Source organism: Corythoichthys intestinalis, chromosome 11 (assembly GCF_030265065.1).
Source record: "Corythoichthys intestinalis isolate RoL2023-P3 chromosome 11, ASM3026506v1, whole genome shotgun sequence".
In the NCBI taxonomy this organism is placed as follows: Eukaryota; Metazoa; Chordata; class Actinopteri; order Syngnathiformes; family Syngnathidae; genus Corythoichthys; species Corythoichthys intestinalis.
Window position 1 is genome coordinate 43663002 of NC_080405.1, and position 72089 is coordinate 43735090.

At 39.3% G+C, this 72089-nt stretch overlaps 1 protein-coding gene across 6 annotated transcripts; it reads right to left on the reverse strand.

The window, feature by feature from the left end:
• Window positions 1-2234: 2234 nt before the first annotated feature.
• On the reverse strand, window positions 2235-19333 carry LOC130923629 (seipin-like). Of its 6 annotated transcripts, none has more exons than XM_057849428.1 (10): window positions 19227-19333; window positions 15081-15172; window positions 14138-14387; window positions 13977-14055; window positions 11997-12140; window positions 11848-11883; window positions 7953-8087; window positions 7743-7840; window positions 3348-3486; window positions 2235-3279 (listed from the first exon to the last, which is right to left on the reverse strand). In XM_057849428.1, the coding sequence occupies exons 3-10, from the start codon at window positions 14380-14382 to the stop codon at window positions 3220-3222; spliced, it is 936 nt and encodes a 311-aa protein (XP_057705411.1). In that variant the 5' UTR covers window positions 14383-14387; window positions 15081-15172; window positions 19227-19333; the 3' UTR covers window positions 2235-3219. The 6 variants fall into 6 exon arrangements, with proteins under 6 accessions (XP_057705411.1, XP_057705414.1, XP_057705413.1 ...); XM_057849431.1 differs by lacking the exon at window positions 19227-19333 and adding an exon at window positions 17346-18178 and having other exon boundaries at window positions 14138-14291; XM_057849430.1 differs by lacking the exon at window positions 19227-19333 and adding an exon at window positions 17346-18178 and having other exon boundaries at window positions 3366-3486.
• Between the last annotated feature and the right edge of the window lie 52756 nt (window positions 19334-72089).

Here is a 72089-nt window from a genome sequence, read left to right on the forward strand (position 1 = left end):
TCCCCAAAGTATAATTAAAAATATTAGGGCTGTCAAACGATTAAAATTTTTAATCGAGTTAATCACAGCTTAAAAATTAATTAATCGTAATTAATCGCAATTCAAACCATCTATAAAATATGCCATATTTTTCTGTAACTTATTGGTGGAATGGAAAGATAAGACACAAGACGGATATATACATTCAACATACTGTACATAAGTACTGTATTTGTTTATTATAACAATAAATCAACAAGATGGCATTAACATTATTAACATTCTGTTAAAACGATCCATGGATAGAAAGACTTGTAGTTCTTAAAAGATGAATGTTAGTACAAGTTATAGAAATTTTATATTAAAACCCCTCTTAATGTTTTCGTTTTAATAAAATTTGTAAAATTTTCAAACAAAAAATAAACTAGTAGCTCGCCATTGTTGATGTCAATAATTACACAATGCTCATGGATGGTGCTGAAACCCATAAAATCAGTCGCACCCAAGCGCCAGCAGAGGGCGACAAAACACAAAAAAACACAAGTAACAAATGGACATGACACTGTCATTTTAATCTGTTTGAGCGGGGCATGTGCGTTAATTGTGTCAAATATTTTAACGTGATTAATTTAAAAAAATAATTACCTCCAGTTAACGCGATAATTTTGACAGCCCTAAAAAATATATCTATGGCGGAAAACACTCAGGTGACTTGAAGTTCCGCTCTGAGACCGCCAATTTGGCCAAATTTCAAAATTGTCCGATATGCATGTATGATACATCATTGGAAAGCTTAAAATCTCAATTTTCTGGGCGAAGAACATTTTTGAACAGGAAGGCATTAAAAAAAAAAAAAAAATGTTACACAGCAAAACCCTATCTGGAGGTGAGAGCACGCGAGAGCAGAATTACAGATGCCATGACTTTAACGAATTATTATCGCGTCCTTACCTTGTTTTGATCCAAAAACTCCATGTAGCATGTATCACTGAGTGTCAAGACACAGCTGTGAAGGGCCACCGCTGGATTTTTGGGGGGGAATTTTATGGGCGAAACATGGTAATACGACTAGGGTCGCGATGCAGAAATCGCAGACATCAAGGAGTGGTCGAGATGTTCTTTTTCATACATTTACCCTTTTAAACTTTTTTTTTTTTTTTTTTTTCTTTGTTTGGATCAGTTATTTATCATCTAACATATCGGGGAATATTCGAAAGTAAAAAAAAAAATACAAATAAGTGATAGTTATGAGGCAGATATCCGTGACTTTTTTACAGACACCAATTTTTTCATTCTGATGTAATTTGTTTAAAAGTTTAAAATATGCGAGTAAATAATTTTTTAAGGTTTTTTTTTTTTAACGAAATATTGGACATCGGATAATGATTGAAAGCTAAAAATGACAGACGTTTTGAGTAATAAATATAATTACTTACCTTCTTTTTATGGCTGGGTTGAAACAAAAGCGGTTGCGCAAAGTCTGTAAACGGGGGTATCCAGGGTAAAAGGAACAAATTAAGAATAGTTCGGGGGCTTAATGGGCCATGAATCTGCAATGGCAGCATATAGACATATTGTTCTATCAAACACAACAGTTCCTTTGGCTTAAAATACAGCAGTTTATTATATAGAGGGTTGCAAGAGCAGAAACTGCTTTTTCAGTCTTGTCTGTGTTTTCCGCCATTTATATATGTACAGTATTTATGTATTGTCTGTTTCGAGTGTTTGTAATTGTAAAAAAAAAAAAAAAAAAAAAAAAAAAAAAAAAACTAAACCTAAAGCGCCGTCACCCAGTTGTAATTTTGGAAGACAACAGGACAAGCTGGCAGATTGTAAGTCCATCTAACTAATTAACGACATGTTTTATTGAAGTTGCTAAGCCTGTCGCGATATGCAATGAGTCAATTTATCGTACGGTAAATAAAAATGAGGGCCGTAATTTTCCCTTTACATTTCAAAATAAAAGCATGTCATGTTCAGATTTCTGAAGGCAATCGCATATACTTCAGATTCTAAAGTAAGAATGAATTTTTAAAATGACAACCACTATGAAAAATCTGATCGGCAATGATCATATGATGTAATAAATGATAATTTGGCTTTAAATTTGTGGCATGCACACTTTGCAGGACAAGATGACACTCATTTTGGATCAAATTAACAGTTTTAATGGGCTCAAATTGGCAGACAACAAAAATGACATTGTATTTTTCACCTATTTCATATTCTGCACTTAACTAGCTTTAAATGACTCATTATGCATTGTGTTTTCTTTAATATTTAATAATTTTTTAATATATTTTGTGTTTTATTTAAGAATAATTTATTGCATTTGAGTAGGTGATTTATTTGGATGTATTGTCACTATTCGTGGTTAAATAGTAGCCTGAAAAAAAAAACAGGCAATAATATCGCATATTGGCAATAATTTTGAGACATATATCGCCTTATAAAATTTGTGTGACAGGCCTAACGGTCTCACAGTATCCCACCAAACAAAATTTCTACTTTTCCACAAAATATGAGCAATTTAACTACATTCCTCTACTGTAATGTAAAATATTTGTGAGAAGTCTATCTATAGCAAATTTTTCATATTCTTGTCATAATTTTAAGCTTTGAGAGATTAAGTATAGAGTATTAATGCAACATATCTTGTGTACTAAGAAGCAGAGCTTTATTAGTTTGGAATACATCCTCCGGGCCAGGCCTAGGTAAAGAACGCGTACTGTAACCATGGACATGTTTGCTTGACCAACCTGGCTTGTTCTGACCTACTAACCCAGGAGACCAAATACGAATGGATTCGACTGGAAGTCACTATCTTGCACAAATTCTGAATGGCAAATGCAGATTACATTTTCATGGAAATGCGTGCAATCTTGAATCGTATTTGAAATGACACAGAAAATAACAGAAGCAGACAAAAAAAAAACTATGAGATAATATGAAAATAATATTAGAATCTAGGTTACATATGGACTAATAGTTCTGATAGTTAGCAACAGAGATGGTCCGCCTTCATTTACGGAAGATCTCTGTTCAACAAAACCCTTCATACAAATCAAACAGACGTGTTGAGAGGACACTTTTAAATTAAATACACTTTTAAATTTTCACAAAGCGGAAATGTCCATAGAACTTAATGGGAAGATAACAGATGAAAACATGGCTACTTTTAATTTATGCATACTAAATTATCTTTTCATGCTGAGGAGAGGTGGTCTGGTCACGCAGATCTCAAGTTGCTGTATTGCGGTTGTCGCCGTTTCCCAATATGCCCCCTCCGTTTACTTGGACCTGCTAACAGCAAAATATATGAATCAACCATTTAATCGACTATGAATGAATGTGTTCAGTGTGCACACATTAGGATTGTTGCTCACTTGAACTGGCCTCCCAAACAGTAGCCTCATATAGCTGAAGACCAAGAGGATGCTGAGGAAGATAAAGTTGCTGGACATGCCCACAACAGCTGACAGGACTGGGAAGTTGTACAGTAAGTACCTGAAGAAAAACAGCTTCTATTATGCAACTCATGGACTGCCATCTGGATGTTGATAATTGCCAACTGCAACAGTTATGTGCCATTGGAGTATATTGTTAAGTCTTTTTCAGCAGGTATGCATCGACTAACATCACTATCTCTGTCTGGATTGCATAATGTGGGTTAAAAAGGAGAGATAGTTTAGGCACCTCACACTTGCACAGTTTATGCAGAGGTGGGTTTAGGCACCTCACACTTGCACAGTTTATGCAGAGGTGGGTAGAGTACCCAAAAAAATTACTCAACTAAGAATAGCGTTACTTCAAAATAATATTGCTAAAGTTAAAGTATAAAGTAGTCATCCAAAATATTGTACTCAAGTACAAGTAAAAAAGTATTTGGTGAAAGGAATACTTCCTTAAAGTCATGAGTAACATTGTGAGTAACTGCTTACATTTTGTTTTTTTTTTTTGTTTTTTTTTAACTAATGGTGTTTTTTTCCTAGCATAAACTTACAGTGCCCTCCATAATTATTGGCACCCCTGAAAAAGATGTGCTTTTTAGCTTCTAATATTTTTTTTTAATTCAAATATTATGGGATCTTAATGGAAAAAAAGAGAAAAATCCAACTTTCAATACAAATGCATTCATTCAATGGGGAAAAAAACCCCACATAAAGAAAAAATTATTTGACATCAAATAATGTGCGTCACAAATATTAGCACCCCTGGTGTTAATACTTTGTACAACCCACTTTTGCCAAGAAAACAAGGTCTGGGGACTGAGATGGCCATGGGAGGAGCTTGATTTTGTATCTGGTGAACCATTTCTGTGTAGATTGGCCATATGTTTAGGGTCATTGTCTTGCCGAAAGACCCACTTAGAGTGTTTGTTGCCAAAAAGCTCAATCTTGGTCTCACACAAAAATACACACGGTCCCAGGCTTCAACTAGGACCGTGTGCTTTGGTCAGATGAGACCAAGATTGAGCTTTTTGGCAACAAACACTAAGTGGGTCTAGCGTGCCATGAAAGATGCGCATGCTGAAAAGCACCTCATACCCACTGTGAAGTATGGGGGTGGGTCAGTGATGCTGTCGGGCTGTTTCGCTTCCAAAGGCCCTGGGAACCTTGTTAGGGTGCATGGCATCATGAATGCTTTGAAATACCAGGACATTTTAAATCAAAATCTGTTGCCCTCTGCCCGAAAGCTGAAGATGGGTCGTCACTGGGTCTTTCAGCAAGACAATGACCCTAAACATATGGCCAAATCTACACAGAAATGGTTAACCAGACACAAAATCAAGCTCCTCCCATGGCCATCTCAGTCCCCAGACCTTGTTTTGTTGGCAAAAGGGGGTTGTACAAAGATTAACACCAGGGGTGCTAATAATTGTGACACACATTATTTGATGTCAAATAATTTTTTCTTTCTGTGGGATTTTTTCCCCACTGAATGAATCCACTTGTATTGAAGGTTGGATGTTTCTCTTTTTTTCCATTAAGGTCCCATATTATTTGAATTAAAAAAAATAATATTAGAAGCTAAAAAACATCTTTTTCAGGGGCGCCAATAATTATGGAGGGCACTGTATCTATATGAACTGTTGTTATAATGATACTCTGCAAGAATCCATTATAAGAAAAAAAAAAAAAAAAAAAAAAAAAACATTGAATTATGGCGAGAGGGGAAAAAAAATAACAGAAAATAAAGCATTATTCGTCCAAAGAGCATGAGTGCCCGCTTGTAGAAATAATAGTTCCTAGCTTGAATATCAAATACCGTAGTTCCTTCATAGTTACTATCATCAGATTAAGAGGATGATATCGCTGGTTTTCCGTGGTCAATCAGTGACAAATAAAAACTGGAAGAGAGGTTTAAATCCTTTAAACATGTGATTGAACAGGCTGGCGTGATCATAGAATGGCAAGCTTGCGTCTGATTACTGTAATGGCGTCATGTGATTATTGTTGTGACATCTCATTGGTGAGATTGGTAGAGATACTTTTGGCATAATTGGCAAAAATAAATAAATAAATAAATAATAAGTAGAATGAAGAGGAAATATGTAATGATGTACCTCTTTTGTAGCCCAAAGTAGCAGAGTATGAGGTTTTTTTTCTACACAAATTTACTCATGTAATAAGTATGGCTTTGTAAAACTACTCTTATAAGTACATTTTTCTGAAAAAGTTACTCAAGTAAATGTAAATGAGTATATGTTACGTGTTACTACCCACCTCTGAGTTTACATATATTAATGTAACTAGATCGTGTGTCTTGGTAGGTAGTAGAAAATGTGTTGTGACTATCAGAAATTATGACGCCTTTTACAAACACGGTGGGAAAAAAGCTCTTGACATTGAATTTAAACCAAGTGGTTGCATCTGTAACGTTCTCGACAATGTTCACATGGATCTATATATTATATATGTACATCTATATTTATGTATATGGCGGAAAACGCTCAGGTGACTTGAAGTTCCACTCTGAGACCCCCAATTTGGTATCTTACATCTTACATCTTTGGAAAGCTTCAAATCTCAATTTTCTGGGGAAAGAACAATTTTGAACAGGAGGGCATTTAAAAAAAAAAAAAAAAGTTTTTTAAACAGCAAAACCCTATCTGGAGGTGAGAGCACGCAAGAGCAGAATTACAGACGCCATGACTTTAACGAGATATTATTGCGTACTTACCTGGTTTTGATCCAAAAACTCCATATACCATGTATCTCTGAGTATCAAGACAATGGCTACAACTGGATTTTCTGGGGATTTTATGGGTGAAACATGGTAATATAACAAGGGTCGCGATGCAGAAATCGCAGACATCAAGGAGTGGTGGAGATTTTTATTTTCACATATTTAGCCTTTTAAACGTTATTTTTTAAATTTTCTTAGTTTGGCTCGATTATTTATCATCTAACATATCGTAGAAAATGCGACAGTAACAAAAAAAATACAATTAAGCGATATTTATGAGGTAGATATCCATGACTTTTATACAGACGCCATTTTTTTCATTGTGACATAATTTGTTTAAAAGTTTTTGTTTTTTGTTTTATTAAATAAAATATGAGACATCAGTTAATGATTCTAAGCTAGAAACGAGAGATATTTTGAATAATAAATATAATTAATTACCTTCATTTTATGGCTGGGTTGAAACAAAAGCAGTTGCGCGACGTCTGTAAACGTTTTTTTTTAGGATAAAACGGACAAATTAAAAATAGTTTCGGGCAGCATATCGCACGCAGCATATTGTTCTATCAAACACAACAGCTGTTTTGGCTTACAATCCAGCAGTTTATTTTAAAGAAGGGTGCAAGAGCAGGAACTGCTTTTTCAGTCTTGTCTGTTCAAGGCTCATTTTTATATATATAGTGCAAGAGCAGAAATTGCTTTTCAGCCTTGTCTGTGTTTTCGGCCATATCTATCTATATGGCCAAAAACACAGACAAGACTGAAAAAGCAGTTTCTGCTCTTGCACCCCTCTTTAAATTAAGCTGCTGTATTTTAAGCCAAAAGAACTGTTGTGTTTGATAGAACAATATGTCTATATGCTGCCATAGCAGGTTCATGACACATTAAGCCCCCGAACTATTTTTAATTTGTCCGTTTTACCCTGGAAACCCCCATTTACAGACTTCGTGCAACCGCTTTTGTCTCAGCCCAGCCATAAAAAGGTCAGTAATTATATTTATTATTCAAAATGTCAGTCAGTTTAGCTTAGAATGATTAATTGATGTCTAATATTTCGTTTGAAAAGAAAAAAAAAAAACTTAAAAAAATTATTCACTCGCATACTTTAAGCTTTTAAACAAATTACGTCACAATGAAAAAAATGGTGTCTGTAAATAAGTCACTGAAATTTACCTCATAACTATCGCTGAATTGTATTTTTTTGTCACTGTCGAATTTCCGCTGATATGTTACATGATAAATAATGGATCCAAACACAGAAAAATTGAAAAAAAAAAAGTTTAAAAGGGTAAATATATGAAGAAGAACATCTCGACCACTCCTTAATGTCTGCGATTTTTTGCATGGCGACCCTTGTTATATTACCATGTTTCACCCATAAAATCCACCAAAAATCCGGCTGTGGCCATTCACATCTGTGTCTTGATACCCAGTGAGACATGCTACATGGAATTTTTGGATCGAAACAAGGTAAATACGCGAGAACTCCAAGTCACCAGTCTTTTCCGCTATATGTACTGTATATAAAAATGAGACTATTTCATTTTTTTCCATTACAAATTGTGCCCTCTCACCTTACACCCGTGAAATGAGCATGGATGTAGAGCTGGGACGAGTAGATCTGCACCTTGCTGGATAATATCTCAATGACGGCCGTGGCCGAGGGGAAGTACTATTCATGAGGAAGACAAACATTGGCTTTTTAACATTGTGCAAACCAATGTAAAAGTGTAATCATGGATGAATAAGGAATCTGGATGACTGTGTAATTCAGATACACTTACTGGGTCATCTTTGTATTCTGAGAAGAGTTCCACACCCAACACTTGTTTCTGCTCAGCAACTCCACTCAGGAGCATTGGGAAGGACAGCAGGGTTGTCATTGTCCTCAGAAGGTTGGACTGGTACCGCAGCATACTCTGATATAGGAGAGTTAAATGTAGTAATTGGTGTGAATACAGTGCCTTGCAAAAGTATTCGGCCCCCTTGAATCTTGCAACCTTTCGCCACATTTCAGGCTTCAAACATAAAGATATGAAATTTAATTTTTTTGTCAAGAATCAACAACAAGTGGGACACAATCGTGAAGTGGAACAACATTTATTGGATAATTTAAACTTTTTTAACAAATAAAAAACTGAAAAGTAGGGCGTGCAATATTATTCGGCCCCTTTACTTTCAGTGCAGCAAACTCACTCCAGAAGTTCAGTGAGGATCTCTGAATGATCCAATGTTGTCCTAAATGACCGATGATGATAAATAGAATCCACCTGTGTGTAATCAAGTCTCCGTATAAATGCACCTGCTCTGTGATAGTCTCAGGGTTCTGTTTAAAGTGCAGAGAGCATTATGAAAACCAAGGGACACACCAGGCAGGTCCGAGATACTGTTGTGGAGAAGTTTAAAGCCGGATTTGGATACAAAAAGATTTCCCAAGCTTTAAACATCTCAAGGAGCACTGTGCAAGCCATCATATTGAAATGGAAGGAGCATCAGACCACTGCAAATCTACCAAGACCCGGCCGTCCTTCCAAACTTTCTTCTCAAACAAGGAGAAAACTGATCAGAGATGCAGCCAAGAGGCCCATGATCACTCTGGATGAACTGCAGAGATCTACAGCTGAGGTGGGAGAGTCTGTCCATAGGACAACAATCAGTCGTACACTGCAGAAATCTGGCCTTTATGGAAGAGTGGCAAGAAGAAAGCCATTTCTCAAAGATATCCATAAAAAGTCTCGTTTAAAGTTTCCCACAAGCCACCTGGGAGACACACCAAACATGTGGAAGAAGGTGCTCTGGTCAGATGAAACCAAAATTGAACTTTTTGGCCACAATACAAAACGATATGTTTGGCGTAAAAGCAACACAGCTCATCACCCTGAACACACCATCCCCACTGTCAAACATGGTGGTGGCAGCATCATGGTTTGGGCCTGCTTTTCTTCAGCAGGTACAGGGAAGATGGTTAAAATTGACGGCAAGATGGATGCAGCCAAATACAGGAACATTCTGGAAGAAAACCTGTTGGTATCTGCACAAGACCTGAGACTGGGACGGAGATTTATCTTCCAACAGGACAATGATCCAAAACATAAAGCCAAATCTACAATGGAATGGTTAAAAAATAAGAATGGCCAAGTCAAAGTCCAGACCTGAATCCAATGGAGAATCTGTGGAAAGAGCTGAAGACTGCTGTTCACAAACACTCTCCATCCAACCTCACTGAGCTCGAGCTGTTTTGCAAGGAAGAATGGGCAGGAATGTCAGCCTCTCTATGTGCAAAACTGATAGAAACATACCCCAAGCGACTTGCAGCTGTAATTGGAGCAAAAGGTGGCTCTACAAAGTATTAACGCAAGGGGGCCGAATAATATTGCACGCCCCACTTTTCAGTTTTTTATTTGTTAAAAAAGTTTAAATTATCCAATAAATTTTGTTCCACTTCACGATTGTGTCCCACTTGTTGTTGATTCTTGACAAAAAATTAAAATTTTATATCTTTATGTTTGAAGCCTGAAATGTGGAGAAAGGTTGCAAGGTTCAAGGGGGCCGAATATTTTTGCAAGGCACTGTATATAGTATAACCTGAACTTAATGGACCTGGAAATATTATATTGTTGATTTATTGGACAACATCCAAAGTAGTGTCTGTCTGGAACAACAATGGCAATGACGGACAACATCTTGCTCCAGTGTTTGTTAAATGGACATCCAAGTTTTGTTTGTACCAGTGGTGCTGACGGCTGATTGCAGCTGAAGTTTTTAACTAATTTGCTCCCAAAAACGTATAGATACATTCTACTTTTGTTTCAGTGTCCCAAAGACGCATTTACACGTCTTATACGTTTTTTTTCACAAGAGACATCTCTAGGTTCTGATTAAACCTCACTCCAATGCACAATGCTGAAAATCCATTTTAAAGCAATAAAACTGGCCACTAGAGGGCAGTAGCGCATTTGTTAAGACCCCCAACCCGACTCAACGGAATGAACGGCCGGCGCTGACGGAAGACGACCGAATGGACGTCCAGGATGTCAGGCGCTGGACGACCGAGCAGAACGACCGGGACCACCAGTGCAGCGGACGATACCGTTGAGTCCGTACTGCTTGGCCGCTCGTGTCCCCCGCACCTCCCAGTGTCCCGCGACTAAGCCGTAAAGGCGCATGGCCAAACCAGTTCCCCCCCAGGGACACAAGTTCCCCAGGCAAACTCCGCCACGAGGCAGTGGTCACCACAAAAGAAAGACTAAAAAAAATCCATCTTTATGAGACAGGCGGCGATGCGGGAAAAGTTTACCCCAGCTGTCGCGGCCACAACAGCCTCATCTCTCAGTTAGTTGTGTGTAAATAAATTGTTACTTTGCTATCAAAAGCGCTATTTGTCTTGTTGTTTATGTTATTTTGTAAAAGGAAAACATTATTCAGATGTTTGGGATCAGGGCCGGCCCAGGCCATTTAGGGGCCCTAAGCAAAATAATGCAAAGGGGCCCATATTTTTGGCCCACCATTTCGTCACAGTGTACTGTGAAACCCATACATGCAATTCAACCCATACGTCCATATTTTGTATATTAATCAGATTTTGTTGCACTGCATACTTCAAACTTCTCACCCCAAATGATTGTCAGTACTTACAGTAGATAGCGCCAAACCTTTTTCTAAAAGAGGAAAGAAAGACGTTAAGGAAGAACCTTTATTTTTTTCAGCTTGTAATCAAGTATCAAAACTCACAAAAGTCAAATAGAGCAAACTGTAGTAAACAAAATAGAATATAAATTAAATAATTGCCAGATTGGGGGCCCTCTAGTGGTCAGGGGCCCTAAGCAGCTGCATAGTCTGCGTATAGGCTGGGCCGGCCCTGTTTGGGATGTAACTAAAGCAAAAAATAGCTGCGTTAAAGTCAAAGTTATGTTTGAAATGTATGTGTTTTCAAAATGCTCAATTTCTGTTTTTTTTTTTTCATCAGAAATTGGAAAGTTGCTCAAACTAAGCTGTTTTCTAATGCTGATTTGTAAAGAATGGAAAAATATATGAACTAACTTTTTTTTTCCTGCTGAAAGACAAGAGTGTAATCTTTCTTTTGATTATTTTGAGTTTATTTCTTTCTCAACCAATTGCTTATACACCCTCTCTCAAAGACTTTCTCATGAATTTGACAGGTGAAAAGTCTCACCATTTATGACTGCGGATGTACGAAATAGAAACTTTCTTGTGGCAATGGCGACGCCTTGTGGTGAACATAATTGTGTGCGAATATACCATATTTGTAGCAACTGTGAGGGAATTTCTCGATCAATCGCTTAAAAAACTACAAAATTTTTCATCCTTTGCCCCATAATCTTCCAACAAGTTGGACAAACTTGTGATTCGTAGTCTCCAAATAAAGCCTGACGGACGGAAAGACAGATTCCTGTGAATTATGGCATGATATTGCTCTAGCGCCACTCTGTGGCATGTTGGTGTCATGGAACAACATTGAAGTTCGTTGAAGGCCTGCCCAACTTGTACCATCTTGCATTCACCATTCATTGTATTCATATTCTTCCTTTTTTATGTGTATGCAGATATTCCATATCCCCACAGACTAATGGAAAAATGCAACAACGCAATCAGCAGAAGACAAACACGAACGATTAGGCTGTAATACTTCCAGAGCAGGCTTGTTTTTGCTTTACTCACAAAGCGAGAACTTGAAGCAGAGAGCAACTGCCTTGCCTGAAAAACACAAAGCAAGGCAGCAGTAAATCAGTGCAGCCACCACAAATATGGTTAATTTAACCGGACACTGTTTGGTGGCAGCTTAGTGGAGAACTCGGCGGGTCACTCACGGAGCGAGCGGACGTCGCCACTTGACCGCCTGCACGAGAGAAGCAAGTTGTTCTGATCATGAACATGCCGAGCTCCCGGTTGGTTTCCGAATCAGGCATGTCCAGCTCGAGTGTTATTTGATAGGCCTGGCCGAATGTCAAGACCTAAACAAAATACAATGTATCTTTAAAATTCTTGATAAAAATAGGCGTTTCATTGAGTAGAAATGCAGTCAGGCGAAGTCTGCCAGTCTAAACATGTGAAAACAAGATTTGGTCATTTTATTTAGCAAATTTTTCGGCCCTGAGTAACTAAGTGCCCTAGGTGAACGTGTAGCAAGGAGCCCCCCACCCCCCATAATAACAATATATAGTTTTTTTTGGTTTTCTTTTGTTTTTTTAAACCTGTCCTGTTCAGCTGTTCGACACGGAGAATAGAAGTCTAAGTGCCCGGTTGGTCTGAACAGTTTTAATGTTTCACATTGAGAGTATGACATACTCCCATTGTGGTCATTCAACATACCTCGTTTATTATGATAAAGCAGCAAACAGGAAAGGGTTATTGGGGAACAGAAGAAAAGGAACACAAGATAAGAAAGAAAATAAACACAAACAACAACAAGAAATACATTGAACATCTACACTAACTACTAATATGTTGGTGCTATCGTCAGCTAAATATATTTCCGGTTGACACCATGTGGGGGGCCTGTTGACTAGGGAAAGAGGGGGACGGGGGAGTCGATAAGCTAAGTGATTGAAAGGGGTATAGTGTACACAAATCAGCTCTGTGATTTAGAACCCAGTAATCGTGGGAATTCCTTGTGAGTGTAAGCCCGTTGGCGACCGACCCTACACTGCCCCATCGCCAATCCCTGCACCGGGACCCTCTACCAGAGTGTGCCCTATCACATCCAGTAGCACGCGAGTTCCACCAAGCGTGCGACAGCCACGCAGACGAGCGGAGACTTCACGCCGGCGCCAATCCAGGGCCACGGCCCCCACGCAGCTAGCCTGGGAAGAACGGGCGGGCGGGGGGGTGGTGGCGGATGGGTAATATATAGTTTTTCAAATATTTTACATGTTGTAGAAGCTATTGTTTCTAAATATAAATGAATAGCAAATAATCCTTATTGCACTTGGTTTGTACAGTAACACCTGCACATTTATGTCATTTTCTAAAACAAATAGCCATAGATTTCTCAACACTGTTTGCCTCTTGGGCTTCATGACCACTTGATAGTGCCATAGAGCAAATGAACCACCATGGAGTTTTGAATAATTAGCTGCAACGTTTCATTGCTCCAAGACACTTCATTTGGCCATCACTGCTCAATGTAATCTCTCACTTCCCTTGGGAGAGACAGACACCCTCTGATGCTACCTGCTGCCAACACTCTTGTCCCACAACATGCCTCTTGCCTCCCAGCATGCATTGCAGCACTACAGATTTAAATAACATTTAAATTTCATGTTCTGTGCTAATTATTTGTTTAGTTAGTGTTCCAGTAGTTTTATATGTTGCTAGTTATGCTATTTAGTTTGTTGATATGTGATAATTTTAGTTCGGTTTTGAAACCATGAGATTCAATGAGCTATGGTTTAATCACCATATGTCCTTTTATGTGAAGTGGATATGCTGACATACTGTGAGCGTAGACTGTGCCAACCTAATATGTGCCACAAATTAGTAGGTGGTTAATACAATCCAGGTTGGAAATGTCATTTTTCATACTTAGCCTATTTAAATGTATTTGATATGTTAGAAAATGTTCTGGAAGCATATCATGAGACTTTTTGTACCCAGGCTATTTATTTTTCCCAAAAGCAATTTGGCGCCCCTGCCACTAGATGGCGTTCTAGGCAACGGCCTAGCTCGCCTATGCCCAAAGCTGGCCCTGATGGCAGTGTATTCATTCAATTCGAGAGTGTAGTCCTTAAATAAAAAGTATGACAGAATATATGCAATACATTTGCTTATGTGCTAATAACAGTACATACAGATTTGCCGTTTCTCATCAGAGAAATGTTGGCCACAGGATAGGAGCACATGTAAGAGTATGGGGAATCACAGTCTGTCCTACAAATGCAGAAAAAGGAATTAATAGAAAATGAATAGATAAGATTTGTGATGGGAAGACAACGGGCCTTCACCTCCTCACCTGTAGTGATAGTATACCGGTGTGGAATAAGCAGCCATGGGCATGTAGGAATAGTAGAAACTACCGTATAGAAAGGCGGAGATCCAGAGAAGCAGCCCCAACACGGATAGCACGACAGCGCCCTGCAAGGCTTTCTGACGGGCACGGAACATCCCTGCGACGACGCCATTGTTTAATCTCGTCAGTATACCACTAAGAAGGCCGAACGGGTCACTTCCAAACTGCAGGAAGCTTGCTCGATCCATTATACCTACAAAATAAGTCAGTTCAATCGCAATTTGGATGAAAACATTTGCCCTGCTCGGATAAAGATGTAAAAAACATCTGAGGCCCAAACAAACTCATGCATTCATTGGACTGAAGTGTGAAATCAGCGAGTCTAATTTCAGGTCACAAGCAGAAGACATGAGTTCAAATATTGCACAAATTGCACTTTTTCATTTGAAAGCAAAAGTCCGCCGGTGAACTTTCTCTTCGTTTTGTAATATATTTTACTTCTTTCCTTTAAAATTGCCCTCATAGCAGATTTTACATCTCCATTGCTCAAAGGGGGGGGGGGGGGGGGGCAGTACAGATGGGATTTATGGCTCTATAAATTATTTCATTATGCATACCTTTTTTAATTCAACTAATTTAAAACATTATCCACCTCTCTTTAAATTGACTAAAATTTAAGGTTTCCCCACTTAAGTATTTTGCTTCATTCTACGTCACACATAAAATCAAAATGTGTTGTTACCTGTCCGCAGCATCCCCCTCAGGCCTAGAATTTACAATGGAAATGTGCCGACTCGCTGTAAATCCTTAATCCACCCCATGTACTTGACATGCCCCAACCTTTTATAAATTTGATGAACATTAGTCACTTCAAAAGTAAATGTATTATACAAGCAAGTTGGCCTAAACATGCTCCAGCTGCCTAACCTCTGTTTTGACAACTCACTTGGATTAGCGCTGCTCAGTCGACATGCTGTTGTGCTACTTGAGATTCCTCTTGGAGCAGTCCAGTAGGTGTTGAGTGCACAGGTTCTCACACTATAGGATCATGGAAAAGTGGAATAACACTTAGACAGAAAAGACGGGCCATGAGGAGGTTTTTCCGAGGGCAAAGGGATGAAGACTATAGTCAGATCCAGTATCTAACAGCCAAGTGCACGCGTTTGGCTCGAGACAAAGGTAAGCCTTAAATGTTGATTTTGTCATTTCGATGGCCATCATTTAAGTGTAAATAGCAAAACATGTTTCACTTTGTGAAATGCATCAAGAGTCTAGCTGTTAAAGTGGAGGTGTTGCTAAGTATGACTATGTGTGGTTGCAGCTGTCTCTGACAGGGAGTTCCTATTATCCAGGGAAAGGGAGAAGAAGCTGCAAAATGACCTCCAAGCCATGGCTACTCAACTCTTCCACCTGGAAAAGAGTAACGTGGAGCTCATGAATACACGGGACCACCTTATCGGCACAATCCATCAGCAGCAGGTTTTTGTGAAATTACCTAGTCAAATTTATCGTAAATCGGGGTTCGTGTTATCTTGATGATTAATGTTTCTTTGTTCAACTGAGAAATATATATGATATGAAATCTTTCTTTGCTTTTTCACCCCATATTATTTGTTTATGAATCCTGCCAACGATATTAAGAATGTTAGAAGATGATATACAGGCTTTGAACAGTGGCTGAGTCAAAGACAATTTCAGAGAAACATTTAAACTAGATGGGATAGCCTATAGGCCAGAGCTTCGAGGTAATCCATGAATATGTGTATAGTTTAGTCACGTGCCGGTATGATATTCTGACGGTATGATAACCTTAAGCCAAAATATCACAGTTTCATGGTATCACGGTACAGCTCTAAAATGTGTTACTTTGAGTTATCTGGGTTTAAAAACAAAAAACAAGACCCCCCCCCTTTATAACAGGATTTTCATTTTTCAAAACATATTAGCAAACTGGAGCATAAGTATATTGTTGAGTTGAAATGAATTACAAAAAAAAAAAAAAAAAAAAAAAAAAAAAAAGAAATATTCTAAATAAAATTAAAATAGTGGTATGAAAAAGTATCTAAACCTTTTGGAATTTCTCACATTTCTGCATGAAATCACCATCAAATGTGATCTGATCTTTGTCAAAATCACACAGAAGAAAAAACGGCATCTGCTTTAACTAAAAACATCCAAACATTTATAGGTTTTCATATTTTAATGAGGATAGCATGCAAAAAAATGACAGAATGGGAAAAATAAGGAAGACAAAGGAGACTTAAGGAGCAATTGAAACTAATTTTTACCAAACAATTTAAGTCAGGTGTGTGCCTATCACTGATGAGTGGTTTAAAGCGGCCCTGCCCACTGTAAAACACACACCTGGAAAGAATTGTTTTGATGAGAAACATTGTCTGATGTGCGTCATGGCTCGGTCAAAAGAGCTGTCTGAAGACCTGTGATCAAGGATTGTTGATTGTATAAAGATTGGAAAGGATACAAAACCATCTCTAAAAGTCTGGATGTTCATCAATCAACAGTCAGAGAAGTTGTCTACAAATAGAGAGAGTTTGGCACTGTTGCGTCTCTCCCAAGCAGTGGCCATCCACCAAAGATGACGCCAAGAGTTCAGCGCAGACCACCCACAGAGGTAAAAAAGGACCCTAAAGTGTCTGCTAAAGACTTACAGAAATCACTGGCACAGTCCAATATTTCTATGCACACATGAACTACATGTAAAACTACAGTATGGCCAAGAACGGTGTTCATGGGAGGACTACACGGAGGAAGCCACCGCTGTCTAAAAAAAACATTTTTGGTTTTTTAATGTTTGCAAAAAGGCACTTGGACACTCCTCTTTTTTTCATCTGTATGATTTTGACAAAGAACAGATCACATTTGATAGTGATTTTATGCAGGGATTTTAGAAATTCCAAAAGGTTCAGATACTTTTTCATACCACTATAAATGCAGTCTTTTGGGTGAGCCTAAGCCTACAGCCATAGCTCAACATTATTACCATCAGAACAAAAATATTTCAGTTATTTTCAATAAACAGCATGTGTGTATGACTCATATGATGTTTATATTATACACACACTCTCTTTCTCAACACAGACAGTTGCCACAGAGGAAAAAAACACAATGTTTTACCACCACTAGACACACTAAACACGCTGGAGTTAACTCTCGTAGCTGGTGGGAAACGTTCATGACAGTGTTTACTAACCTTTAATTTTGTAAAAATGCGAAATCATATTGGAGGTATTGCCTCCTCGGCAGCCATCTCCGCAAACATGTTTTACATGTCGGTTGGCCCTCCTTCTCTACGCCGCGGCCGTCTCTTTATATTCCCATACCAGCAATTTAGTTTTCTTCGGGAAAAAGTTCAGGGGTTTCACCTCCTCCAGCCATCGTGTAGCACAGCTGACTCACTGACACTGAGGAACTGAGCAAGCGACTGATTTCTCCATGTACTTTGGGACATAAAAAAAAGCTAATACCCATAGGCGAATCTACTATTCAGGCGAAATAGGCAATTGCCTTAGGCCCCCAACTCGTAGGGGGCCCCAAACCAACTGCCCTTGCCCCAACGAGCAAGAGCTTGGGCCACCGGAGCCAGCAGCACCCCCAACTATTCGTCATGTATAATTATGTCAGCATACCAAACAAACAAATAACAAAACAAAAAAAGAAAGCCATTTGAATGCTGCATTTATATTATGTCTCCCTTCCACACACGCACTACAATGGACTGTTCCACGACGACAGACTGAGTATCAGTCGCTTAGCTTCATTTAGCACCGTTTAGCTTCGCTTAGTTCAGTTTAGCATCGCTTAGCTCCGCTTAGTTCAGTTTAGCATCGCTTAGCTGTGCGTTAGCTTCACTTAGCTCTCCCGCGTTTTTCACGCCATTAAACTAGCTATTTTTACAGCTCACTTGCTACTTTGCACGTCGGCTATCGTTTACTTCGAACACATGAGCGAACGTGCTCTCTATGAGAGCCAAAGTCCAGTGAGGGAAAAGTTGAGAACAGGCCGCTAATGCCTCCTTTAACTTTCTTCTTCTTCTTCTTCACCCCGAACATAAAATACACGACAGCACACCCTGTGGCGAAACAATGCAGTACAGTTCCAATCAGTCATACAATATCACTCAACAGCTGGTTAACAGCATTTGCTAATGAAAAAAAAAAAAAAAAATCTATTTGTGACACCACAAACAATGACGAAGAATGTTTTTTTAAGGACTGTAAAGCTTTCGGTTAGCGGTTTAGTGAACGTACCTCCGGTGAACATTTTAAAATAAAAGCATGTCATGTTCGTCATATAAATAACGATTTATGGAGTTAATCCCTCATACTTCAGAATTAATATTATAATATGTTGAGTAAATACTACAGAATACAGATTCTACACTGAGAATAGCTTTCAAATTACTCTTTATGACAAATATGATTGGTAATGAATAATTATTATTATTATACTACTATTATATATAGTAGTTTACTATAATAATCATGCTTTTTTTTTTTTTTTTTTTAAGAATTGTTTTGAAAAATGTTGGAAAGGCAAAGTCAGTGGTCTGAATCTGTTCAATTTCCATTCTTTTGCACTAGGAAATGCTATCAGCATTTAACCTCATTGTTTATTTGTAATTGATTATTTTTTGAGAATTTTTGGTGAATTAATAGGCGTCAACAAAAATGTCATTGCTAAATTATAAAACAAAAAGAAAATTATTAGATTAGCTGACTAATGGTAAAACTAGTCGGCTGACTAATCAGGAGAAAGCCCTAGTGTACCGGAACATATTTCCTCCACAACCTTCTCACCTTTTTAACCCCTGACCCATGAATAAGGCCCCTGGATATGTTCACCTTAGGTCCCAAAATTGCCAAGTCCGCCACTGCTAATACCTTAGGGACGGTACGACGGAAAATTTAGCGGTTTTGAAACCGTAACGTTTTCATACCACGGCATACCTGGAAACCGGTAATCGGCACATGTCTAGTACAGTTGTTGCCAGTGTCGTTCATAACGGCGTTAGAATATAACGGCGTTACAAACGGCGTTATTTTTTTCAGTAATGAGTAATCTAATAAATTACTTTTCTCATCTTGGCAACGCCGTTACCGTTACTGAGGCGGGAAAGGCGTGCGTTACTAAGTTGGTTGAATAATAAAAGTCTGAGAGAAACGGACTCAGGGAGACGAGAGAGCAGAGCAGGAGTGGGGAAGACGCCGTTGCAACCGTGATGCTAGGTGGCTCCAATAATACCTGACAGTAGCCATAGCCGACAAACTACGCCCACATGACACGGTAGATATCATATTATAGAACTAGATGCAATTGACAGACACAGCTGCATTGGCAACATGTTTTAAGAACTACATGCGTTAGTAAACAGCCGCCATCTTAAAGCAGTAGACCTCTCAGGAAGGCCCTGATGTAGAGATCCTTCCTAGCGAACCTAAGTAACTTTTTTTTTTTTTTTTAATCTAAAATGCTCCTAAATCGGCAAAATCTTAACTTAAATCTATCTTTAAATGATGAAACAGTTTTAAAACTTACACATGTTTAAAGTAGACAGAAGGGAACTAATGCAATAACGGGAGCAATTTTAACAACTTTAACGGTTGATTCACAACTTTAAATGACTTCCACACATAGCAAAGGTTACTATCTAGTTATCGCAATACCCTTGTGTCTAGTTAAGTGGAGGGTAAAGAACTGGGCTAGGGCCAATTGTCCCCTAAACCCTTTAAACTTCACACTGTGTGACCTGTTTTTTTTTTTTTTTTTTTTTGAGAAAAAAAAAGATAATTATCACTAGTTACTTTGCCAAGTAACTAATTACTCTTACATTCAGGCAACTGAGTTACTAACGCAATTACTTTTTGGGAGAAGTAATTTGTAACTGTAATTAATTACTTTTTTAAAGTAAAATTAACAACACTGGTTGTTGCTGCCACATACACGAAAGAACGGGTCACGATACTACTAGAACACATGAAATACACATCATAGATACAAAATGTTTTACAGTGAAAATATAAAATCTGGAGAGACCTAAGGAAGAACCTTGAAGTACTCCGCCCAAAATCTGCTGAAGGGGATCTTGGAGACAGCCTTGGGACGGGGAAGTGTTTGGTTGCATATTATTGTCATCTCCAAGTGAATATAAATATAAATGAATAATTCATTTGATTTTAATTAGTTCATTATGCATTTAGGCCATTTTAGGTCTTTTTGAATTGGAAATGAGCCATTTTATGAAAACCCATTTCCAATTCACGCATGTCTACCCCATTTCAAATTTGACAGGAATTTGGGTGGTACGGGTGACTCACTTGCATGGCAGGCTTTGGCTTGTTTTTTTTTTTTAACTTGTTGACCTCAAAGCATGTTTCTAATTAAATCATTTTTGGAGGGTTGCATTAGCTACAGTATGGAACTGATTGCTCTTGTGTCTGTGTATTCCTTACTGCATCTAGCAATCCACCTATCAAAAGCCTTTTATGTATTTATAATTTAATATGGAATTTCCAATCCAATTGCCACCACGGGTAGCAAATAAGTGTAAATAGGTCAAGAATGGCTATTAAACCCTTTCATGCACATATGATGTTTTATTTTATTTAGATATTTTGTTAACCCTAACAGGGCACGTATTTAACCCATCGGCTGCTATTTACGGCACTAGACGTCCAGTCAATTTTTACTGGGAGGGGGCGAATGAACAAGCTTTTATTCACTGGTCCAAGTCAAGATAGATTGAACATGCAACACCGTCAAACACTGATACATGAGCATTTACAGCCAGTCTTCCCAGTTTAAATTATTTGGAAGTCTATCACCAAAAAAAAAAAAAAAAAAAAAAAGAAAAAAAAGAAAATCAACTTTTGAGTGTTACTTGGAGCCATAACGAGTGTTTATTTCTGTTTGTATTGATTTCATTATTATCTTTTAGTATTTAGCAATAATTTACCGTATTGGCCCGAATATAAGACGGTGTTTTTTGCATTGAAATAAGACTGAAAAAGAGGGGATCGTCTTATATTCGCAGTCTAGACATTATACCCATTCACGACGCTAGATGGTGCCAGATATCATTGAAGCTATGTTCTGTATGACAGATCTCAGCTACTCTCCACCATTCACGACACTAGATAGCGCCAGATATCATTGAAGTGATGTTCTGTCATGACAGCTACTCTCAAGTTTAACCAGTTTGCATTATTTTATTGCAATGTTTTTCCTTATTCAGATTTGTTTCAAGACAACAGTTACAGCTAGACTTCAATTTGATGGTTAATGCAGTTATTGGAATTTTGTTGTTTTATCACAATAGATTGGTTTATTTACATTTCAAAAACCAGAAGCCATTCATTTACGAATGTGATGAGTTTGAATGTGTGGTAAAATCCCCAAGTAGAAGTGGGTGTATCATTAATCCTGGCATTTAAACCACTCTAGTTTGCTATTATCTAATGTCATATATGGTAATCATTTTAGGACTTAGTGGAGTGGCTCCAGCAGCGTATGGTTTTGCTTGCGGGGGAAAGCGAGCGTGATGCTGAGCTGCTGCGTCAGGTGAGCTCGGAGGTGCTGTGCCTCCAGAGCACCGAGGCGCAGCTGCAGGGCTTGGTGGCGGAGCTGCACCTCGAGGCCCAGATACAACAGCGTAGAGCGAAGGACCTCAGGAAGGAGCTGCACACCGAGGCCCACAGCAGCGATGCACCGACTGAGGGCCTCTGCGTGGAGCAGCAAATGTAAAATTTTGATGTAGTTTCTGTTTCTAATATTTTATATCGCTCATGTGGTAACGATAATATTAGGAACAGCTCTCAAATAAAATATGAAGAATATTTACTGATATGTTCCTCATGTCTTGTTGCCAATAGTAAGACAGCTGAGTTGGAACAGCTTCGCTACGCCAATAAGATGCTGGAAAAGGAGCTGGAGGATTTGCGTTTGTCACAAGAGGAACAAGTAAGCTTTGAGAAGTAATACTACAGTCATGTGAAAAAATTAGGCCACCTTATGGAAGCCTGTGTGTTTTTTAACATATTTGTTCATATGGATATTTAATATCAATTTTGACAATCTTAAGAGATTCAAGTAATAGAACCAAACAGATTTTTTTCTTTAAATAACTTTCTGAAAATGTACGGTAATTCTAATTAATGCAATTTCTGTCGAGGAATAAATTAGGACACCCCCACATTCAATCCCACTTAAAATGGCTAAAATTACCCAGAAGGGTATCACATTAGGTGCACATGATTAGAACATCATTACCCAGTGTTTTGAAGGAGGCTGGCCTTATTTAAAGCTAAAATTTAGCTTGGTGAGTTCCTGACAGTTGAAGTGAGAGAAAACACCATGGTGTGATCAAAGGAGGTGTCTGAGGCCTTCAGAAAGAAGATTGTAGATGCTTTTGAGTCTGGTAATGGATTTCAAAAGACCTCAAAAGAATATAAAATCAGCCACTCCACTGTCTGTAAAATAGTCGACAAGTGGAGGACATTCAAAACAACTGCCAACTTGCCCAGGTCTGACCGTCCAAGCAAGTTCACCCCGAGAGAAGACCGCAAGATGCTAAAAGAATTCCCCAAAAACCCTGAAATGTCATCACAGGACCTACAGCAGGCTCTTGCTACTGTTGATGTGAAAGTGCATGCCTCTAAAATCAGAAAGAGATTTCACAAGTTTAAATTTCATGGGAGGTGTGCAAGGAGAACACCTTCGCTCTCCAAGAAGAACATGAAGGCTAGACTGAAGTTTGTCGGAGTGAATGTAGGCAGAGACCAGGGCTTCTGTAATAATGTTATTTGAAGAGATGCATCTAAAATTGAATTGTTTGGACACCAGAGAAGATGACATGTTTGGCGTATACCCAATACAGCATTCCAGGAAAAGAACCTCATACCAACTGTGAAGCATGGAGGTGGAAGTGTCATGGTTAGGGGATGCTTTGCTGCAGCAGGACCTGGTCAGCTCACCATCATAGAATCCACTATGAATTCTATCGTGTATCAGAGGGTGCTTGAGGAACATGTGAGATCATCTGTGAAAAAATTAAAGCTGAAGCGAAACTAAACTCTGCAACATGACAATGACCAAGAGATGCTGTGGGGTGACTTGAAACGGGCTATACATGCAAGAAACCCCTCAAACATCTCACAGCTGAAAGTATTCTCTGTTGACAAGTGGGGCAAACTTTCTTTAGACTGATGTCAAAGACTGGTAGATGGCTACAAAAAGCGTCTCACTGAAGTTTTTTCAGCCGAAGGGGGTAACACTAGTTATTAGGAGGTGGGGTGTCCTAACTTTTTCCTCAGAATATCCATTTTTGTTGATATATTTGGTTTAATGAGTAAAACAATGTTCATTTTGTTGTTTACCTGCAATTAAATCACTTTCTTTCCCAGAGATAAAGAAGATCGGACATTGATATGTGAACATTTTTTAAATAAAGAACTGAATATTTAATGGGGTTTCCTAATTTTTTCACATGACTGTACATAATCGCTCTTTGAAATCAGCACATTGCTGTATTTCTGATTTCTAATAAATGTTACTTAGAAGCAAGGGCGCAGGTTTGGTCTTAATATTGGTAGGGACATATAACAAGCATAACCTGCAAGTCCACCTTTTGCTGGGGACGGGACATTAATTAGACCAACATATTTGGTGAATGGGGGTCAGGGCTACATTTCTCGCCAATATGAACCTAGTTAATTGATAGGCTAAATGCAAAATAAATCTGTATCGTCCTATATGAACTTTCACACCGCAAATTTATAACGTCTTAATCTGATCATTTTGTTAAATCTAATCAAATGATTTTTTTCATCTTTTCTTTTTTGAGTGTTAAAGGCTAGTTAACAGATGAATGTGTCAGATTCTTTCACTTACTTTAAGTAAATATTACTATTTGTTCGTATTGAGCCCATACATCTAAAAGTTGGCAATTTTTCACCTAAATCAAGACCTTTTTTTTCTTTCAAATAATGTTTTGAACAAGATTCTTGAATTAAGTACATTTCTGACGAACAACTTTTTCTTTGAAGATTAAATATACAAAGTTAGTGCTTAAAATGAGTCTGTTAAGCTTATTTTCAGCTAGCTCTTATTTCAAGAAATCTAAGTGAGTAAAATTGACTTGAAGCACTGTAGCAGTAGCAAAATTAGTAGTGTGTTCCCCACCTCCACAACATTGACGTCTTTTTACATTACTTACAGTGGCTGCTGCTGGTGGAAAAAAACTTCTAATATCCCTTGTCTTCTAAGGGAGCGGGGGAGGCGGCATGTTGTATTTCTGTCTGGCTGTGAATGCGTGTGTGTGTTGGGGGGTGGGGTGGGGGGGTGGGGTTCAAGTCATTCAGCCAATCAAACGTGCGTTTGAGTGAAAAAAATGGACCGGCATATTCAGCGAGTGAAAAGTCGTCAGTTTAAGTCAGAACCTAATGAAAGTACTGTAATTCACCTAATAATGGTAGGATCAATTCTATCCTTACAACATACAGGAAGACAATCTAAATGACCTACAGTACCTTGCAAAAGTATTCGGCCCCCTTGAACCTTGCAACCTTTCGCCACATTTCAGGCTTCAAACATAAAGATATAAAATTTTAATTTTTTGTCAAGAATCAACAACAAGTGGGACACAATCGTGAAGTGGAACAAAATCTATTGGATAATTTCAACTTTTTTAACAAATAAAAAACTAAAAAGTGGGGCGTGCAATATTATTCGGCCCCCTTGCGTTAATACTTTGTAGCGCCACCTTTTGCTCCAATTACAGCTGCAAGTCGCTTGGGGTATGTTTCTATCAGTTTTGCACATCGAGAGACTGACATTCTTGCGCATTCTTCCTTGCAAAACAGCTCGAGCTCAGTGAGGTTGGATGGAGAGTGTTTGTGAACAGCAGTCTTCAGCTCTTTCCACAGATTCTCGATTGGATTCAGGTCTGGACTTTGACTTGGCCATTCTAACACCTGGATACGTTTATTTTTGAACCATTCCATTGTAGATTTGGCTTTATGTTTTGGATCATTGTCCTGTTGGAAGATAAATCTCCGTCCCAGTCTCAGGTCTTGTGCAGATACCAACAGGTTTTCTTCCAGAATGTTCCTGTATTTGGCTGCATCCATCTTCCCGTCAATTTCAACCATCTTCCCTGTCCCTGCTGAAGAAAAGCAGGCCCAAACCATGACGCTGCCACCACCATGTTTGACAGTGGGGATGGTGTGTTCAGGGTGATGAGCTGTGTTGCTTTTACGCCAAACATATCGTTTTGCATTGTGGCCCAAAAGTTCAATTTTTGTTTCATCTGACCAGAGCACCTTCTTCCACATGTTTGGTGTGTCTCCCAGGTGGCTTGTGGCAAACTTTAAACGAGACTTTTTATGGATATCTTTGAGAAATGGCTTTCTTCTTGCCTCTCTTCCATAAAGGCCAGATTTGTGCAGTGTACGACTGATTGTTGTCCTATGGACAGACTCTCCCACCTCAGCTGTAGATCTCTGCAGTTCATCCAGAGTGATCATGGGCCTCTTGGCTGCATCTCTGATCAGTTTTCTCCTTGTTTGAGAAGAAAGTTTGGAAGGACGGCCGGGTCTTGGTAGATTTGCAGTGGTCTGATGCTCCTTCCATTTCAATATGATGGCTTGCACAGTGCTCCTTGAGATGTTTAAAGCTTGGGAAATCTTTTTGTATCCAAATCCGGCTTTAAACTTCCCCACAACAGTATCTCGGACCTGGCTGGTGTGTTCCTTGGTTTTCATAATGCTCTCTGCACTTTAAACAGAACCCTGAGAATATCACAGAGCAAGTGCATTTATACGGAGACTTGATTACACACAGATGGATTCTATTTATCATCTTCGGTCATTTAGGACAACATTGGATCATTCAGAGATCCTCACTGAACTTCTGGAGTGAGTTTGCTGCACTGAAAGTAAAGGGGCCGAATAATATTGCACGCCCCACTTTTCAGTTTTTTATTTGTTAAAAAAAGTTTAAATCATCCAATAAATGTTGTTCCACTTCACGATTGTGTCCCACTTGTTGTTGATTCTTGACAAAAAAAAAATTATTTCATATCTTTATGTTTGAAGCCTGAAATGTGGCGAAAGGTTGCAAGATTCAAGGGGGCCGAATACTTTTGCAAGGCACTGTATATAACTGAAGTCATTATATAATGCAAATAAGGTTGCTTAAAAGTTTGTGGGGATAATTTGAGTATCCTGAAAAGTTGGTAGTGTTATGTCACTACCGTCCATATGCAAACCTACGCCCTTGCTTAGAAGCACTAGTAAGTCAGAAATATACATGATTTTCTTTTTCGGGATTACTGTGCAGGTACTGAAATACAAATTAAACTAGGCAAACTATACATTTTGTCATGCACTTAAAAAGCACATTGATTTATCAACAGGATGAGGGACATATTTTTGAATTAAAGACGTTCTGCCATCATTCAGAGGTGAGTCAATACTCGTTTTCGTCCAGCAGGTGTCAGGTTTGGGCAAGTCTAATGTCCTTTTCTTCAGAAGCAGACTGTAATGGAGGTTTAAAGTGCAAGTGGGGTTATTTGTCTTTGTCAAACATGAAGCCAAGTTTCTACAGGAATGATGAAACGCTCCATTAGCAATCGGGGAAATCATGAAACATTCCTATGTGTCAAGATTTTCTTCTTCTTCTTTTTGAATTTACACCAGCCTTGGAATACTCCAAACCAGTCATTCTCACTGTAACTCATCCAAAATCTACAATTACCTTTCATTGCATGTGCACAAGCCAAACTGATTGTGTGAAAAAGGAAAGCACTAAAATGTGATAAAGAGCAGCTTTCTTTGTCGCTGAGGACTTCCTAATTACCACTGATATCTAAAATAATGGTGTTGTTTTTAAGGTGAGAACTCTGCGATGGGAGAATGACAGCTGTGTGAGGAAGCTCCAGGATATGCTGGAGCAGTTTGAGTGGCTGTGTCAGCAGCAGCGCTACTGGATGGTTTGCGTCAAGAGGTGGGACACAACTTAACACACCGAGGTCAAATGTTCACAGTTAAACGTGTTTCCATGTGGAAAGCATCATTTTCCACCATTAATTTACAATCTTGTTCACGTGTCACTTTGGATTTGATCGAACTGTGAGATTAAGACACTAGCTGTGTTAACAACCGGTTGCACATTCACAAGGTTTAATTTATCCGCTGCCACTGACTGCAACAGAAGTCCAATCTATTTGAAATGGGAGGGATGGCAGTGATCGTTCATATCCAAGTGGATTGCATCTCAGTGGCAGGGTATGAGTGAATTATGGTAATCAGTTTGTCCTAAACATATCTTCAACACTTCAGGTGTATCACTAATACATGAAAATAACAGATCATGGGAGCTAAATTTACAATAGTTGCACGTGCAAAATTTTAATCTGACGACGCCAATAAGTGACAAAGTCGTCAAAATAACTACCGTGTGCTGATACAGTGCAGCATATCCATGCAAATCTTTTGATACATGAATACAAAGATCATAGTGATTATGAGAACAGGCAGCGACACTTGAATGTTCTGATTGGACACAGTAGATTTTGCATATTTCGGCAGAGGTGGGTAGAGTAGCCAAGGATTTTACTCAAGTACGTTGAGCAGCGTTACTTCAAAATAATGTTACTCAAGTAAAAGTAAAAGTAGTCGTCAAAAAAGTGTACTCAAGTACAAGTAAAAAAGTATCCGGTGAAAACAATATTCAAGTAATGAGTAACATTGTGAGTAACTGCTTGTTTGTTTATTTATTTATTTTTTTAAACAATGGCATTTCTTTCAGCACAAACGTATCTACAGTGGGGCAAATAAGTATTTCATCAACCACCAACTGTGCAAGTTCTCCTACTTGAAATGATTAGAGAGGCCTGTAATTGTCAACATGGGTAAACCTCAACCATGAGAGACAGAATGTAGAAAAAAAAAAAACAGAAAATAACATTGTTTGATTTTTAAAGAATTTATTTCCAAATTAGAGTGGAAAATAAGTATTTGGTCACCTAAAAACAAGCAAGATTTCTGGCTGTCAAAGAGGTCTAACTTCTAACGAAGTCTAACGAGGTCTAACGAGGCTCCGCTCGTTACCTGTATTAATGGTACCTGTTTTAATTCATTATCGGTATAAAAGACACCTGTCCACAATCTCAGTCAGTCACACTCCAAACTCCACTATGGCCAAGACCAAAGAGCTGTCGAAGGACACCAGAGACAAAATTGTAGACCTGCACCAGGCTGGGAAGACTGAATCTGCAATAGGTAAAACGCTTGGTGTAAAGAAATCAACTGTGGGAGCAATTAGAAAATGGAAGACATACAAGACCACTGATAATCTCCCTCGATCTGGGGCTCCATGCAAGATCCCACCCCGTGGCGTCAAAATGATAACAAGAACGGGGAGCAAAAATCCCAGAACCACACAAGGGGACCTAGTGAATGACCTACAGAGAGCTGGGACCAGAGTAACAAAGGCTACTATCAGTAACACAATGCGTCGCCAGGGACTCAAATCCTGCACTGCCAGACGTGTCCCCTACTGAAGCCAGTACACGTCAAGGCCCATCTGCGGTTCGCTAAAGAGCATTTGGATGATCCAGAAGAAGACTGGGAGAATGTGTTATTGTCAGATGAAACCAAAATAGAACTTTTTGGTAGAAACACAGGTTCTCGTGTTTGGAGGAGAAAGAATACTGAATTGCATCCGAAGAACACCATACCCACTGTGAAGCATGGGGGTGGAAACATCATGCTTTGGGGCTGTTTTTCTGCAAAGGGACCAGGACGACTGATCTGTGTAAAGAATGAATGGGGCCATGTATCGAGAGATTTTGAGTGAAAATCTCCTTCCATCAGCAAGGGCATTGAAGATGAGACGTGGCTGGGTCTTTCAGCATGACAATGATCCCAAACACACAGCCAGGGCAACAAAGGAGTGGCTTCGTAAGAAGCATTTCAAGGTCCTGGAGTGGCCTAGCCAGTCTCCAGATCTCAACCTCATAGAAAATCTGTGGAGGGAGTTGAAAGTCCGTGTTGTCCAACGACAGCCCCAAAACATCACTGCTCTAGAGGAGATCTGCATGGAAGAATGGGCCAAAATACCAGCAACAGTGTGTGAAAAGCTTGTGAAGAGTTACAGAAAACGTTTGGCCTCCGTTATTGCCAACAAAGGGGACATAACAAAGTATTGAGATGAACTTTTGGTATTGACCAAATACTTATTTTCCACCATGATTTGCAAATAAATTCTTATAAAAATCAAACAATGTGATTTTCTTTTTTTTCTCCCCACATTCTGTCTCTCATGGTTGACGTTTACCCATGTTGACAATTACAGGCCTCTCTAATATTTCCAAATGGGAGAACTTGCACAATTAGTGGTTGACTAAATACTTATTTGCCCCACTGTATATGAACTGTTGTTATAATGATACTGTACAATATCCCATTACAGAAATACAAATATAAATAAAAAAAATCATTGAATTCCAGCGAGAGAAAAAAAGACAGTAATGAAGCATTATTCATCCAAAGAGCATGAGTGCCCTCTAGTGGAGAAAATAGTTCCTAGTTTGAATAGTGAATAGTTCCTTCATAGTTACTATTATGAAATGATTTTCAGTGGTCAATCGGTGCCAAATAAAAACTGGGAGAGAGGTTTATATCCGTGCTCTTGAGTCATGTTGAGGGCAGCGCTCTATGTTAATTCATTCCAAGACCTTGTTTGTAAGTCAAAATGGTCGTATGTCGAGCAGGATATATAAGAGGATAGATAAGAATACAATATAATTCCATTAATTCGTTCCACAGCCCAAAAACCTACACTAAATCTGTTAAAAATGCCAGGTTGTTGTCGTAGTGTACCTGAACGCACCGCGGGGCTGACAGCAGAGTGAGAGAGTGCAGTTGACTTTCTCTTTTCACATCCTGTTTTTACTATCAGTTGGCGACGCGTGTTTTGTTGCACAAGTTCTAAATTAAATGATTAAAAACAAACCTGACGAAGCTGGTGATCACTTTGGCGATGGTACCAGAATAATAATTGTCACCTTAATGTATAAAGACTGGCAAACAGAGGTCGGAGGAGTATTGTCAGGCAGTTCATGGACGTGCACCCCACGCTCATATTTGTCCATCATTGTATTGTAAGCCTCACCTTTTTGTCTTTTTTCATCACCTGCTTTAACATTCTTGGAACCCATGTTGATTTCTCTCACAAGAAAATCCACTGTGCGTCAGTCTTGCGGGAAAACAATGAAATTGCGACGCTGTCATGAACCGTCGTATTTCGAGCATTTCGTCGGATGTAGAAATAAATGGCGTGTGAAATTTTACGTCGGATGTCGAAAAGATTGTGTGTCGAAGCGATCGTATGTCGAGGTCCCACTGTACTTCATTCTTTACGATGCTTTAAAGATGTCACGTGATTGAACAGGCTGGTGTGATCATAGAATGGCAAGCTTGCGTCAGATTGGTGTAATGAAGTAATGTGATTATTGTTGCGACGTCTCATTGGTGAAATTGGTAGAGCTTGTCTTGGCATTGCTGGCAAAAAATAAATATAATACATAGAATAAAATGGAAGAATGTAACGACTCTTGCGTAGCTCAAAGTAGCGGAGTAAGAGTAGCGTTTTTTTCTTCACAAATCTACTCGAGTAAAAAGTATGGCTTAGTAAAACTACACTTAGAAGTACAATTTTCTCAAAACGTTGCTCAAGTAAATGAAACGGAGTACATATAACGTGGTACTATCCACCTCTGTATTTCAGCAATGCTTGAACATAATTGCTGTTTCTGCAGAAGTTCTCCAATATCCCAGGACCTAAAATATTAACTACATTAATGACAGAATGACAAAAACTATAATAATAAAACTATGCAGAAACTTTCCACTCATTCACTGCCATCGTCAAGTTTATATGCGATATAGTCATACTAATTGAAAAAGCTGGCAGTAATTGCGTTTAATGTTAGTTTGAATACACGACTAAACCTTTTTTGGGTAGTTTTAAGGACTGCTTCATGGAGGAAAGAGAAAATCTACTTGAGCAAGTCCACATGCTGGAAAGAAAGGCAAAACAATGGAAGAAGTTAAGCTGTCAAAGGGGTCAACGGACCCTTCACTGCTCCCTGCAGGACAATGACTACTCTAACAGGTGTGTACTTTTGACTCTCCTTTGCAGTGCTCTAATCATTCAGGCACAATGGCATACAGCAGTGGGACAATCATGTTGAGTTATTGACGTGGAAGAAACATCATCCCTAAAATTAATTTGTTTCCTAATTGACTCCTCAGAAGTAATCCATCCTCATGGGAAACCGATGAAGAAACGAAGATTACATATAGGGAGGACCATAAGCAGGTATCTGAGGCTTTTTTGACGACCACTCATTGTGCGCAAAAATAGAGCAGATGAATGTTAACCTTTTCTCAAGGTGCTATAGCTCCTTTTCACAATCTAAACGTGCATGTTAGGTTCATTGGAGACTAAAATGTCTGTGACTCATGTCATACAGTTGTTCTAGTCATCTCATACTTGTAAGACAGGAAAGTTGAGTGTCAGCAAATTAATGAATTGATTTTACATTACCCGTATTGGCCCGAATATAAGACGGTGTTTTTTGCATTGAAATAAGACTGAAAAAGTGAGGGTCGTCTTATATTCGCGGTCTAGACATTATACCCATTCACGACGCTAGATGGCGCAGATATCATTGAAGCGAATGTTGAACTTGAGGAGTAATATTCTGTATGACAGATCTCAGCTACTCTGAAGTTTAACCAGTTTGCATTATTTTATTGCAATGTTTTTCCTTATTCATATTTGTTTCAAGACTACAGTTACAGTTAGACCTCACTTTGATGGTTAATGCAGTTATAGCAGTTTTGTTGTTTTATCACAATAGATTGGTTTATTTACATTTCAAAAATCAGAAGCCATTCATTTACAAATGTGATTGCACTTTGGTTTACATATTAAATGTACAAATTAAATGTTCAGATATTAAGATTTAAATGAGGCAAAATAAAATGCTTTTTCTCTCAAATGTATTGTTATAATCATTTGTTTCACATGTACTGTAATTATTTTCTGTATAAAAATGAATTTGGTGTTCAAAAAGTCTTTTTTCAAACTTGAGTCTTGAAAAAGAGGGGGTTGTCTTATAATCAGGGCCGTCTTATATTCGGGCCAATACGGTATTTACTGTGGGGAAATTTGAACATAAAGTCATCCAATGTTAGATAATAGATATTATGTTATAAACTCAGTTCAAATTGTTCTGGAAGAATTTTTTTCTTGACAGTCATGAAAGTTTTCTTGACAATCATGAAAGGACTCTGATGCCTAAGTTATGCTTCTGCGTTGCGGTGACGAAGTAGCGATGGAGTAGACCAGGGGTCCCCAAACTCAGTTTGTAACAGAAAAGGTGTGACGATTGCAGGAGTGCCTAAATGTAAAAATGTATTGTTTTTCAGAAAGCCACAATCAATAACCCTTTCTGGATTCTTCACGGAACAGAAGTAAATAAAATAATAATAATAATATAATAATAATATAATATAATAATAACACTATTAATTAAATAGATAATAACCCTCTCTGGGTTCTTCACAGAAAAAAAGCCAGGAAATAAATAGCAATATTGGGAAGAAGAAGAAAAAAAAAATTGTTCAGGGGGCCGGATAAAATGTGGAGGTGGGCACCTTCCTACTTGAGTTTCGGAAATTCACACAGATTAATGTTAGGCGAACTCTGATGCCAGATGGACTTTGAGTAGCAAAATTAGTGGTGTGTTGCCCACCTCCACAACAATGACTTCTTTTTACAATACTTACAGTGGCCGCTTCTAATATTCCACGTCTTCGAAGGGGGCGGAGGATGCGGCATGTTGAATTTATGTCGGGCTGTGATTGCGTGTGTGTGTGTGTGGGGCGGGGGTCAAGTCATCAGCCAATCAAACATGTGTTTGAGGAGAAAACCATGGACTGGCACATTCAGCAAGTGAAAGGATCATTGTAAGTCTGAACTAAATGGAATGTAATTAACTTATTAATTAAAGCTGTCCCGATCGATCGGGTCCGATCACGTCATTTTCAAAGTATCGGAATCGGCAAAAAAATATTGGACATGCCTTGTTTAAATATATATAATATATTTTATATAAATCGTTTTCTAATTGTATTTAACGTTACAGACAAAATGTCTTACACTCATCAAGAGAAGTTCTGGCTTAAAGTAGGGCTATCAAATTTATTGCGTTAACGGTGGTAATTAATTTTTTAAAATTAATCACGTTAAATAATTAACGCATGCGCTGCGCGACCCACTCACTTATTGTCGAATTCAATCTATAAAGACGCCGTTCTACCAATATTTAGAGCTAAAAGACAGCGTATAATGAGTGGAGAGAATTTTGACAGCCTTTGGAGCCTTTTATTATTTGGCTAAAGCCTTACAATCACTCTCTCAGCGATTAAAAATATTGTGGAAGGCAATGTGGGGAAGAGAGGTAGTAGTTGATCATTTTCTTAACACCCTATGTTCTTTCCCAACGCAGAGAAGATACATCAATTGGTGCCCCTACGCACAGTCATGGTTGCACTTCCCATCATGCATTTGGGCAGAACAGTTAAATGGCTGCAGTATCATTTACTGAAAGCTCAACAAATACACTAGATGGCAATATTTAGTCACAATATACAAAGTCACATTTATCCTTTAAGAATTTCAAGTCTTTCTATCCGTGGATCCCTCTCACAGAAAGAATGTTAATAATGTAAATGCCATCTTGAGGATTTATTGTCATAATAAACAAATACAGTACTTATGTACTGTATGTTGAATGTATATATTCGTCCGAGTTTTATTCATTTTTTTCTTAATGCATTGCCAAAATGTATATGATCGGGAAAAATGATCGGGAATGATTGGAATTGAATCGGGAGCAAAAAAAAAAAAAGCAATCGAATCGGGAAATATCGGGATCGGCAGATACTCAAACTTAAACGATCAGGAGCAAAAAAACATGATCGGAACAACCCTATTAATAATGGTATGGTCAATTCTATCCTTACATCATATGGGAAGACAATCTAAATGACCTATGCAGTGTTGGGAGTAACGCCACTTACGTTACGTAACGGCGTTATTTTTTTCAGTAACGGGGTAATCTAATTACTTTTTCCGCTGTTACCGTTATTGACGGTCAAAAGCGGTGCGTTACTTACTCTGAATAAATTGAAGAAACTACCAGCCGTGTCGAGTCGACTCTCTGCTCAGTTGATTTGTCATCCAAAACTTGGGGTGCGTTCAGGTTCCAGAATAGCGCACGTACTTCTGACTCCAAGCTGTTTGTCCCTGCTCATTCAATTAGACAATGCTTTCCAAAGTTTGGTAACGTTTCTGTGTTTGCTACACCTGATACTAGCCTCGTTCCCATCTCCCACTGTCAGCCAGCAGTAATTCTGCTTCCATCTTGAGGACGGCAGACGCTTTGAAGGTGACGTGAATTGTCGGGAAACGAGCCTACCTGAATGCAGCCCCTTGAGAGATGCGATGGAAGTGATTGTGATTGGCTGAGGGTTAGAGTCATGTGTCGTGGTAAGCCAATCAGAGCCAGTGATTTCACAAGCAAACCGGAACAGCGCGTGTGGCAAACACACACATGCAAAACAGATGCACAGGGTTGGGATGGCAGAGCATTCAGAAGAAAAATGGTCCTTTAAGAGGTGGAGATATAGACACTATTTCAAGTTTGTTGAAATTAAAGGAAAGAACCTGCATGTAATGTGTAATTTATGTCCCGGGGCAAAGCTTTTGTCGACATCTGTGGTAAGCAATTCAAATCTTCTGAAGCACCTAACAAGTTAACTACCTGTCTGTTCTTCTCTATTCCACTGACTCGAATACTGCTCAGAAAATTTCAAATTCTTTGACATACAGTACAACAAGTTCTTTTTAAAGTAACGGAAATAGTTACTTTCCCTGGTAACTAGTTACTTTTACTATAGAGTATATCAGTTACTAACTCAGTTACTTTTTGGAAGAAGTAGTGAGTAATGTAACTAATTACTTTTTTAAAGTAACGTGCCCAACACTGTACCCATGTAACTGAATTCATCTCCATCCCCATATTTTCAGCAATCTCCTTCCTTGACGAAACATTGTACATGCGATCGTATTTGTGGATCTCTTCGATGATCCTCTCGTCGGCTTGGTCCATTTTTGAGTGTAGCTGTCAGGGATGCAGGCAGGCAGCTGTGTGTGGGCCCAAAAGCAGGAAAAATGAAGCGAGTCAGAAAAAGGCGGTGCAAAAATGTGTTAATTAATGCCAACTAAAACAAAGTACAAAACAAAGGCTGTGGTGATCCAAAAACTCTTGACAAACAAAAGTCAGGCTAACTAATAAACTTACTTTCCAAGCAGGACGAGGAACACGAGGAACTGGGGAAAAACGCTGACATGAGCGTGGAGATTGACATTGACATAGACTCTGACATTGACAATGACGCAACAAAGAGTGAAAAGAAACAAGACAAGGGGTAACGAGACAACAAGGAATAGCTGGGCAATACAGGAGGACTCACTAGGAGTAGGTACAACAGGTGAAATCAATGGGTAATCACAGGGACAAGTCATACTCGGAAAAAACCAACACAAAACCTAACAGTAGCGCAAGAATGTTTGTAAATGGCAGTGATTTTGCGCTGAACTGGAAACAACAGTCTGAGCGGACCAATCACAGTCCATTTGCGTCACGTCACCACCTGTTGGCGTGACGTTTAGTCAGGATTTTGTGGAGGTACACGTCAGGCTATGGCAGAGGGTCGTAAATCGGGTCTGCCTTGATGGCGTTTGTCCGCCGCAGAAGCATAAACCAGCCTTTACTTGGACAAATTAAATCGCCTGATGGAAAAAAAATAACCCATAATAATGGGTGACCAAAAGTTATTCACAGCAGCTGGTCTATTCGTGGACAATCAAAACAGAAGACAACTAACAAACCACAAAACTGTCTGCCCCAATCGATGATGATTGACTTTTGGAAGACCTAACAATCATAAATGGAAATTTACTTGGAAAATTCAAACAACCCTGGCATTTTTTCAAAAAGCATATAAAACATGGTGCAAGTGCAAGAACAGAAATGTTCAAGTAGTTAACTGGTCTATTCTTGGACAATTAACAAGGAAGATCGGGAGCAACTCCAAACGTCTAAGCTGCATTTGCCCGAATGGAAGATGACTGTCTTTTGGAAGACTTTTATGATCATAAAATCATTTTTACTTGGAAAATCCCAACAAGCCTGTCGTTTAGACACGGAAAAAAATCCGTTAAAAACATGTGAATGACCCACATAGAGAAATGTTCCAGAATATTAAAATAAAAAGTCTTCAAAAGACAACCGACCGGTGGATAATGTCTGGGTTTTGGTTGTGGTATTGAAATAGAAGACTTGAAAAACAGAACTAATATTCCAAGGCGGACTGCTTCTTAGTGTTCTTTGATACTTTTGTGGGCTCTGGAATCTCATCACAGCTTTTATGCAAATAAAGGCTTCGATTGCTACCAGAAAGTGATGCGAAGTAACAGTATACAAATACTTTGTTGCATTAGGAAGGAATAAAAGATGTACTGATTTGTACAGCTGGAAACCACAGCGACACAGGTGGCTGGATTCTGTCTATATTATCGAGCTTATGCTTTTGGCAGCTGGCGTCAATGCACAGTAAATCTTTCAAAACGCAAATCCAGAGAGGTGGCGCTCTGTCCTAACTCACCAGAACACCCCCTTTTTGCTGAACTACGGCCTCACCTTGGACGTCACCTTCAGAGTTTTACGAGGTCTGACCCTGAGAGAGAAAACAGGTTGACAGTACGGAGGAAAAGAGTCCATCTGTTGCTCCACAGAAAGCTAGTAGTGCTGCCAGAACACTAGAGATGTGTTTTTATTTTGTCTGACGACTGCGTATATTATTGAAGAAACAACTCTCTGAAGTCCAAACTGTCTTCAGCAGGCAGGAGACGCCCGTATGACGCAATCGGGGGCTAGATTATGATTTCATGCGCGTGGTGGGAAGTACGTAATTCTGGCGTTAAACTGAGGACCTCCTGTACAATAACACCCGTGATAGATATCTTGAAAAATAAATAAGTTACAGTTTTATTGTCCCCTACTGCACTTCTGTGCAAGTTTGGGTAGCTTTATGGCTGTCACAATGCTCCAAAGTCTATTAAAATTTACTGTCTATGGCAAGTGTCTCAAACAGGATTTGTCTTTGACAAAGGCGTGCTAATACAACGAGTAATGAAAAATTCACAGAACAGGTTTTCTTACATTGCTAAAGAAGAATCAAACAAAACTCAATCTCGTGGATGCTTCAGGAAGTCATCAATGGTGGTAGTTGCAGTTAATCTGTCACGTGCTTTGCCAAGAACATCCTGTTTTGAGGAACTTGCTATGGATAGCCGAAGACAAAAAAGCAATAATATACAGTGAGGAAAATAAGTATTTGAACACCGTGCGATTTTGCATGTTCTCCTACTTAGAAATGATAGGCGGGTTTGAAATTTTCATTGTAGGTGTTTGTCCACTGTGAGAGACATATCTAAAGAAAAAAAATCCTCAAATCATCGTGTATGATTTTTAAAAACAATTTATTTGTATTGTACTGCTGCAAATAAGTATTTGAACTAGGGCTGTCAAACGATTAAAAATTTTAATCGAGTTAATTCCAGTTTAAAAATTAATTAATCATAATTAATCGCAGTTCAAACCATCTATAAAATATGCCATATTTTTCTGTAAATTATTGTTGGAATGGAAAGATAAGACACAAGATGGATATATACATTCAACATACGGTACATAAGGACTGTATTTGTTTACTATAACAATAAATCAACAAGATGGCATTAACATTATTAACATTCTGTTAAAGCGATCCATGGATAGAAAGACTTGTATTTCTTAAAAGATAAATGTTAGTACAAGTTATAGAAATTTTATATTAAAACCCCTCTTAATTGTTAAAGTGATCCATGGATAGAAAGACTTGTAGTTCTTAAAAGATAAATGTTAGTACAAGTTATAGAAATTTTAAATTAAAACCCCTCCTAATGTTTTCGTTTTAATAAAATTTGTAAAATTTTCAATCAAAAAATAAAGTAGTAGCCCGCCATTGTTGATGTCAATACTTACACAATGCTCATGGGTGCTGAAGCCTATAAAATCAGTTGCACCCAAGCGTCAGCAGAGGGCGGCAAAACTCCATAAAACACAATTAACGTGTTAATTGCGACAAATATTTTAATGTGATTAATTAAAAAAATTAATTACTGCCAGTTAGCGCGATAATTTTGACAGCCCTAATTTGAACATCTGTTTATTAGCTAGAATTGTGAGCCTCAAATATCTGCTACTGGCAGTGTTGGGAATAACGCTGTTTTCAGTAACGGGGTAATCTAACTAATAATTTTTTTCCACCGTTACAACGCCGTTACCATTACTGACGGTCAAAAGCGGTGTGTTACTTACTTTGAAGAAACTACCAGCCATAGCGAGTCTACTCTGCTCTGTTTATTTGTCATCCAAGACTTGGGGTGTTTTCAGGTTCATTGCAATGAAAATAGTAAACACACAAAACCTACCTTTGCAAGAAAGATGGAGTTGCCGTTTGATACGGTCATAATGTGCAGGTCCTGCACCCATCTGCAGCAAAACTGTTCGCTGCTTTGTAGCGATTTGTAATTTCTGAATCGTTGATGAGTTTAGTAACAAACACCAAACAATAAACACAGCAGAATGTCAATTTTGCGTAATTGTGGAAGCCCGTTGACATCTTTACTCCATTTGTCGTCGGCTTGCTCGTAAGAGTCAACATTGTTCACATCCTTAAGTTTGATCACAGATCTGTTCTTCGGCTTAGTAACGAGTTTGTCTCTTTATCGAACTGGCAAGTTAAAGTTTAATGTCCTGCGAGCCAGACCTGCTTCCAATATGGCTGCGTTGTTGTCAAATCTCACGTGATTCCCCCATTCTGTGACGTAAACGCTTGAGCCTAATAGCGCATGTACTTCAGAGCCGGTGTTTTCACACACAAACCGGAACAGCACGTGCGGCAAACACACACACGCAAAACAGATGCAGAGGGATATGATGGCAGACCATTCAGAGGAAAATTTGTCCTTTACGAGGTGGAGATATAAACACTATTTCAAGTTGGTCGAAATTAAAGGAAAGAACATGCATGTAAAGTGTAATTTATGTCCCGGGGCAAAGCTTTTGTCGATATCTGTGGTAAGCAATTCAAATCTGTTTATTTTTGTTGCACTTCAAGTGTAGGATAAATCTGTTGCTGGTGAGGTGCAATAAACATTACAAGGTTCTATAAACAACTACCTGTCTGTTCTTCTCTATTCAACTGACTCGAATACTGCTCAGAAAAATTCAAATTCTTTGACATACAACAACTTCTTTTTAAAGTAACGGAAACAGTTATTTTCCCTGGTAACTAGTTACTTTTACTATAGAGTAATCCAGTTACTAACTCAGTTACTTTTTGGAAGACGTAGTGAGTAACTATAACAATTACTTTTTTAAAGTAATGTGCCCAACACTAGTTACTGGCCTTTAAAAAGTCCAACAAATAAGTCGAGTGGAGGTAGACTTTTTAAGTCTGACTTTTTGACCTGTTTGAGGCGGGTAGCTGCATGTAAACACCTGTCCACCCCAAACAATCAGGAAGACTCCAATTACTAATATAGTGAAGACCAAGGAGCTGTCCAAAGACTCCAGAGACAAAATTGTAGACCTCTACAAGGCTGGAAAGGGTTACGAGGCAATTGCAAGGCAGCTTGGTGATGTAAGATCCACCGTTGGAGCAATTATTAGAAAACTGGAGAAGCCAAACATGACTGTCAATCTCCCTCGGACTGGGGCTCCTTGAAAAACCTACCTTGTAGGGTCTCAATGATCCTAAGAATGGTGAGGAATCAGACAAGAACTACACAAGAGGATCTGGTCAATGACCTGAAAGGAGCTTGGACTACTATTTCCAAGGTTACTATTTGTGATACACTAAGACGTCATGGTTAAAAATCATGCATTGAATGGAAGGTTCCCCTGATTAAACCAGCACATGTTCTGGTCCGTTTAAAGTCTGCCAATGACCATTGGAATGATCCAGAAGGGTCATGGGAGAATGTCTTGTGGTCGTATAAGATCAAAATGGAACTTTTTGGTCGTAATTCCACTCATAGTGTTTGGAGGAAGAAGAAGGATGAGTACCATCCCAAGAACAACATCCCTACTGTGAAGCATGGGGGTGGTACAGTAGCATCATGCTTTAGGGGTGTTTTTCTGCACATGGGACTGGACGACTACACTGTATTAAGGAGAGGATGACCAGGGCAGTGTATTGTGCGATTTTGTGGAATAACCTCCTTTCCTCAGTTAGAGCATTGAAAATGGGTCATGACTGGGTCTTCCAACATGGCAATGGCCTAAAGCAGAGAGCCAGAATTACAAAGGAGTGGCTTCGTAGAAAGCATATCAAGGTTCTGGAGTGGCTAACCAGTCTCCAGTCCCAAACCCAATAGAAAATCATCAAACTCTGTGTTTCTCAGTGACAGCCCAGAAACCTGATTGATCTAGAGAAGATCTGTGTGGAGCAGTGGTGCAAAATTCCTGTTGCAGTCAGTGCAAACCTGGTGAAAAGTTACAGGAAACGTTTGACTTCTCTTACTTGTGCACGATAGTTATTGGTCTGATAATTTTCGGTCCGATAATTATCGGTCCAATAATAGGAATTATGACGTCATCCGATAAATCCAATAACATTATTAATAGAGCCGATAATATGTACTGTGCTGGGTTTACAGTTTACACACTAGTATGGGAAATCAGTTGACCATTTGCAGGGCATTTCTGCCACCTGCTGGTCAGAATAATTTGCTGCATCTATTTTTTTATTACAGTAGTTTGGTTCATTCACTTACACATTGCGGTGTCTAGCGGTAGCATTGACAATCGTGAATGCTTTGTTACGTTTCCGCCCCGGAAACATACAGTGCCCTCCATAATTATTGGCACCCCTGGTTAAGATGTGTTTTTTAGCTTCTAATATTTTTTTTTCTAAATGATATGGGACCTTAATGGAAAAAAAAGAGAAAAATCCAACCTCCAATACAAGTGCATTTATTCAGTGGGGGAAAAAATCCCACATAAAGAAATAATTATTTGACATCAAATAATGTGTGTCACAATTATTAGCACCCCTGGTTTTAATACTTTGTACAACCCCCTTTTGCCAACAAAACAGCACCTAATGTTCTTCTATAATGTTTCACAAAATGGGACAAGACAGAAAGAGGGATCTTCAGCCATTCCTCTTTGCAGAATCTCTCTAAATCATACAGAGACCTGGGTCCTCTCCTTTGTACTCTCCTCTTCAGCTCACCCCGCAGGTTTTCAATGGGGTTGAGGTCTGGGGACTGAGATGGCCATGGGAGGAGCTTGATTTTGTGTCTGGTGAACCATTTCTGTGTAGATTTGGCCATATGTTTAGGGTCATTGTCTTGCTGAAAGACCCAGTGACGACCCATCTTCAGCTTTCGGGCAGAGGGCAACAGAGTTTGATCTAAAATGTCCTGGTATTTCAAAGCATTCATGATGCCATGCACCCTAACAAGGTTCCCAGGGCCTTTGGAAGCGAAGCAGCCCCACAGCATCACTGACCCACCCCCATACTTCACAGTGGGTATGAGGTGCTGTCTACACGCCAACAAGCTGTTTGGGAGGCATGCACGTAGAAAACCTTTCCTCACTCACAATCATAAACGCAAACGTCTGGAGTTCGCCAAGCGGTATTGGGGCTTCAACTGGGACCGTGTGCTTTGGTCAGATGAAACCAAGATTGAGCTTTTTGGCAACAAACACTATAAGTGGGTCTGGCGTGCCACGAAAGATGCGCATGCTGAAAAGCAAAGTATAAACACCAGGGGTGCTAATAATTGTGACACACATTATTTGATGTCAAATAATTATTTCTTTATGTGGGATTTTTTCCCCACTGAATAAATGCACTTGTATTGAAGGTTGGATTTTTCACTTTTTTTCCATTAAGGTCCCATATTATTTGAAAAAAAAAAAAAATATTAGAAGCTAAAAAACACATCGTAACCAGTGGTGCCAATAATTATGGAGGCCACTGTATGTCTGTAAGTATTTTATATTAACTATAACATATGGATGTGCAATATATGTTTTTCTTTGGTGAAGGGTCATATGTACAGAACTTCATAAGTTGTTGTGTTATAGAAGCCAGACAATGCAATAGTAGCTCAAGCTAGTGTGCGATGCTATACATATAATAGTTGTTTATATAAGTGTATTGTGCAGTTTGTTGTATATTGAATATTGAATATGAGTACTTTTCTGTTGTACTTTCACAATATTAAGACGAGTGTCTTCCCATAAAAGCAAGAAAAGACCAAGCCTTGTGGTTTATGGAAGTGCATTCATTCTTAGCTGGCTGTCGGGCAGTGCAGAAGTAAATCACACTGTTTTGTTCATGTCATGAAAAATCTGGTGGGATCAAAGGCAAATCTATGTTGAATCCACCACTAGTTTTTTTTTTTTTTTAACCTCCAGGTGTTGAAAAACTCAGGTTATACATTTAAAAAATTATATATTTATTATCGGTTATCAATATCGGCTTTGAGGAGCAGGAAGTTATCGATATCGGTTTCAAAAAATGGATATCGTGCACCCCTAACTTCTCTAGTTGTAATCAAAGGCTACTGTACCAAATATTAACATAGATTTTCTCAGGTGTTTACATACCTTTTTACAGCAGTAGCCTATAATACAAGTAAATTGTTAAAAAAAAATCATACACTGTGATTTCGGGATTTTTTTTTAGATTGTCTCTCAGAGTGGACAAGCAATTACCATGAATATTTCAAACCCGCCCATCATTTCTAAGTAGGAGAACTTGCAAAATTGCAAAGTGTTCAAATACTTATTTTCCTCACTGCATACCATATCTGAGCTAGCGCTATTAAAGTACTTGGACTTAGTTACCCACCACTGACAACCTAACCTCCTCTCTACTGTTGTCATGCAATTTACTTTAATCAGAGTTAAATACAAATAGACAGCAGTGATAAATGTGCATTTGATCACCGACAAACACATAGTCAGAAGCTAAAGACAGGCGAGCCAAACGCTTAATAAAACGCATCTGTGTTGTATCATCATGTCTGGAAATAAACACAGCACAAAACGATGAAATGGAACATTAGTACTGACGCTAATGCTAACACGCTAACCTACTAGAGCAGGTGATCCAGGGTCATCGTCGTGTTAGACTTATTTCAAGCCAAAACAACATGATTTCTGAAAGTGTTATCTCAAGGTCACATTACAACATTGCGTTCCTTTAAAGGTCGGTACGTAAATAAAGACGAGGAGTCTAGGAGGACCTTTTGATTATTTTCTTTTTTCGGGACCATCCTTCAACTACAAAGGGGCTTTTCGCAGACGTCTGGAACGCGACGATGTGTAATTCTCGGGGGTGACATTGAAATTTATAACACGGGAGATATTCATCAGAGGATGGCTTTCGGTTTCCCTGTGGATTTGTTGCACAGCCGGAGCCCTGTAGTCCAATCAGTCTTTTGGTTAACTTTGTGTGGCTGTGTGGGATGACTTTTGAATCGAAACTGCAGCACAAAACCCCCTAAAAAGGCATTCATTTGCATTGACAGCAACTTAAAAAGGAGTTTGTTGTCATCTTTGAGTCTTTTGGAGGCTCTTGTTTGGAATGTCTAAATAAGAAGACGTTTGATAGACATCTCAATGCCAATGACTGCCTGTTGTCAGACTTTGCTCTGATTTTTGGGGGTACTGGAGCCATATCAGCCTCTCATGGCTCAAGCCCCAAACCATCTTTCCAAAGCAGCAGATGACTAATAACAAGCGCAGGCTGCTGATTTGCCAATGGCCTCTGTGCTCCCTGCACCTCTTATGCTGGCTCTGCTGTGCATTTGCTCGGGATAATTATTTAGATTGAGTGCAGATGATATTTTTTTAGATAAAAAGAGAAGACAATCTTGCTGGAGGAACAGGGACCACTGGAGGGAAAATATCAGGATTTAAGAAAATTCCAGCTTCTTCTAAACATGATTCAGAAACCATTCAGAGTAGAAGTCCAATGCAGTTCTAGTATGTAAGGACATTTTTTCATGGTGAAACAATGAATAAATGTTATGAGTTAAAGGGAATTGGTTTGGCAAATTTTGAGGTCCCGACCTTTGTCCTGAGAAATCACGTGCAACCGGACCCTTCCAGATTTTAAGATCCCTGTTCTATAAATTATAGAATAGATAAATATAAGTCTGTAATGGACATGAAAAATATTAAACTAAATGCAAGTGCTAGCAAATCACTTTTAGCAAACGTATTTATTGATTTTATATTACAAGTGACCTGTAACGATTATTACTGTCATAAATTTAAGCGCAATCATTAGTGTCGTAAGCAAAAAAAAAACAAAACAAAAAAAACAAACAAAAAAAAAAAAATATATATATATATATATACAGTGATTCTTCATTTTTCCCGGTTAATGGAGACCGCCCCCAACGCGATAATCCAAAATCCCCACATTAGAGGCGGGGCTTATTTACATGAAAAAGGCTGGGCTTATTTACATGAAAAAAAAGCTTTTGTTCAGTATGTTCAGTGTATAATGTATTTATTCAGATTTAGTGTTTAATGTATTTATTCAGATTTAGCATTGGAAAGAGATACATACAAGACATGTCCCCCCCGCCCCCCGAAGTATAATTTGAATTAAAAAAAAAAAAAAAAGAACTTTTAAACATGTTACTATCCCACCAAATTATTTTTTTTAACAAGAATAACGTATCAAAATGCTTCTCTTTGTTAAATGCTTAATAGAGTGAGTCCACTCAAATCCGCTCACGCTGCTTACTTACACGCACACAATGAGTTGCCACAGCACACTACCACTAATGTTTAACAAGCTAAACGAGGATTGACGAGTGACGATTGCAGGAGTGCCTAAATGTAAAAATTTATTGTTTTTCAGAATACCACAATCAAATAACCCTTTCTGGATTCTTCACGGAACAAAAGTAAATATAATATAATATAATATAATATAATATAATATAATATAATATAATATAATGTAATATAATATAATATAATATAATATAATATAATATAATATAATATAATAAATAATAACACTATTAATTAAATAGATAATAACCAAATAACCCTCTCTCGGTTCTTCACTGAAAAAAAGCCAGGAAATAAATAACACTATTGAAAAAAAAAAAAAAAAAAAAGAACAAAATGTTCTCTGGTATTGTTCAGTGGGCCGGACCAAATTTGGAGGTGGGCCGTAGTTTGGGGACCCCTGCTGTACATGATCGGATCGGGACATCTGTATAAAATACAGTATTTATTTTTTAGTTGAAGAAAAAACATCCGCAATGGACTGAGGGCGGGAAGTTTGAAGCGTGAAGCAGCGAGGGATCACTCTGTACAACTTTTTCACCACTGTGGACTTTCGGATTTACAGTGTTACATCTACTTATGAAAAGAATTGGTTCTGGAAGTAGTTTATTCAACGGAAAATTGCGTAAGCAGAGACTCGCTTTCGATGTAAATGCCCTAATCTGTTCCATGCCCCACCCAAATTCGGACATAAATCTTTTATAAAGCATAAAAATGCATCAAAACATGTAACAAATAGACTATTGCACAACAGACATAAAATGAGAGTTGTGCATAATGTAAAAAATAAAGAATGAAGAGTAAATACACTCACATAAAGCTGTCGGAACATGAATGGCGAATGAAGAGGATAGGATGGACACATAATCATACAGTAGAGGTCCCTCTTAGCCAAAAAGATACCAGGAAAATGCTAGGCAATAGCCAATGACAGAGCAGCTATAAGTATGTCACGTTCAGTAAACTCTAGGAGCTGCAAGTAGCAGCCCGTACTGTATTTTTGCCTTCTGTATCCTGAAATTTCTTTCATAACAAGAGGCAATATTTTCCCGTTGAGGTATGTCATAACCTGAAAATTCTAAATTCACTATCCAACCTTTGCATAGTGCTACAATAAATGCAATTTAAGCATTTTAGTAGTTAGATTTCCAAAAAGGGGCCATATTAGCGTCAGACTAGTATATATAACCTCGACCTGAGTGCGAAACCCTCAACACGATTTATGCACATTCCATTTTTTGGACCTGATTAAGGTTTTGCCACAGCAGTGCTCACTGACATCACTGCTGACAATGGTAGTTTTCAGAGATGTTTACTGAAAAATGTGTGGAAGTAATTAACTCTGAATTGGTTCCTTGGTTTTTTCATTGGTTTCTTTGGTTTGGTGTGTCTGTCTGACATGGTGGGATATTACTTTTCTCAACAAGACTGTCCCTTAGTTTATTTGTTACTGATTAGAAGTTTGATATTTTTGATATCAAATAGTGGAGACTGGGTGGGTTGATCCAAGGTATCAATAATCTCACATATTGTTATTGATCAAAGTCAGTAAAAGCTACGTTTTCAGTTTTTCCTCCAGTAGAACCAAATAAATGGCATCACAAAAGTCGAATCATTTCTTGACTATCAATACTGCTTTTAAATGTAAAAAAAAAAATCTTGCCCCTTTAATTTATTTCACATACTACAGTATGTCAACCAAGGCCGTAGGTTTGGTCTCAACATTGGTACGGCCGATATTACAGCATAACCTTTATGTACACTTTTTGCTTGGCATGGGACATTTATAAGACCAAACAGATTGGGTAAACGGGGGTCGGGGCTACATTTCTCACGAATATGAACCTAATTAATTGATATGCTAAATCAGGGGTGCTCATGACGTCGATCACAATCGACCAGTCATTCGCAAAGCTAATGTGGGTAGCTCGTGACATCCCCTCCAAAAACACTTTTTAAAAAAAATGTACATAATTAATTATGATTGTTGTGTGTATGTTGTGTTGTGTGAGCGACATATGAAGTTATGCAGCACCCCTCTCTCTCTAAGCAGCTTCTTCCTAACATTTTTCTAGTTCCATAGTTTCCAGCAGAGTTCACTACATTTCTCACTGTTTATTTAATGTTAACAGTAAAAAACACAAGGACACTTCTCTCGAAGCAACTTCCTACTTGAGTTTTGCAGGTTAGCAAGTTCACACAGATTAAGGTTATGCTAACACTGATACAGGTTGGACCTACAGTAGCAAAATTAATGGTGTGTTCCCCACTTCCCAAAAAATATGTCGTTTTACATTTCAATTCAATTCAATTCAATTCAATTTTATTCTTATAGCCCTGGATCACAACAAGGTTGTTTCAAAGGGCTTTGCAGAGGCAATACGATACACAATCAGAAACAGCAAATGAAGCAACAAAGATGAACACATAAAGTTCAAGTCCTGGGTATCCCCCATCCTTAGACCCTCCATGTTGGCAAGGAAAAACTCCAAAAACACCAGAGTCTTTGGGAGAACATGAGAAACCTTGGGGAGTACCACAGTGAGGAAAGAGCCACTCCCAGGACGGATAGACAGGAAGCCCCAGGACCGCTAATGGGAATTAGCAGGCGAAGTTACAGTCCGTAAAGATGCAGTGTAGTAAAGGAACAAGAACAGGTCCATTTAGCCAGATGAGACGGGGGTAGCAACGAGGACGTCCATCCAGCCAGGGGTCTGGACAGTCAGGAGGCTGCAACTGAAAAATAGCCCCTCCCCTGAGGGGAGGAGGGAAAGGGGACACCGGGTGACTAGTGATGAAGAGACTAGACAACTAGATATTAACATTGGAAAATAGAAATAAAGTAAGACAAGTGGTAGGTAGAGTGAGAAAAAGGAGATAGAACTCAGTGGCTGTACTTCCCCCAGCATTATAGCTTCTAGTGCAGCTTAGACTAAACTGTGAGTCTACTCCGACTTCAACTAGCCTGACCATAAGCTTTGTCGAATAGGAATTTTTAAATCTAATCTTAAATGTGCAGACTGTCTCGGCTTCTTTAATATTAGCTGGAAGCTGATTCCATAAAACAGGGGCTTGGTGGCTAAAGGCTCTCGCTCCGACAGTACTTTTAGAAACCCTGGGAACTACCAGTAGACCTGCATTCTGAGAGCGGAGTGTTCTGTTGGGGCGGTATGGAACCAGAGCATCGGTGAGATAAGATGGCCCCAACCCATTAATGGTCTTAAATGTAAGAAGGAGGATTTTAAATCTAATTCTAAACTCGACTGGAAGACAGTGAAGGGCCTGGAGCACAGGGGTGATGTGCTCTCTTCTATTGGTTCCTGTTAAAAGTCCTTCTGCTGCGTTTTGGACTAGCTGAAGACCTTTTAGAGAACTTTTAGGACAAGCTGCAAGTAGGGAGTTACAGTAATCCAATCTCGATGTAACGAACACGTGAATTAATTTTTCTGCATCGCTTTTAGATAAAATATTTCTAATTTTGGCTATGTTGCACAGGTGAAAGAAGGCCGTTTTGCAGGTTTGTTTAATGTGAGCTTTAAACGATAAGTCAGGGTCGAATAAAACTCCTAGGTTTTTAACTGTGGTGCTGGAGGCAACACTTAGATCGTCCAGAGTGACTATCTGGGCAGCTAAAGAGTCTCTCACACTTTTCGGGCCTATTATAAGGACTTCTGTCTTTTCAGGGTTAAGTAGAAGATAGTTAGTGCTCATCCAGGTATTTATATCTCGGACGCAGGTGCTTAGTTTGTCCACTTGCCTGTTCTGCTCAGGTTTAATTGATAAATACAGTTGTGTGTCGTCAGCGTAACATTTCTAACAACGGCTGCTGCTGGCTGGAAAAAAAAAAAAAAAACTTCTCATATCTCTAATAGCTGCTAGTCCTTCTCAAAAAATTAGCATATTGTGATAAAGTTCATTATTTTCTGTAATGTACTGATAAACATTAGACTTTCATATATTTCAGATTCATTACACACAACTGAAATAGTTCAAGCCTGTTATTGTTTTAATATTGATGATTTTGGTAAAAAAGTTGAGAAAAAACAAAAATCCCTATCTCAAAAAATTAGCATATCATGAAAAGTTACTCTAAAGAAGCTTCTAACCTAATCATCTGAATCAACGAACTAACCCAAAACCCCTGCGAAAGATTCCCGAGGCTTTTAAAAACTCCCAGCCTGGTTTATTACTCAAAACCGCAATCATGGGCAAGACTGCCGACCTGACTGCTGTCCAGAAGGCCATCATTGACACCCTCAAGCAAGAGGCTATGAAACAGAAAGAAATTTCTGAGCGAATAGGCTGTTCTCAGAGTGCTGTATCAAGGCACCTCAGTGGGAAGTCTGTGGGAAGGAAAAAGTGTGGCAGGAAACGCTGCACAACCAGAAAAGGTGACCGCACCCTGAGAAAGGTTGTTGAGAAGGGCCGATTCCAGACCTTGGGGACCTGCAGAAACAGTGGGCTGAGTCTGGAGTAGAAACATCCAGAGCCACCATGCACTGACGTGTGCTGGAGCCACTTTTGGACCTGAAACAGCGGCAGAAGTGCCTGACCTGGGCTACAGAGAAGCAGCACTGGACAATTGCTCAGTGGTCCAATGTACTTTTTTCAGATGAAAGCAAATTTTGCATGTCATTCGGAAATCAAGGTGCCAGAGTTTGGAGGAAGACTGGGGAGAAGGAAATGCCAAAATATCTGAAGTCCAGTGTCAAGTACCCACGGTCAGTGATGGTCTGGCATGCCATGTCAGCTGCTGGTGTTGGTCTACTGTGTTTATCAAGGGCAGGGTCAATGCAGCTAGCTATTAGGAGATTTTGGAGCACTTCATGCTTCCATCTGCTGAAAAACTTTATGGAGATAAAGATTTCATTTTTCAGCACGACATGGCACTTGCTCAAAGTGCCAAAACTACTGGTAAATGGTTTACTGACCGTGGAATTACTGTGCTCAATTGGCCTGCCAACTCTCCTGACCTGAACCCCATAGAGAGTCTGTGGGATATTATGAAGAGGAAGTTGAGAGACACCAGACCCAACACTGTGGATGAGCTTAAGGCCGCTATCGAAGCATCCTGGGCCTCCATAACACCTCAGCAGTGCCACAGGCTGATTGCCTCCATGCCACGCCGCATTGAAGCAGTCATTTCTGCAAAAGGATTCCCGACCAAGTATTGAGTGCATAACTGATATCATTAATTGAAGGATGACTTTTTTGTATTAAAAACACTTTTTTGTATTGGTCGGATGAAATATGCTAATTTTTTGAGATAGGGATTTTTGTTTTTTCTTGACTTTTTTGCCAAAATCATCAATATTAAAACAATAAAAGGCTTGAACTACTTCAGTAAGTGTAATGAATCTAAAATATATGAAAGTCTAACGTTTATCAGTACATTACAGAAAAGAATGAACCTTATCAAAATATGCTAATTTTTTGAGAAGGACTAGTAATGTGCGTGTGTGACGGTCAAGTCATCAGCCAATCAAATGTGCGTTGAGGAGGAAAAAATGGACCGGCACAGTCGGCAAGTGAAAAGATGTACATGTAAATCCAAACATAATGGAAAATAATTCACTTAATAAGGGTGGGGTCAATTACAACAATTAAAACATATGGGAAGACAATATAAATGACCTACAGTATATAACTGAAGTCATTACATAATGCAAATAAAGTTGCTTAAAAGTTGGTGGGGACAATTTGAGAACCTGAAAAGTTGGTAGTGTTTTGTCCCAACCGTCCCTATCAGGGCCGACCCAGGCCATTTGGGGGCCTTAAGCAAAATAATGCCAAGGGGCCCATATTTATGGTCCACCATTTCGTCACAGTGTACTGTGAAACCCATACATGCAATCCAATCCATACGTCCATATTTTGTATATTAATCAGATTTTGTTGCACTGCATACTTCAAACTTCTCACCCCAAATGATTGTCAGTACTTACAGTAGATACCTTTTTCTACAAGAGGAAAAGAAAGAAGGAAGAAATTTTATTTTTTTTAAGCTTGAAATTAAGTATCAAAACTCACAAACGTCAACTAAAGCAAACTGTAGTAAACAAAATAAAATATAAATTAAACAATTGCCAGATAGGGGACCCCCTAGTGGTCAGGGGTCCTAAGCAGCTGCATAGTCCGCGAATAGGCTGGGCCGGCCCTGGTCCCTATGCAAACCTACGCCCTTGATGTCAACAAACAACTAAATGAAAACAGTGCTCATAACTCAAAACACTCAGCATCTTTCTGGATTCACTGTAGCTCATAACTCAGTTTACTATAACAGTTTCTGCACTGAATTTAGCTACTGGAAAGTAGAAGAGTTGTTACAAACCAGAACTTTTCCTGCTATAAAGTTCATCTAAGCCTTTTGGAAACAAGCATTAAACAGTTATTCCAGGTTGTTAAATTCTGTTTTCCTAACCCGGTCACCCATCGGACTTTTGCCGGTTATTTATCGAAATGTTGCACGTGAAGACAAAAATGTTTTGTTGGAATCCTAAATGAGGAAACTGTTTGCTTTTATGAGAACGTAAATTTCCGAATGGGGGCTGTGTCGGCTCGTCCTTTCAGCGCCTATTGGCACATATGTGATGCGCGCATGTTTTCTATTCAGAGTTCCCGTCACGGGCATATTTTCTGTTTATAGTTTTTGATCATCCTTGCTCACAGTTTATTATTCTGCCCTCAGGCGGGGAGTCCTATCAACAGATACCAAAAACCTCCTTAAGAATGAAAAAGTCAACAGTCGGGACGACTCTTCTTCTGCAAACCACAGCGTGGATACAGTGGAAGTGGCAAAGACGTGGAATAGTGCTTTAAGTTCAACCGCAACTGTCTATGAAAAAAAAAAAAACTGCCTTAAAAGTTGAACAAAACCTGGAGTTCAAACAAAATACTGAAATTAATGAACACTGTATAAAGACAAAGATTCTTTTTTTTTCTTTTCTTCCCAAACCACTCCTGTTCAACTGAGAACGGGAATCTGATACGCCTTTCCCACTGGCCAAAAAACCCATGTCAACGCACTAACAATCGGCTTTTGGTGGCAGCGGGAAAGGTGCAGCGACCCGCCTCGACCTGTGTCAATCAACCCGCCAAGCGACCCGCATTAAAATCACCTCGGCTCTGATCGTCATGCAGTGTGAAAGCAAAACCCCGGGTCAACAGTCAACACCCTAATCTACGTGGTGACGTAGGCTCTTACGTGATGCGTCATAACAACGTGCCAGTTGCCTCCCATTTACCACGCCCCACAACCGTAGTTACGTCGATACTAACAACAAAGCTAGTAGAGGAAGAAGAATTCACGTCGCCTACGTTGCCTCAGCACAAGCAGAGTGTTGATCCTTTGCTGCATTTCGACCATTTTGAGGGCAGTAAAAAGCATGAAAACAGAGAACACAAACGGAAAGGAGGCTTCCATGTTGCTCTGGATTGTTTACTTCCTTGAACTGAATGAATTCGGTCGCACTTGTCGACATTCATCTTAGCGTGGTGACGTCACGTAACCTTACGCACGGCTGAGGAGGGGTGGGGGGGTTAGACGGGTGAAAGAAAAAAAAAAAAAGACACGGCTTTTTTTGGTCAATGGGAAAGGTGCCAAATGCCAATTGCTAGTGGGTTACATCGGCTTGGAAAAAACGCACGTTGACCCTCTAGTTTCAGTGGGAAAGGGGTATGAGTGTCTTTACATGGGAGTTTGATGTACTCTCATTGTGGTTGCTTGTATTGTGGTGTTTATTCAGAAAAAACAACTGGACAGACAAGGGTTAAACTGGACAGAGAGGAAAGAAGAACAGAGGAAATAGTGATACAAAAAAACCCACATTAAATACATAAGCTACCTAAAACCAGTAGCGTTTCTGTCTCTACAGCATCTTTCACATATACCTGAACACCGTTGAAATCCCGGGATTTAAATGGGTAGCCCTTGTGTGTGAAAGCAATTTCCCGGGTCGACTGACACGGAGGTGACGCGGACATTTAACGAGTCGCGTCTTAGTATTGTGTTCGAGACTTTACCAGGACGAGACATGTGTGAAAGCAAGCGTTTGATTCCCGGGTCACAGCACGATGGCTGATGATATAAATATCATGGCGGGTCGATCGTCATTTTCTATTTCTTCGCAGTAAGACAAAAAGCGGTTAAACAAACATCACACTTATCAACATAGCAAACTGGAAATGAAGAAAATAAACTGAAAACATAATTAAATTGCTACTGGATCATAGAGCCAAGGAAGAGAGTCCATCGTCCATCTTTGGCAATGTGTGGTTTATTTTGTTGCTGATGTTAGGGTCTGCAAATGCGGAAACAACGTTGTACCTCAAATCAGAAAACAACGGAGGGATGTGTTCAAGGGTTTATTGAATACAAACAAAAATACACATGATCACGGAAAAGGGGGAATAACACAGTGGGTCCGTGACAGTAGTTCGACGGGGATAAATAACTCTAACCTAAGCGGTAGACAGAGAGCCGATAAAACAACAAAACAAATACGCTCAAACACCAGCACAACGTAGGGGATTTCAAAACAAGGGCGGCAGACGAACAAGTGAGCAAATGCACGAAATTCGAGAGTACAAGGTGTCGAATGGCGCCCAGCAAGTTAATATCTCGGCACCCTTGTTTTGGATTGCCTGGGCTTTAATATAGTCTTGATGAGCTTGAATTTACTGCAGGTACGACGTCAGGAATGCTCCCACAACCGGCTCTGCAACAAAACACGATCTGACCAACAGAATGTGACAGCCGATGCCAGCCAAAAATGACAAAATGTCCGGGTTATAAACTCGCGCCAGCAGCCCTTCTCGCACAAAGAGTGTCGGGTCTGCAACACAGGTCAAGTCTGTGAAAGTGTCCAACCCACGTCATTCCCGGGATATCTCTCCATATGTGAAAGCAATGACGTGAGTAAATCCCGCGTCACCTTACACGGGAATTTGCCAGGATATATGTGTGAAAGGGGCTTATGTCTACTCCTATTGAGGGGTCACCATGTGGCGAGGTGTTTTATGAGCAAATTTAAATTGCCTTATTTGAATATCACTTAAATTATACTGTATTGGCCCGAATATAAGACAGTGTTTTTTGCATTGAAGTAAGAGTGAAAAAGTGGGGGTCGTCTTATATTCGCGGTCTAGACATTATACCCATCCACGACGCTAGATGGCGCCAAATATCATTGAAGCGATGTTCTGTCTGGACAGATCTCAGCTACTGTCAATTTTAACCATTTTGCATTATTTTATTGCAATGTTTTTCCTTATTCAGATTTGTTTCAAGACTACAGTTACTACAGTTACAGTTAGACTTCACTTTGATGGTTAATGCAGTTATTGCAATTTTGTTGTTTTATCACAATAGATTGGTTTATTTACATTTCAAAAACCAGAAGCCATTCATTTACGAATGTGATTGCACTTTAGTTTACGTATTTAAATGCTCAGATAATAACATTTGAATGAGGCAAAATAACATCTCTCAAATAATTTTGTTATAATCATTTGTTTCAGATGTACTGTAATTATTTTCTGTATAAAAATTAATTTGGTGTTGAAAAAGTCTTTTTTTAAACTTGAGTCTTGAAAAAGAGGGGGTCGTCTTATAATCCGGGCCGTCTTATATTCGGGCCAACAGGGTATTAACATACACAATAAATACAAGCTTGTTTATCATCTTTTAACTATCCGGGAATTAAAAAAAAAAACATTTGTCTTAAGACCACTTAACACTGTCTAAATAAAGAAATTAAATATAACTGAAAAAACTTCTTTGTCAGGGAATAACAAAAAAATTGAGCCATCCTTCAAGTAAAACACCACAGATTTTTTCCACAAGCACAGCCAAACTCAACAACAACAATAAAAAAGAAAGCTCCTATGGGCTGCTTTAAGACCACATTAATAAAATAAAAAGTAAAATTGGGGAGAAGGGGGTAAACCTCGGTTCACTAGATTTCTCACAGTTTAATTAACTTTAACAGTAGAAAACACATACAGGAGGACACTTCTCTCTAAGCACCTCCCTACTCGAGTTTTGCAGGTTAGCAAGTTCACACTATTTAATGTTATGCTAACTCTGATGCAATTTGGACTTTCAGAGACAAAATTAGTGGTGTGTTCTCAACTTTCACAACATTGACATCTTTTTACATTTCTTACAGTGGCTGCTGCTGGCTGAAAAAAAAATTGTAATATAACTAATATCTAATGTGTGTTGGGTCAAGTCATTAACCAGTCAAATGTGCGTTTAGGAGCATAAAAATGGACCGCCACATTCAGCAAGTGAAAGAGGTACGTAAGTTTGAACTTAATGAAAATAATTAATTTAATAATGGTGGGGTCAATTACAACCATTAAAACATATGGGAAAATAATCTAAATGACCTATATAGTTAAAGTCATTATATAACGCAAATAAGGTTGCTTAAAAGTTGGTGGGGACAATTTGAGCACCCTGAAAAGTTGGTGTGTTTCGTCTCTACCGTCCCTAAGCAAACCTACACCCTTGCCTTAAAGACAGTTTCTAGCAGGAACAAATAGCAAACGTATGTTCACACATGTCCGTCACCTGTGCCCCAGCCTCTTCCACGGGTCACGTGTTCCTGTAATCTTCAACTATTCCGACCTTGTAATCATCTCCGCTAACAAGAGCAGGAAGACACCTGAGAATGTTGTTGAGTCAGTGAATCCTTGGCGGGTAGCAGCAGCTGCTCAGCAGAAGAGGAAATAAACAAATTGTTGTGGTCCTTAAAGGCCTCTAATGATACAGCCCCCCGCTGAGAATCTGTTACGACTTACTTGATGATGCCATCACTTCCCCTTCCCAGCTGGGAACCCTAAACGTTGACTTTTATTTAGATTTTCAGAGTTCTGTGGCAGATCATGTCATTCTGAAGCATATGTATATGTGTGTCTCCCGCCACTGCTGCATCCCCCAAACCAAACATGTTGTCCAGATGGCAGCAGTCAGTCAGTCAAAGTGTCGGTCATGTGCGATCCAGACGACAGACAGATGAACGGACGCACAAGTGGTGAACAAAGAGCCAAAAACAACTCGCAGGTGATGCAAATATTTTGGCTCCAGAAACAGCTTCCATGTCACAATGGTACACTGGGGATGAGCACGTCTGAACTCCAGAGGTGGAATAGCTTAGATTCTTTTTTTTTTCCTTCTAGTGAATGCAAATTCCATCATAGTCTGGATACCTCTGTGACATGTCAGGAAAATTTGAAGTTAAGAAGAAAAAAAAATAGTATACTTTACTACCTTAGCTTCTTGCATGTCCCGATGCTCTTTTCAATATGTCAAGGTTCTTTATTTTTCATTGTGGCCCAGTAAACATACGTGGCAAGTAAAATATGTGGCACCTGCTCTTACGATGTCAGTTATGCAATAAATTGAAACTGAACCATACAGTGGGGCAAATAAGTATTTAGTCAACCACTAATTGTGCAAGTTCTCCCACTTGAAGATATTAGAGAGGCCTGTAATTGTCAACATGGGACAGAATGTGAGAAAACCCCCAGAAAATCACGTATTTGGTCAATACCAAAAGTTCATCACAATACTTTGTTATGTACCCTTTGTTGGTAATAACGGAGGCCAAACGTTTTCTGTAACTCTTCACAAGCTTTTCACACAGTGTTGCTGGTATTTTGGCCCATTCCTCCATGCAGATCTCCTCTAGAGCAGTGATGTTTTGGGGCTGTCGTTGGGCAACATGGACTTTCAACTCCCTCCACAGATTTTCTATGGGGTTGAGATCTGGAGACTGGCTATGCCACTTCAGGACCTTGAAATGCTTCTTACGAAGCCACTCCTTTGTTGCCCTGGCTGTGTGTTTGGGATCATTGTCATGCTGAAAGACCCAGCCACGTCTCATCTTCAATGCCCTTGCTGATGGAAGGAGATTTTCACTCAAAATCTCTCGATACATGGCCCCATTCATTCTTTGCTTTACACAGATCAGTCTTCCTGGTCCTTTTGCAGAAAAACAGCCCCAAAGCATGATGTTTCCACCCCATGCTTCACAGTGGGTATGGTGTTCTTCGGATGCAATTCAGTATTCTTTCTCCCCCAAACACGAGAACCTATGTAACTACCAAAAAGTTCTATTTTGGTTTCATCCGACCATAACACATTCTCCCAGTCCTCTTCTGGATCATCCAAATGCTCTCTAGCGAACCGCAGACGGGCCTGGACGTGTACTGGCTTCAGCAGGGGGACAAGTTTGGCAGTGCAGGATTTGAGTCCCTGGTGGCGCATTGAGTTACTGATAGTAGCCTGTAGCCAGCTCCTGTAGGTCATTCACTAGGTCCCCCCGTGTGGTTCTGGGATTTTTGCTCACCGTTCTAGTTATCATTTTGACGCCACGGGGTGAGATCTTGCATGGAGCCCCAGATCGACGGAGATTATCAGTGGTCTTGTATGTCTTCCATTTTCTAATAATTGCTCCCACAGTTGATTTCTTTACACCAAGCGTCTTACCTATTGCAGATTCAGTCTTCCCAGCCTGGTGCAGGTCTACAATTTTGTCTCTGGTGTCCTTCGACAGCTCTTTGGTCTTGGCCATAGTGGAGTTTGGAGTGTGACTGACTGAGATTGTGGACAGGTGTCTTTTATACCAATAATGAGTTAAAACAGGTGCCATTAATACAGGTAATGAGTGGAGCCTTGTTAGACCTTGTTAGAAGAAGTTAGACCTCTTTGACAGCCAGAAATCTTGCTTGTTTGTAGGTGACCAAATACTTATTTTCCACTCTAATTGGGAAATAAATTCTTTAAAAATCAATAATGTGATTTTCTGTTGTTTTTTTTCCACATTCTGTCTCTCATGGTTGAGGTTTACCCATGTTGACAATTACAGGCCTCTCTAATCTTTTCAAGTAGGAGAACTTGCACAGTTTGTGGTTGACTAAATACTTATTTGCCCCACTGTATGTGGTTACTTGTCTACCTCACGACTATGAGATTTGTTTTTTGGGTAATTTTTATGTGATGGATAATGGACAGTATGGTGTGGCACCATTAATGGCAGCTTCAATTTGAGGTGATTGGAAACAATCGGCCTTTGCACACCTGTGACGACATCAAGACGCGAGAACAGCACAGTGTTTATACACAGCCAGACAAAACACATCACAAAGATTTAATGCCAGGATATAGGGAGACTTGATGTAATGGAAAGCAGCTGAATTTTTGTATGCGTCATTAACATGTTACAACTTTTATATTTGTGAAATACAAAATTGGCAATAGTGTAATTAAAATGGTGTTTATGGGCATTTTAGTGTAATAACGTAGAACCTTATGATCCATTGAACTAAATTTATACGACAAACTAAATAAAAGCCTCTTTCTTCTTTAAGCATCTCGCATCCATTGTTGCACAATTCCATGTACACGGACATGCGTGAACTCTGACTTGCTCAGTCCAAGGATGACGGAGGGAAGGGGCCCCGAGACGGGTGCTCGGACCGTTGAGTGAGCAGGTGAAGTGTTGCATGGAGGTCGTTCCACTTCTGAAACTAGAAAAATATGTTATTGTCACAGCAAGGCCAACGTTCGCAGTCGGCCTGCAGTACAGATGTGTTCCACATGGAGCTTTCCAATTATAAGCGGATTTTAAGGGGGGGGGGGGGGGTGCTAGGGGGGCCAGGCACCCCCTGGTGGCCGAAAGGTGTCATTGCATTAAACTAACTTTCCTACACATATAAAAGTTGTAAAGCAATAAAACTGCAACAAAAATGAATGAAATGAACAAAAAAATATTAGGGCTAGCTTAAAAATTAATTAATCGTAATTAATCGCAATTCAAACATCTATAAAATATGCCATATTGTTCTGTAAATTATTGTTGGATCAAAATAATCAGGATCATTATCAGGCTTCTGGAGAGACTGCTGATGACATAATCATTTGATTCAGGTGTGTTGGAGGAGGGAGACATGGAAAACACGACATGACAAGTGGCACCGAGATCCGGATTAAGTGAACCCCGCTTTACGTAAAACAGTATATTTAAGCAATTTTTAGCAAGCCATTCTGTGCGTCACATTTGCTTATTATTTTTTATTATTAATAATTTCAACAATCTCGCAACTCACCTTTGTGGCTTTCTCTTTCGAGTCTCGGCCTCTTGCGAAATACTGCTGCTGTGAAATTAAAGTAGCTTCAATTTGCTTCAATTTCTCGCTGCGTATCTTTCCTGTAATCTTGTCGTACATGTCAGTGTGTCTTGTTTGGTAATATCGCCTCAAATTGAACTCTTTAAAAACAGCGACTGTCTCTTTGCAAATGAGGCAGACACAGTTGTTGCGTATTTTAGTGATGAAATAGTCCAATATCCACCTATCCTTGATGTGTCGGCCATCGCAGTCAACTTTCTTTTTTTTGTTGATTGTCGCCATTTTAGACAAATGGAAGTAAAGGGTTACACGGGGTAATGTTGCTTAGAGTGCTGCTGCCTTTGAGTAGATAAATAAGGAGCAGCATTTAGGCTAGGTTCATACTACAGGTCTTAATGCACGAATCCGTTTTTTTCGTGTTTTTCCGTCTCGAGTCAAGCATTAACTTGACGGTCTGAACGGGACAAGTTGCATAGAAGCGGTACATTTCATATCCGATCTAAGTCACTTTTGTATGTGGTTCAAATCCGATCTGGGCCACATTATTTCAGAACGTGACTGGCGGTCTGAACTGTCAAGACTCCCAAATCGGAATTCATGCAGCAATTACGTCAGCAAAGAGCAAGAGGCACGGAGGACGGCAGCCATGTAGGCATTAGTGCCTAGCTTGAACTCAGCTTTTAAGCACGAAGCTGGCTTGACCACAGTCATAAAAAATAAAATGAAGAAAAGAATAAGCCTTACAATTTTCGATTTTCACTCTGTGCGCCAAATTAGCAATATTTCATTATAGCACACATGGCCGAGTCTGGGCAAACTGACGCACCCACGTCATTTCACGCACACACGTCAAGGCTCATGTGTGTGCGTGTATGCATTCTATCAATCTATATAAACCTTGAATATAAAACTAAACGAGGATTATTAATGTCTGTTATTTGTGTCGTCTTTTTGAAAATCAAAATATGATAACTCTGGAATGACATACAACTAGCATGTCTAATTTGTTTTGATGCTTCTGCGCATGCGGGTCTCTTTGCTGAGTGCATCTCGGACTGTGAATTAGTGCCCATGCGTGATACTTGAACGGTCTCAATGGACAAAGGCAGTCTGAACGGGCACGCCAAAAAAACAGATATGGCAAAAAATCGGATTTCTGCATTAAGACCTTGAACCTAGCTTTAGTGTGTGTCATACGCTGGTAGGAGTGCAAACCAATTTATTAAGTCTGTGCCAGATGTTATTGATTTATGACAGAGGCTGGGGGCCGGATGAAATTTGACCACGGGCCACATTTGGCCCCCGGGCCGGACTTTGGACATGACTGCTTTAATAGATTTGGCAGTGATTTCAGAGTTTGATAAACAAGTTATGTTCTTTATCTATTGTTACTGGAATAACTGGTAATATATTAATAAGGCCTATATGATGATAGGTTGATCACACGGGCTTAAATAATTCACATTTTCCTTTTGGAAACTTTTCAGCTCAACTCATGAGTATTCAAATACAATGTACAGCAGGTTTGAAACATTTCCTATACCCGCACATGTGTGTGTGTGTGCTAGCACTGTGTGTGTAAACATCTGCAATCTATTTTCTGTCAGACCTGAAATGGCTGTCGGGTGCCAGGGCACGACTCTTTTCTCCCCCATGCCCCCCTCCACCTTGCTTTTCTTGTCTTTAGGCAGCTTTTTCTTGCACTCAGCTACAGTTTGGCACCCCAAAAGACAGCAAAAAACATGTTGTAAGGGCTCCTGAGTGGTCTTTTATGGTATGACATTAGTCGAGATGCCGCCTGGCCTTTCTTTGCCATGGTGCTTCCTTTTCTATGCATTGACAAACCCAAAATACTACAGAATACTAATGAGAATAAGAACTGGTATAAGTAGCTAAATACTGTTAGGGATACATTTATAATGATTAAAAAAATAAAAACGTTAAGTCAAAGAAATATAAATTGTTCATTGTTCATTGTGTGTAACCCAGTGTTAAAGTGTGTATGACACGAAAAAGCATGTTTATTTAATATTTCACGCGGTGTTTTATGCTCCTGAATGAAATGGACCACTTGGATGTGTATGGAAGCGATTGTTTTATATATTAAATTTTTGAATCCTGCGCCATGAAAATGAGTGACTTCCGGCTCCAGTCTCAGGTTTAGGATGAATGCGAATGTGACGTCACCAGGGTCAGCATCTCACAATACAGCATTACTTTATAGCATGCAGATGGACTGTGGATTCAGCTGATTTTGCTGATTAATTTTTTATTTTTCGCATCACGCTAGCTAAATGGCTGCAGGCTTCTGTAGCTGTAAGGCGTGTGAGCCTTTTTGGGTTTCAGAAAGTTCCCATTCACCCCAAGATCGGCCAAAACAAGTGTGCAACAACAGTGGGACCATTGGACTTACGAGAAAGTGGGTAAACATCATATTTTTTATTATGTCAAATACTGGGATCATGGCACACGTTTCAATACAGAGGTGGCTTGCATTTTGTGGCTGACATGCTCCTTGTCCACTGAGAATGCCACTCAGTCGACGACTGGGGGCTTGTCGCACACACCACCGTCGGGAGAGCGCTATACTTACTGCCCTCTTCTTGTGCCCGGTGTTCTGTCAGATTCCCCACTCCATCAGAAATTGCAACTTTGAGTTAAAAATGGCCACGAATTCAGCGATTACAAAGTAAACACTACAAACTTTCTTTAAATAAAGGAATATTTACTTGTGTTTGATCATGAATGGACATGTAGAAAAGTTCTCCTCAGACACATCCCGCTTTTGTTAGCTGCACACAACAACTGCACGCCGCTCTCTCACTGTTTACGTCTTCGCTGTGTATTGAAGCATCAATTTACGCCATATTCGTTTTGACCATGTGGCAGCTATGCGCTCCTCTGAAGTCAGCCGGTTGACAACCCTGCCGCCGTGTGACATGATCGCGGGTAATTTTGAGTGATTTTTCGCTTCGAAAGCCGAAATTAGACTTTGAAACATCACTCGGTTCGCGTTTGCATATCGGCTAGCTGTCACGCCTCCTGGTTTGTTTACGCTCTCCGAAGCCAGGGCAGGGAAATGGCAAAAGTCGGACTAACTCTGGTGGCGTAAAAAATAGTTTGGGAGGTGCAAAAAGTGGACAGTTTTGACCATTATGGAGTAATTTTGCCATGTCGTACTGAATAAATGCATTTTAATATTTCATATTCCATTTAGCACAAGACTGTTATTTTTTCATGACCATATGACCATGACCATTTACTTATCAATTGGGGAAAAATACTTCGATAAAAAGAATATCCTGTAAAAATATTGGAGAGACTGAAACAATGACATTTTGCGGCTCTTTTCGTGGTATTTTCTTCGTTCTGAATAATTCCCCCTCAATGGACTGAATTCTAAATCAGATGAAACCATGACCCGGCCGAGGTCATCCTCCTGTTGGGGAAGCTATGGCCCTATAATAGTAGGCGTGGCTAAACGGCAGATTATGAGACTAATTTCTCGTCATCTGCGCTTTGCCGAATTGTTGTATATAGTCGAATCGTCTCAAAGTATGATTCTAATGTACATAATAATGCTATTTGAGACTTTTTTTTCTTTATCCTGTCGGAGGCACTTCAAATTACGAGAGAATTCGTGTTTTTAACATCTAATTATTTTGAAATGCACCTGAATGCACCACGGAACAATGCATGCTAGACCGGGATCGTTAGATGTAAAAAAAAAAAAAACAGAAGCTTATAGAGGAAGTTGGACATCCGGGCATTTAATGACGTCACCAGCCACAACAAAGCGTCGCCATATTGACAATGGGGCAAAAGACGAGTCACAAGCAGTTGCTCTGTCATGCATTGTAATACCAACGCGTTTAACTTTCATTTTATTTACGGTCTTTTTTCCGTCGGAATGACTAAAAGTTGCTGTGTTGCGGGTTCTCACACAAGGAAGAGTTCGGAGCCGCATTTGAAGTTCTTCATTCTTCCACGTGAGAAGAAAAGGAGAACCAAATGACTGAGAGCAATTAATCGAGGAACAGTAAAAGACGGTTCCGTGGACTATTTCCGCCTGTGGGAACCTAAATCCAAGCACATTTACGTTTGCAGCTGACATTTATTACTGGTGAGTAAACTTCAATTTTTGCCCCAATTAGCTGCTAGTATTCAATAGACTAGGCAGTGGTTATTATTACCGTAACCGGCAACTCGCAAAGCGTTATTTTTCTTTTGCCGTGAACTGCTCTGATTAGTCAATCGGTATATTATTGGCCTGGTGGGAATTGGTTATTTTGCCGTGACGTGCTCACGGCTATATAATGCTTGGAGGCGAATTACCGGTTAAGGCAGAAATAATCACTTCGTATATACTACCAATTTTTTCAGTTCCACACATTACATATTCCACGTAAATGGTAAAGGTAACCTTACTGGGTGACTTTATGAGGTAATTGTAGATGTTTCCGAACTCCACTACTGGCCATTCCTATGTTCATCCAGCTATCAGCTGCGACTTTGTATCGGCTGCTTTGTAAGCCAATAAACGCTAATTTAGAAATGGATCGCCTCCTCGCGTCTGTCGGCAGTGACTCGTGATAATAGTAAGCCACGTTTAAGACGTTTTTAGGAAAAAAGACGCAAAGCACACCTAAAATATATTTATTTCAGACGTTTGTCTATGGAATGTTTAGCTGTGCGTTTCCCCTTCACAAAATGGCGACACGTTGCTAAGCGAGGTGACGTCATCGTGACATCACGCCGACTTCCTCCAAACGAAAGTTGTCTAAGAAAAATAACACTCTGAAGCGGGATGCTTGAGAGTCTTTATTGCTCAATTGCTGTGTCCAGCGATGTAACTCTCGCGAACTCTCGTACACTCTCTCTTGAACCGGAACGCGCGTGGCTCTTTATAATGTCTAGTCACGTGACTGTGACGCAGCCGGTAACGCGCTCGGCCAATCAGACACACAATTAAAGTGGGTGAATTATGTCAACAAAAGGGTCACCACAACTCCCTGATTATTAAAAGTTAGTCATTCACATTTTATTTTAAGCTACAAGTTGTTGGACACGTATTGAGTGCGTATTGAGCCAAGGAGAGGAACGTTTGTCAAAGGAAACCTATCCTGGTGAGTTTCCTATATGTGCTAAATTGAGCTAGTGTTTGATATTCGCAAAAAAAAAAAACAAAACAAAACAAAAAAAAAAAAAACAATGTGAATAAATCCTCATGTAGAATTATAAAACCAGCCAGGACAATACAGTTATGGACAAATATTTGAAGAGTGGTGAAAAAAGAAAAAAATGTTTTAGCGAACTTGCCAATGCGTTTTTTTTTTTTTTTTTTTTTTTAGCATTAGCACATGTGCTTGTAATAGGAGTAACGGTGTTGACTATATTCGAGTCCAAAATATATTCTAAATTTAGCTAGCCCATTACTGGTCTGTGTATTGTATATTGGTGCAAAAGTAGATATACAGGTACACTATCATCTTTGTTTTCAGGAATGTTGCTGCATGAAAGTACACACAACATGCAAAATATTTCAAATGTTTGGTTAAATACAGATTAAAAACCTTCACACATTTCAAATTTATTCTATTGAATATACATAGTATATATTTTTATTATTCTACTGAACATATATAGTACCGTATATGTTTTTATTATTGATTGAAAAAAAGTTTATTGAAAACCAGTGATTATGCCTCAACTGGCCTCTCGATGTCGCTGTTGCACCACATTTGGGCAAATCAATGAAGGTCTGCTTTGCACGTGAAGCGAGGAGACCAAAATGTGCGTTCAATTAGCATCCCAGTCAACTGCATTGTCTCAATTGGAATGTCAGCCTGGTTTTTAAGATAAACGTCTTGGCTTTCTTTTATCTAACACTTAAGATCCCAGTTAGGAACTCACGTAGATAATGACAACAGCTACACTTTCCATACTCATTGAAATGATCCCAGCTTTTTTCATTGTTTTTCCTTGCCATCCTTTTAGCTTCAAAGCAACAAAAACTAATAATAAAAGCTAAACAGATGAAAAATGTATGATTAACATACCAGAGTGCCTGAATTAGAATGCTTAAAAAATGGGTAGAAGTTATCTATCAATCTCTTACCTGGATGGTTTGGTCCATCGGTTTCCCAGCCACTGTTAGCTGTTCCATTGCTTTGTCTTGGTCTCTGTTAGCTAAACGTCACTTAGCTAAACGTCAGCAGTGTTTGCATGTTCCTCCTTTATCTTAGTGTTTGCAGCGTGTTAGTGACCACAAAATGGGTGTTTGCTCACTGTCGAATTCTATCAGTTGTGTGAGCTTTCAATGTATTTGCTCTTTTTATAGCTGTGGGCTTTTATTGTTCATTTTATTGTTATTGATAGCAGTTCTAAGCTGCAGTTTGCTGTGTGTTACCGTGTTAGCTTTTAAATGTGTGTTATTAGTTTGTTTTGCATTATTTTAGCACTCAGTAATAAATTGTTCGTCTGTTTGGGAGGTAATTTCTACATAGAGCCACCATATTTTGATTTCCAAAAAGAGAGGACACTCGGCCCGGCTTTGAGATACTTGAATTTTAGTCGAACTTCACTCAAAGATGCCTATATTACTTTAATATATTTAAAGTATGCCTTCTCCGTCTGGATAGAAAAATTCGGTTTTATTAAAAAAAAATTAATAGCCATATTGTATATAACCAAAGACGCAAATTCAAATTCTCAGAGGTTACTCAACAGGCTTTATTATTCCTTAAAAAAATAATCTAGCAATAAAAACGCAAAAAAAAAAAAATCCTCTGGATTTTACAGATCACACCAGTACAAAGCTCCGACAGAAGTCAACAGTTGCTGAAAAGTAAGTTTAACAAGTGTACATACCGATAGCATGTGAGCTCCTGTCGTGACGAAGGTTTGTTTGTGAATGAGAATTGACATTTGACGTCATGATAAAGCCAGTCTGTGACTGCGCACGCATGCGCAAATTTGTATCCAAAGTAGAATAAAGGTTTTTTTCATCTTAATAACTCTTTTGGGTACATGAGCATTTGATTATGTACGTATTGATTGTGATAAAAGTCTTAACAACTGGGCAGGCTCTCTGGGAACACATCAAATGCAGCACAGTACCATAGTATTCTGTGCAAAGCGTCAGTCAGTTTCAACACACGCTAATTAGTCCAGTGAAAAATAATGAAAACTGGACATTATCGTGAATTTATAAAGCCCCAATGGACGCCCCGTACAGGATGTGAAAAGTGGACATGTCCTGGCATAAAAAGACATATGGTCACCCTACTCATACATGCAAATTTCATGCAAAACCCATTGACAGTTATAGACATCTAATCCATTTGAACCTGAAGGGTTGGCAGTATTCGCTCCCAACCTTCCAAGTTCAATTAGATTGGAGGTCTACCAGTGACAAACTCATAAAAATTCACAGCAGAAGGATGAAAAGAGCCACATGAATGGACGTCTATCATTGTTAATGGCACTGAAAGAGTTAATTTAGGTGTGCAATCGAAACCAGCAGGAAGCCTTTCACCTGTCTGCAGCTGTCAGCAGCATGTTTTACAACACTCACACACATGCACACCCCAACTTACACAGTAGTCTTTTCGGACGTGGGGTCAGGGTCACATTCTTTGTCCAACTTATCAACCTTTCCTCAGACTTTGGTATTGCACTATTTTAATAAACAGTTAGGCAATGTTACGCTATGTTAAGTTTCCCGATGTCATGTGACATTATGTTATGTTATGCTAAATTACAGTGGGGCAAATAAGTATTTAGTCAACCACTAATTGTGCAAGTTCTCCCACTTGAAAATATTACAGAGGCCTGTAATTGTCAACATTGATAAACCTCAACCATGAAAGACCGAATGTGGAAAAAAGAAACAGAAAATCATATTGTTTGATTTTTAAAGAATTTATTTGCAAATCATGGTGGAAAATAAGTATTTGGTCAATACCAAAAGTTCATCTCAATACTTTGTTATGTACCCTTTGTTGGCAATAACGGAGGCCAAATGTTTTCTGTAACTCTTCACAAGCTTTTCACACACTGTTGCTGGTATTTTGGCCCATTCCTCCATGCAGATCTCCTCTAGAGCAGTGATGTTTTGGGGCTGTTGTAGGGCAACACGGACTTTCAACTCCCTCCACAGATTTCCTATGGGGTTTAGATCTAGAGACTGGCTAGGCCACTCCAGGACCTTGAAATGCTTCTTACGAAGCCACTCCTTTGTTGCCCTGGCTGTGTGTTTGGGATCATTGTCATGCTGAAAGATCCAGCCACGTCTCATCTTCAATGCCCTTGCCGATGGAAGGAGATTTTCACTCAAAATCTCTCGATACATGGCCCCATTCATTCTTTCCTTTACACAGATCAGTCGTCCTGGTCCCGTTGCAGAAAAAGAGCCCCAAAGCATGATGTTTCCACCCCCATGCTTCACAGTGGGTATGGTGTTCTTCGGATGCAATTCAGTATTCTTTCTCCTCCAAACACGAGAACCTGTGTTTCTACCAAAAAGTTCTATTTTGGTTTCATCTGACCATAACACATTCTCCCTGTCCTTTTCTGGATCATCCAAATGCTCTCTAGCGAACCGCAGACTTTCTTCAGCAGGGGGACACGTCTGGCAGTGCAGGATTTGAGTCCCTGGCAGCGCATTGTGTTACTGATAGTAGCCTTTGTTACTGTGGTCCCAGCTCTCTGTAGGTCATTCACTAGGTTCCCCCCGTGTGGTTCTGGGATTTTTGCTCACCGTTCTATCATTTTGATGCAACGGGGTGAGATCTTGCATGGAGCCCCAGATCGAGGGAGATTATCAGTGGTCTTGTATGTCTTCCATTTTCTAATAATTGCTCCCACAGTTGATTTCTTTACACCAAGCATTTCATCTATTGCAGATTCATTCTTCCCAGCCTGGTGCAGGTCTACAATTTTGTCTATGGTGTCTTTCAACAGCTCTTTGGTCTTGGTCATAGTGGAGTCTGGAGTGTGACTGACTGAGCTTGTGGACAGGTGTCTTTTATACCAATAATGAGTTCAAACAGGTGCTATTAATACAAGTAACGAGTGGAGCCTCGTTAGACCTCGTTAGAAGAAGTTAGACCTCTTTGACAGCCAGAAATCTTGCTTTGTAGGTGACCAAATACCTATTTTCTACTCTAATTTGGAAATTAATTCTTTAAAAATCAAACAATGTAATTTCCCCCCCCCACATTCTGTCTCTCATGGTTGAGGTTTACCCATGCTGACAATTACAGGCCTCTCTAATCTTTTCAAGTAGGAGAACTTGCACCCTGCATGTGCTATTAGATTTAGTTGTTATCTTGTGTTATTTGATTAGCGTATATTACTTTCCAATATAATGTTAAAGTGTGTTACGCAGCTTTGTGTTACACTGTAAGCCAAGTTAACTTTAGAGCTCAATCAAAACCAGCAGCATTCAAAAAACTACTGTGTGTTGTAAGGTCTTCCACCTGTCTGTGTTCAAAAATGCATACATGCAGACAGTGTTCTTCTTCATGCAACTTATCAACCTTTCCTCGAACTTTGGCATGGCGCTTCGACACAATAAAACAGAATCCCTCAAGCGAAACCCACCCCCCAGCCTTCTTTTTCTTTTTTTTGTCTCCAAAGTCATTTCCAGGCCTTTTCAAATCCCGCTCCCATGCTGCCTCGGCTCATCCAAAAGTATGCTTTCAATAAAGCTCCAACACGGTGCGTGGCACACTCACGGAGGCCGCTACGGCGAAGAATATGTTTGCAATTAAAGAAATATTAATGCGCGGGTGAGTCAGTTTTGTGTGCTAATGTTGTCATGGGCTTTGTGCACGTTGCCTGGTAGCGCCACTGTGAGAACACAGGCGATGGGTTGGAACCGAAAGTGAAATTCTAATTTGTTTATCGGGAGTAAATTAACTTCAGGATAGAGGTTGATTAAAAACACATTTATTTATTTAAAAGAGATTTGGCAATGTTGCAAATCTTTTTATTTTTGGTAATCTGAAGCAGGCTAAAGAATTATCCTGCATTAGGTTATGTTACTATATTATCTGATATGTTATCTTGGGTTACATTATGGTGCTTTAAGTTACATTATGTTATCGTTAGGGCTGTCAAACAATTAAAATTTTTAATCGAGTTAATCACAGCTTGAAAATTGATTAATCGTAATTAATCGCAATTCAAACCATCTATAAAATATGCCATATTTGTCTGTAAAATGTTTGTTGGAATGGAAAGATAAGACACAAAACGGATAGACCATTGTTATTTAAAAAAACAAAAACAAAAAAACATTAGCGTTTTATAGCATTTAAGCTCGCGGACTATTGCTAAGTAAGTTAGCAATTGTTCTTTTGTTGCACATAGATCCTAATTTTTTTTTTTATTATACCGTTTGAGGCTCAGCTCAGGTATTTTAAGTTTTCATGTTCCTTATCCGATTACTCGATTATTCGAACTATCTAGTTCATCGATTAATCGACTACTAAAATAATCGATAGCTGCAGCCCTAGTTAAATGCGTCAAATATTTTAATGTGATTAATTAAAAAAATAAATTAACGCCCGTTAACGCGATACTTTTGACAGCCCTAGTTATCGTATGTGATTTTTCCTCATGTTGGGTTGTCATGTTTCACTGTTATTATGCTATGTTAAATTACATCATTTAGGTTACACTAACAGTATGGCCCAGCGCTGCTTGGGTTTGTGTAATGTGAACGCAATACAACCGAATGGCAGGTAAAACATACCTTCTTTTGTGATGCAGCTGTAATGCAGTAATAGTAAAAAGACACCATAAAGAGGTTAATGCGCAATTGCTTTTCCATTGCGGTGTACAGTATTGTGGCGAGCAACGTGGAGAAGAATGACAAAGTTTTTGTGTTACACACTTGCTTCTCTTATGCCCCATATACCGCGCAATCGCAAGAGGCAGTGCCTTAATTGAATAGAAAACACCAGAACAGAACAGCAGCAACCACCGCTCTCAGCCATGGTTGCCACAACTACCCATGAACCACTGCGGGCGTAACACATAATATATGACAACAGTATGAATATCCATCCGAAATGAATCCCTTAGTTATATTTCGGAAATTCGAATTGATTTTCTGCCCTAAAATGGAATGGAGGCCTACAGAGAGCAAACCCATCTAAGAACACTCCCAGAAACATGAAGTACAACTGTGTAAAATTTCATCAAAATCCACACAGCTACTGTATTTTGGAGTCAATAGGGAATGAACACACAAACAGACACATTTTTATTTAAATGGTAAATGGTAAATGGTGTTATACTTATATAGCGCTTTTCCACCTTTCATAGCAGTATAGATTACATTACATGTTACATTGCTGATGAATACATTGTAAGAAATTTTACATTGCGATATGACATTTCACTTTCCGCTGCATTACATTAACACCAAATAAATTGCCCTAGCATAGATACAGTACATGATTGAGATGTAAGATTGAACTCGATCAATATTACTTCATAATGATACATTATAAAATTTTATGGTGTGCTCATATTGGCTAGAAATGTTCCATTCAACTTGGTGTTGCCCTCTATGCCAGACTAAAGCCCAAAAAGCAAATGGAAACGTGTGCGAAAACATTCCACACATGACGTGAGTGACTTAGGATGAAGGCGATCTTATTAGCGTGTGCTTTTTGTATATGAACACATGTTTTGTGCAAGAGTAAATCCTTCTCCACTTTCTGGCTGATGTCTGGGCCAAGAAGACGCGGGTGACCTGCAAACTGAACCATCTGCATCTATGCATCTACGCCCAACGCCCTGCCGGCCAGTAATTCCAGCTACCCCCACCCCGTTGATGGAAAAGAAGGCCCAGAGATGCTCCCCGACGTACGGCCGTATAAAACAATGAAAGACGGCGGTGGGAAAATTCAAGGCCATGTCATCCTATGTATGTGAGGGCTTTTCTTTGAGTTACCACTGAGCTCTATAGAGATTTACTTGGAATGACGCACTTGATCATTGAAAAGCTCGCATTTCCATCCTTAATTGCTAGTTGGACTGCAGACAGTGCCCTAACAGGGTTCTATTCATGCCTTCATGCCAGATCTGTTTCACAATAACTTAAAAATGTTTTCGCTTCAATGATATCTGGCGCCATCTAGCGCCGTGAATGGGGAGAGTAGCTGAGATCTGTCATGACAGAACATCGCTTCAATGATATCTGGCGCCATCTAGCGTCGTGAATGGGTATAATGTCTAGACCGCGAATATAAGACGACCCCCTCTTTTTCAGTCTTATTTCAATGCAAAAAACACCGTCTTATATTCGGGCCAATACGGAATTAGTTTTTTTTTTCAACACTTATACATCACAAATTATTTTTATTATAATACTTTTGCCAAGTCTTCACTCTTTTATCAAAGATCAAAGTTGATGTTGATTCTTTATATTGGTTTTGTTGTCCAGTTGTACGATAGTGTGCGAAACAAAAGGTTTGAAAAGATTCATTCTCGTTGGGTTATTCTAGTCGATTGTTGACCATAAATTTGTACGGACGAGGCAAAGTAAATTCTATGTTGTGGCACCCCTCTCATTTTGGGGTTTCTTTATTTAACGACACCGTACTTTTTCAACTTATTTTCTCGGGTAAGAACATGCAGTAGTCAGCATCTGGTTCAGCTTCAAACATCATAAATCTGCCGCCATGTTTCCTGGCTACAAAAACGTTC

What these genes read in the sequence shown, in the direction of transcription:
- LOC130923629 (XM_057849428.1), bottom strand. Translation starts at nt 14,382, where the DNA reads ATGGATCGAGCAAGCTTCCTGCAGTTTGGAAGTGACCCGTTCGGCCTT. An exon ending in TGATGAGAAACGGCAAATCT is followed by an intron (nt 12,141 to 13,976) that starts GTATGTACTGTT and finishes TATTTTGTTTAG; the next exon opens with GTCTTGACATTCGGCCAGGC. An exon ending in CAGAATACAAAGATGACCCA is followed by an intron (nt 7,841 to 7,952) that starts GTAAGTGTATCT and finishes CCTCATGAATAG; the next exon opens with TACTTCCCCTCGGCCACGGC.